This window comes from Sarcophilus harrisii, chromosome X, assembly GCF_902635505.1.
Source record: "Sarcophilus harrisii chromosome X, mSarHar1.11, whole genome shotgun sequence".
Taxonomy (NCBI): domain Eukaryota; kingdom Metazoa; phylum Chordata; class Mammalia; order Dasyuromorphia; family Dasyuridae; genus Sarcophilus; species Sarcophilus harrisii.
The window spans coordinates 23,273,854-23,345,942 of NC_045432.1; the positions used below are offsets into that span (position 1 = coordinate 23,273,854).

The 72,089-nt window shown below is 36.0% G+C and overlaps 1 pseudogene; it reads left to right on the forward strand.

The window, feature by feature from the left end:
- The first annotated feature begins 10,170 nt into the window (after positions 1-10,170).
- On the forward strand, positions 10,171-45,617 carry LOC100919110 (annotated as a pseudogene).
- Positions 45,618-72,089: the final 26,472 nt, after the last annotated feature.

Genomic DNA, 72,089 nt, shown 5'->3' on the forward strand with positions numbered 1-72,089 from the left:
TTAACAAAAGAAGAAATAGAATATTTAAACAGCCCCATTTTCTAAAAGTAAATTTTTCAAGACATTAATGAACTCCCTAAGAAAAAATCTCCAGGGACAGATGTATTCACAAGTCTCTTCTATCAAACTTTTAAAGAACAATTATTTACAATGCTATATAAACTATTTGGGGAAATAGAAGAAGGAGTTCCCTCAAATTACTTTAATGACACAAATGTGATGCTTATATCTAAATGAGGAAGAGCCAAAACAGAGAAAGGAAACTAGACCAAATTACTTAATGAATACTGATGCAAAACACTTAAGTAAAATACTTGTTGGTTGTTGTCCTTTGTTCTCAAAGAGGACTACATTAAAGTTACAGTATGTCCAACTGTAGCTGATCAGACAATATGAGCTCAGAATGCTCTGACACAGGTTGGGAATAAATATTCCATATGAACATTTGAGGTAGCTTCTCTAATTCTGTGCATCTTGTGCTTCTTCTAGGCTAATTTGATTCTGCTTTGCTCATATAACATAGCACCTTCTCTGATAAAGGCACACTATGTTGGGTGGTCCTGTGCCAGTGTCCCCCATGTCATACAAATAAAATACTAGCAAGGAGATTACAGCAAAATATGACCAGGATCGCACACTATGACCAAGGGGTTTTTAGACCAGGAATGCAGGACTGGTTCAATATTTGGAGAACTATAAGTGACCATATAAAAAGAAAATCAGCACGCAATTATCTCAGATGCAGAAAAACTTTTGACAAAATATAGTACTGTTTCCTTTTAAAAAATAAAATTAGAGCACATAGGAATAGATGGAAAATTCCTTAAAATGATTAATATCTATCTAAAACTACCAGAAAGCAATATCTGTAATGGGGATAAGCTAAAAGCATTCTCAAGAAGATCAGGTGTAGAGGGCTGAAACTATAGAGTCAACGCACTGAGATCAGGACTGCTGAGCACTTGAGGCTAACTACTGATTGGACAATACTCTATGGGCATATGCTTGGAAAATGGTCCTTTCCACTATCCGTACTGGCTCAGTGATTGGTGTATACAAAGAATTGTAGGAGGGTCTAGGGGGTGAAGTAAGACTAGCCAGGGACACACTCTTGGCGGTAGATGAGGAAGAAGGTGGTTGTGGAGAATCTGCTTCCATCCTGTTCAATCCTGCGTCTGAAGACCAAGAATAAAGACTGAGGACTTTTGCTTATCCTGACTCTGGCTGATTCTGGGGTGTCCTGGGTGCTAGCACAGTCGTTACAATCAGGGATGAAACAAAGATGGCAGTTAACCCCACTATTATTCAGTATTGTACTAGAAATTTTAACTTTAGCAATTAAAGCAGAAAAATAAATTGAAGGAATTAAAATAGGCAAGGCCGATACAAAACTACCACTTTTTGCAGATGACATGATGGTATATTTAGATAATCCTAGAGAACTCACTAAAAAGCTACTTGAACTAATTAATAAAATTATATAATTTCAAGATATAAAATAAATTCACATAAATCATTCACATTACCAACAAAGCAACAGATAGAAAGAGAAATTCCACTTAAAATAACTATAGGCAATATAAAATACTTGGGAATCTGCCTGTCTGGAAAAACACAGAAACTATATGGACACAATTACAAAACACTTTCCATACAAATATAGTCATAACTGAACAACATGAAAAATATTAATTCCTCAAGGTTAGGCTAAACTAATAAAAATAACAATTTTACCTAAATCAATTTATATATTTAGTGTCTTCCCAATCAAATTACCAAAAATGATTTTATAGAGCTAGAAAAATAATAATAAAATTAATTTGAATGAACAAAAGGTCAAGAATATTGAGAAAATTAATAAAGAAATGCAAAGGACAGTGGCCTAGCTATTTATTCCATGTCTAAAACTATATTATAAGGTAATGATCATAAAACTATCCGATAAATTAAGACAACTCTGAGGTACCACTTCACTCTTCTCAGACTGGCTAAGATGACAGGAAAAGATAAATGATAAATGTTGGATGGGATGTGAAAAAACTGGGACACTAATACATAGTTGGTGGAGTTGTGAAATGATCTAACCCTTCTGGAGAACAATTTGGAACTATGTCCAAAGGGCTATAAAACTGTGCATACCCTTTGATCCAGCAGTGACTCTACTAGGTCTGTATCCCAAAGAGATCATAAAAGAGGGGAAAGGACCCACATGTGCAAAAATGTTTGTAGCAGCCCTTTTATCATTTATCTTTTCCTGTCATCAAACTGGAAACTGAGTGGATGCCCATCAGTTGGAGAATGGCTGAATAAGTTAAAGTATATGAAATAGTGGAATATTATTCTATAAGAAATGATAAACAGGCTGATTTCAAAAAGTCTAGAGAGACTTACATAAATTGATGCCGAGTGAAGTGAGCAGAACTAAGAGAACATTGTACACAGTAACAAGATAACGTGATGTTCAACTGTGATGGACTTGGCTCTTTTCAACAATGAGGTGATTCAAGGCAATTCCAATAGGTTTGTGATGGAAAGTGCCATCTGTGTCCAAAGAGAGAATTATGGAGACTGGATCAAAGCATAGTATTTTCACCTTTTTTGCTGTTGTTTGTTTGCTTATTTTTTTTCTTTCTCATGTTTTCCCCTTTTGGTCTGATTTCTCTTGCACAACATGACAAATATGGAAGTATGTTTTTTTAAAATGGTTGCACATATTTAACCTATACAGATTGCCTGCTGTATTGAGGAAGGGGGTGGTGAGGAAGGGAGAGAGAAAAATTTGGAACACAAAGTCTTACAAAAATGACTGTAGATAACTATCTTTACATGTATTTGGAAAAATAAAATACTGCTGAGGGGGGAAAAACTATCTGCTATTTGTTAAGAAATGAGTGGTGGTTCAGTGGAATAGATTAGGTAAACAAGACACTGTAGCAAATCAACATAGTATCTACTGTTTAATACCAAATGTCCAACCTTCTAAGAAGAGAACACACTACTTGATTACTGGGAAATATGGAAAACAGTATGGCAGAAATTAGGTATGGAACAACATCTTATATAGTGTACTAACACAAGGTCAAAATGGGTACATAATTTAGACATAAAGAGTGATACTATAAGCAAATTAACAGAGCAAAGAATTGTACCTGTCAGATCTATGGGGAAGGGAAGAATTTAAGACCAAACAAGAAATAGAGAACCTTATGAAATGCCAATTCTATAATTTTTATTACATCATATTAAAAAGTTTTGGCACAAGCAAAAGCAATGCAATCAAGAGTAGAAGGAAAGCAGGAATCGGGAAACTATTTTAACAGCCAGTGTCTTTCATAAAAACCTCATTTTTGAAATGTATAGAGAACTGAGTCAAATTTATAAGAATACAAATGATTGTCAAAGGATAGGAACTTGCTGTTTTCAGATGAAGAAATAAAAGCTATCCCTAGTCATATAAAAATGTTCTAGATCACTATTGTTTAAACACAATTCTGAGGTGCCTCCTCCCGTATCACATTGCTTAATATGACAGAAAAGGGAGATGACAAGTGTTGGAAGGGATGTGAGAAAATTGGGGCACTGTTGGTGGGGTATTGAATTGATCCAACGGTTCTAGACAGCAATTTGGAACTATGCCCAAAGACCAGCTGAACTGTGCATACCCTTTGATCCAGCAATATCACTACTAGATCAGTTTCACAAAGAAATCATGGAAAAAGGGGAAAAGGACCTACATGTACAAAAATATTTATAGCAGCTCTTTTTGTGATGGCAAAGAATTGGACATTGAATTGGGAAATAGCTGAACTAATTGTAGTATATACTAGAATACTATTGTGCTATAACAAAAGTGGGTCAAATGGATAACAGAAAAAGCTGTAAAAACACACATGAATTGATGTGAAGTAAAGCAGAACCAGAATATTTTACACAGTAACAGTAACATTGTGCGATAATGAGCTATGATTGACTTGTCTCCTCAACAATACAATTCCAAGACAATTCCAAAAGACACATGATGGAAAATTCTTTCCACCACCAGAGAGAGAAGTGATGGAGTCTGAATTCAGATCGAAACATAGTATGTTCACTTAGTGTGTGTGTATGTGTTTTATTTTGATCTGTTTATTCTTTCCTGACATGCTTAATATGGAAATGTTTTACATGATTGCACACATATAACCTATATCAAATTGCTTACTGTCTTATGAAGAGAGAAGGGAAGGGAGAGGGAATTTGGAACTTATAATTTTATAAAAATGACTGAAAAATTGTCTTGACATGTAATTAGAAAAAATAAAATAATATAAAAAATTATTCATCTAAAATCAAGATTGATGCATTATTTTGATATAATTATGTATTTTTTCCTATTTTATTATTAATATGGGTTATTATATTTATAATTTTTCTTAACCAGGCCAGCATTCTTAGTATATGTGCAATCTGGGCACAGACAAATCCTAGTGATGTGTTCTTGGCCAATATTTTATTATTATTATTATTATAGCTTTTTATTGACAAAACATATGCATGGGTCATTGACTCTTGCAAACACTTCTGTTCCAAATTTTCCCTTCCTTCCCTCCACCCCCTTCCCTAGATGGTAGGCAGACCCATATATGTTAAACATGTTAAAGTAGATGTTAATATGTATACACATTTATACAGTTATCTTGTTGCATAAGAAAAATCGGATTTCGAAAGAAGGTAAAAATAACCTGGGAAGAAAAACAAAAATGCAAGCAGAAAGAGTGCAAATGCTTGTGCAAATGTAGTCCACACTCATTTCCCAGTGTACTTACGCTGGGTGTAACTGGTTCTGTTCATCACTGATCAATTAGAACTGATTTGGATCCTCTCATTGTCGAAAAGAGCCACTTCCATCAGAATTGATCCTCATATAGTATTGTTGCTGAAGTGTATAATGATCTCCTGGTTCTGCTCATTTCACTCAGCATCAGTTCACATAAATCTCTCCAGGCCTCTCTGAAATCATCTGAAATCAGCCATTCTCCAACTAATGGGCATCCATTCATTTTCCAGTTTCTAGCCACTACAAAAAGGGCTGCCACAAACATTTTTGCACATGCAAGTCCCTCCTTTAAGATCTCTTTGGGATATAAGCCCAGTAGTAACACTGCTGGATCAAAGGATATGCACAGTTTGATAACTTTTTGAGCAGTTCCAAATCGCTCTCCAGAATGGTTGGATAAGTTCACAACTCCACCAACAATGCATCAGTGTCCCAGTTTTCCCACATCCCCTCCAACATTCGTCATTATCTTTTCCTATCATCTTAGCCAATCTGACAGATTTGTCTTAATTTGCATTTCTCTGATCAATAATGATTTGGAACACCTTCTCATATGAGTAAAAATAGTTTCAATTTCATCATCTGAAAATTGTCTGTTCATATCCTTTGACCATTTATCAATTGGAGAATGGCTTGATTTCTTATAAATCAGAGTCAATTCTCTATATATTTTGGAAATGAGGCTTGGCCAATATGTTATTCAATATTTTTGTATTGATGTTTATCAAAGAGAATGATCTATCACATTCTTTCTTTGACTTTTTTTTTGCCATTTTTTGATATTGAAAATGATATTTTTCTCATTGGAGTTCCATTATTTTAAGATACAATTTAGTAACATTGAAGTTAGTTTTTTTTAAAGGTCCTTTGTCTCAGGTGTGGGATGCAGATTTTATGAAGACCTTGACTGGTAAGAGCATCACACCTGAAATGGAGCCCGGTGACACCATTAAGAACATCAGGGCAAAGATTCAGGACAAAGAAGGCATTGCCCTGGATCAGCAGAGGTTGATCTTTGCCGGAAAGCAGTTGGAAGATGGACAAGCTCTGTCTGTCTACAACATCTGGAAAAAAATCTACCCTGCAGTTGGTTCTCTGCTTGAGGAGAGGTGTCTAAATTCTCTCAAGTTTCAAGCTTTTGAATAATTTCATTGCACTTTTCTTTCAATAAAGTTGCTGCATTCCCTCCCCGCCTCCTCCCTCCCCCCCCCCAATAAAGAGATTTGCTGGAATTCACTTGTAAATCCATTTTCTTTTCTTTTCTTCCTCCCCAGCCTTTGGAAGTTCATTTATGATTTATTCAATTTCTTTTTGTGCTGTTAATCTAGGTACTTTGTCTTTTGTAAATATTCATCCATTTATCAATTTTGTTGGCATAAATTGGACAAAAGAGCTTCTATAAATATTTTCCTTTATTTGCCATTTTGATATAATGATCTCTTTCCATTGCTCCACTTTTTCTAAGCCATACAAGTGATTATCTTAAGCTAGGTCTTCTTCTCTCAAGGTCCCTCTGTCTCAGGTGTGATGACTCAGGAAGCATCCCTATTGGCTGTAAGAGCATCAACATGAAATGGAGCCCTTGGTGATACATTAAGAACATCGTAAGATTCAGCCCTCTTGCTTCCAGTCTTCTTGACCTTACTGATCAGCAGAGTGTTGGTCCTGATTGACTCAGAGTTGGAAGATTGACAAGCTTGCATGTCTGGCCTCTGAAAACTCACCTGCAGTTGGTCTCTGCTTGAGGAAAGGTGTACAAATCTCAAAGTCAAGCTTGAATACCTTCATTGCACTTCTTTCAGTGATGTTGTGCTCTCCGCCTCTCTCCCCAATCAAGAGACTCTTCTGAATCACTGGTACCATTTGGGCATGTTCTGTTCGTGGTCCTCCCAGCCTTGGAAGTTCTTTATGATTTCTTCAATCTCTCTCTTGTGCTGTTAATCCTAGGTACTTCCTTCAGTCTTGCTAAATATTCACCATTTATCATTTGTTCATCATGACAAAGAGCCTATCCCCAACTTCTATCTCAGATTTGGCTTAGATCTCTTCCCACTCCACTCTTTTTTCTGCCATCAAAGTGATTATCTTAAAGCCCAGGTGCTACTATGCTCTCGCAGTTTGCTTATCTCCTCCCCATTAGATTGTAGGCTTCCTATTGGCTCAGGATCAACATAAATCCCTTTCTCTCTCCATACAAGCTCCTTCCAAATTACCCCTCTCTTTCTCTCTCCAGTCTTCTTACACCTTACTGATCACAGTTTGGGTCCTGATTGACTCAGGTGAATCTCACTCTCATGTCTGCGCCTCTCACTTCATCCCTCATGTCTCCTCTGAGAACATAAGACACAGCAATAACAAACTCTTTGCCAATACTCTCTCATATGTTTTCTCTGGCTGTTCCTTATCCTAAGACTTCTCTCTGTGTCTTTGGGCATGTTCTCTGTCCCTGCTCTGATCCTTCTCTATCTCCCTCTTGGCTTCTGGTCTCTCCCTTCAGTCTCATTAAAATCACCTTCTGTTTACTGAAAGCTCTGTGTCACTCATCTGAATTTATGTCAGTTCTCTATCTCCCTTATCTCACTCTGTCTCATCTTTCTAGGTAGCTCTTGCTATCTTTGTTTGCTCATTATCTCCCATTAGATCTTCAACCACTTGTAGGGTCTGTCTTCCCTCCCTCCTGTCTCTCACTGTCTTTCTCTGTCTCTCTCTCTCTTGTTCTCCCTCTCCCTCTCTTTCTCTCTCCGTCTCTCTTTGTCTTCCTCTCTCTTCACTATCTCTGTCTCTGTCTCTGTCTCTCTATGCCATCTCTGCCTATTTTGCTTTATCTCTCTTTGTCATTCTCTGTTTCTCTATCTCTCTATGTCTCCCCCATCTTTCAGTCTCTACCCCTTTCTGTGGATCTCTCCCCTTCTCTCTTTGTCACCCTCTGTTTTCTCTGTGTGTCTCTTTTTTCGGGCTCTATCTCCCTTATCTCACTCTCTGTTTCTGTCTCTGTCTTTCTATCTCTGCCTATCTTTCTTTCTCTGTCTCCCTCTCTCCCCACCATGGGTCTGTCTTCCCCCCCCCCGTCTCTCACTGTCTTTCTCTGTCTCTCTCTCTCTTGTTCTCCCTCTCCCTCTCTTTCTCTCTGTCTCTCTGTCTCTCTCTTCACTATTCCTGTCTCTGTCTTTGTCTCTCTATCTCTGCCTATTTTGCTTTGTCTCTCTTTGTCATTCTCTGTCTCTCTCTCAGTCTCTCTATGTCTCACCCCATCTCTTGGTCTCTACCCCTTTCTGTGGGTCTCTCCCTCCTTTGTCCTCTTTTTTCGTGTTCTTTTCCTGTCTCCTACTCACTCTGTTTGCCGTCTTCTATTCTGCTATTTTCGTGCTCTATCCTCTCCCCCCATGGCTCCACTCTCTCATGTCTTCTCTCTACTGCTCTCCCCCTCCTCTCTCCCTCTCCCCTATCCTTCTCTGCTTTGTCCCTCCCTTTTGCTGCTCCTCTTTTCATATCTCTGTCTCCTGCCTATTTTCCCCTCTTGTCTCACTTCGCCCCTCCCTTTCTCTGTTTCTCGTTCCCAGCTCTTGTCTCCCTCTCCTCTGTTGTGTCTCTGCTCCTTTCTTCTCTCTCCTCTTCTCCCCCCTTCTCTTCTTACTTCTCTGTCTCTGCTATTTTTCTTCTCTCTCTCTGTGTCTGTGTCTGTTGTCTCTCTCTCTCTCTCTCTCTCTCTCTCTCTCTCTCTCTCTCTCTTTCTCTCCCTGTCTCTGTTTGTCTCTGTGTCTCTCTCTCTCTGTCTGTCTCTGTGTTTCTATCTCTCTCTGTCTCTGTCTGCCTCTCTCTGTTCTTCTCTCTCATCTTCTCTCTCTCCCTGTCTCTGTTTGTTCATGTCTCTTCTGTCTGTTGTCTAATAGCCTCTAATCTTTGCCTCTGTCTTGCCTCTCTTTCTGTTTCCTGTCTTCGTCCTGTCTTCTCTAGGTTGTGCTTTGTCTGATCCTGATCCTGTTTCTGTTTGTCTTTCTGTGCTCTTCTCTTTCTCTCTCTCTCTGTGTTTTTTGTCTCTCTGTCTCTGTCTGTCTGTCTGTCTGTTTCTCTATCTCTTTCTCTGTGTGTATCTTTGCTCTCTGCCTGTTCTCTTCTTCTGTCTCTCATCTCTTCTCTGTGTGTATCTGTTCTCCTGCTGACTTTCTCTGTCTCTCTGTTTGTTCTCTGTCTCTTTGTCTGCTGTCTCTGTTGTCTCTGTCTCTGCTTCTCCTCTTTCTCTGTCTGTCTCATATGTCGCCTGTTTCTCTCTCTCTCTCTCTCTCTCTCTCTCTCTCTCTCTCTCTCTCTCAGTGTCTCTGTCTCTGTCTCTCTCTCCCTCTCTCTGTCTGTCTCTCTGTGTGTCTCTGTCTCTGTGTCTGTTTCTGTCTCTCTGTCTTTGTCTCTGTCTCTGTGTCTGTTTCTGTCTCTCTGTCTTTGTCTCTGTCTCTCTCTGTCTTTCTGTCTCTGTTTCTCTCCATCTCTGTCTCTGTCTCTCTCTGTCTCTCTGTCTCTCTCTCCCTCTCTCTGTCTCTCTCTCTGTCTCTGTGTCTCTGTCTCTGTTTGTCTCTCTGTCTCTGTTTCTCTCCATCTCTGTCTCTGTCTCTGTCTCTCTCCCTCTCTGTGTGTCTCTGTCTCTGTCTCTGTCTCTCTCTGTGTCTCTCTGTGTGTCTCTGTCTCTGTCTCTCTGTCTCTGTTTCTCTCCATCTCTGTCTCTGTCTCTGTCACCTCTCTCTGTCTCTCTCTCTGTGTGTCTCTCTGTCTCTCGCTCTCTCTCTTTTCTCCCTCTCCCTCTTTCCTCATTATTTACTACAGTACCTGGCACATAGTAGACATTACTAAATGTTAATTGACTGACTGACTTCATCCCTTTTATTACATTTTTTAAAATCCCAGCAATTTCGTTGTCCTTTATAAAGCAATCAATTGGCTGCTTGTTCTGCCCAAATTTGATTCATTTCTTTTATTTTCAGATTTTTTTCTTTATGTATAGTTTTTTTTTCTATTTGTTTCTTTTCCAGGGTTATTTTTTTTTCTTTTGGGCTTTCCTTTTCTCTTTTATGCCTGAATTTGGAAGGATAAATTGTCCATAAGCCTTGCTTTCCCTGAATCCGGAAAGTACGGGTATGTTGACTTATTTTACCAGTTTATTCTGGAGCCGATTTTTTCTTTTTCTAATCTGTCCCGCGTCTTTGGAAGCGTCCAGCTCTTGCCCGGTGCCTGACACATAGTAGGAGCCCCCCAAATATCCATCCTCAGACGGATTTGATCTGCTGGGGCACCCCCCCTCCCCGCACCGCGTCACGATGCGTGTTCCATTGGCAGACACAAGCCCCGTCTCCCCGCGTGACGTCACAGGTCTCCTCCTTTCTGCGGTTTTTCAGCTGGGCTGGGGCGTCCAGCGTTCAGTGAAAAGGGGCTGCCAGCAGCTCAGACTCCAGCCGCCTCCCGCCCCCCGGACCTCCCCCCGACCCACCAGGCCCGGTTGAGCCGTCGTGAGAGTCCCCTGTGTGCAGGAGGTAAGGACTGGCGGGGCGTCCCTTTCCCACCTTCCCTTCCCTCCCCAGAACCCCTAGGGGTGCCGGCAGCCCCCCAGACCTCCGGCCAGGGCCTCTTGAATTTCCCCCATGGATGGCTACGCAGCTGGAGGGATGAAGTTCCTCCGAGAACTGATGGGGGGGATTTCACCCCCACAGCTTCCGCGGCCCCCTCCCCATCGCAGCTCCTCGGCGCTCTCGGGCCCACTCCCCTCCCCTTCCTTGGAGCAGGGCCCCGAAGGTTGGGCCGATGGGTGGTGGTGGGCAAAGAAGAGCCATGCCTACGAAACGCCTTTTATTTGGGTACCTTTTCATTTTCATTCATTCATTCAGGCATTTAATATTATTCTGGTCCCAACAGACGCCAAATGAAATAGATGTTTTCATGGACATCGTACAACAGAAAAAGGAGCTTGTCCATGCCCCCGTGGCTCTCTGTCATCTGTGGCTTAGTTTTTGTTTTAATATTTCAGAAATTCAATCTGGATCGTTGAAAGCTGCTAGTTTTGCTTTCTGGCCTTCCTTCTCTTCTCGTCCAGTTTTTGTTTGTTGGTTTGTGTTTAAGATGCCTTATTGAGCATCTTTTGTTGTTGTTTTCTTTTTTCCCCATCTCTGTCTTCTCTCTACCTCCCACAACCCACCTCATTAAAAAAAAAAAAGAACAAACGAAAGAAAAAGCTAGCCTTTGTAACAAGTATGCATAACGACGCAAAACAAATCTCCACTTTGGCTGTATCTGAAAACGTGTCTTAGTCTACATCTGTGTTCCCTCACCTGTCAAGATGCGGGCCCCTCGCCTCATCACCAGTTTTCTAGGATCTTAATTGCCTATGGCACCGAGCAGAGTTCTGAAGCCTTTCACAAGGCCAAAACCCACCTCTTTCAGCCTCACCGAACTAGATGAAGAGCTAATAGAGCTTTTTGAGGCCAGCCAGCTACGGGCAACTCCCTTCTTAAATACTTAAGGGGCGAAAGGATCGTTCCTATATATTTAATTGGACTGGGAAGAGTGATTCTCTCACTTTAAAGTGTTTTTAAATTTATTTTTACAGGCATCTATTGTGATTTCCTCCCAGTGACATCCACCACACCCACCACAAGAGAGACGATAACAAAACCCTCACAGTAAAGATGTATATTCTAGCAAAGACAGTTCCCATCTCGACCGTGTCCATATAGGCAGGTATAGTTCTGCAATTTCAGTCCATCACCTCTCTGGCAGGAGGTGGGTAGGGTGACACGATTGGTCTAGTCATCCACACTACATTAATTAGGGTTCTAAAAGCTTTGAAACTTTTTTTTTTTTTTTGCTCGCCATACTGTTGTTGTCATCGTGTAAATTGTTGTAGTTCTGCTCGCTTTAATCTCTATTAGATCTTAAGAGTTCTTCCCGATTTCCTCGAAACTGTCCATTTTTTATGGCACGATAAAGTATTGTTCTGCCATTACATTCGTAGACCACAGTTTAGTTATTTCTTCACATGTGGCCACTCCCTTAGTTTCCAGTTGGGGGCTACTTCAAAAAGTGCTCCTATAAATATTTTTGTACATGTGGCTCCTTTTCCATTTTCTTCCTCCCTATGTGGTATAAGCCCAGTGGTGGTATAGTTGAGCCACAATTTAATAACTTTGAGGGAACGATTATAACTTGCTTCTCAGTATGTCTGGACCAATTAGCATCTCTCCCAGTAACGGGCCTATTTTCCTGTAGCCTCTGCAGCATTTGTCACTTTGTTCATTAATAGTGAAAAAACATTTATTAAGCTCATGCTAAGTACCATCCATTGTGCTAAGCCCTGGGGATGCAAATGCCATAAAGAAAGACAGTCCTTGTCTCCAGGAATTTACAGTCTAATGCACACAAAAGAAAGCTGGGAGTGCACGTCTGATGAATGGGAAGTAGAAACTCAAGTTGCTTTAATTTGTCTTCTCTAATTATTAATAATTTGGAGCATTTTTATCCCAAGACTGTTAATTGCTGGGATTTCTTCCTTTGAAGTCTACCTCCTCTTTAATAGCTTTTGACTATTTATCTATTGGTGAATGATTTTTGCGCTGATGAATTTTAATCAATTCCATATATATGTATGTCTGTATCCATGTTATATGTATCCACAATATTCTACTATTAATAGAGAAATTTGCTGCAAATTTCCCCCCATTAACTTCGTTTTCTTCTAATTTTAATTGCATTAGATTTGTGCAAAAGCTTTTTTCAATTTTAGGCGATCGAAATTGTTTATTTTATTTTCCGTGTTCATTTGTCTAGCTTATTTGCTCACAACCTCTTCTGTTATATGTAAATGTAAAAGATATTTTTCCTTTCCTCTTCTCGTCTCTCCATAGCCTAGAATGTGTGCTGCTGGCCATAATGGATGACACTTCAGACTCTCTTTTTAAAATGCTACACGATGTAAATGATGTTGCCACATAGAAAGGGTTGCATTTTAATGGGATGAGATGCATATAATTATTGAAAGCCAACAAAAAATAAGGTACTTCCCATTCAGTTTCAGGATTAAAAATCTGAAGACTTTTGTAGTGACAGAGGAGGGCACACCTCAACCTCAGCATCCCTAGGGGGTTCCACACTGGAAATTCATCCCATGATGCTTTATTCATTATAGCATCAGATTTGTACCTAGTGGACAGTATGACTCTAATACTCTGGTAGAAATTAGATGACAGGAATACCTCTTTTATACTTGTGTCTCTTTTTGTTTGGAGAATGATTTTGAGAATGAGATTGCTTGCTATCTTGGAGAAGGGGGAGGTAATGGAGGAAAGGCAAAAAATTTGGAACACAAAGTCTTACAAAAATAAATGTTGAAAACTCTCTTTGCATGTATTTGGCAAAATAAAATACTATTGAGAAAAAAGAATGATGTAGTCCCCAAGGATATCCCTTAGCCTCTTGGATAGAACAGCTGAAAAGAATGATAAAATAGTTATACCTCCTTCAAATAGCCAGCCTACCTGATGGTAATATATAGAAATGCTTGATATCTGTTTGTGCTTATTTTATATTATACTCCGCTCCTGAAGTTTTCATTGTTTAGATTTGTTTTTTAAGTTGTTTTCTTAAATAACATATCCTCCACACAAAGTGATCGTTCTTTTTTGTCTTATTTCTATGCCTTGAATTTGCAGTAAAAAATCAAATAGCAGTGGTGATTATGGATGTACTTATTTCATCTCTGATCTTATTAGAAAGTTTTATATCTAATCCCCTTTAAGAATATTGCTTGCTCTTAGGTTTGGATAGATACTTCTTATCATTTAAAATGAATCTCCAATTATTCCTATGCTTTTCAGTTTTTTTAAAATAGGAATTGGTCTTGTATTTTAACAATACCTTTTTCTGCATCTATTGAAATAACCATATGATTTGGGGAGTTTTGTTATGTTTATAGCTTTCCTTATATTGAACTAGACCTACATTCCTTTCATAAATGCAGCCAGATCATAATATGGATTACTGAACCTTCTTGCTAATATTTTATTGAAAGTTTTCTTTTACATAATTCTTATCAAATTTCATCTGGTTTTTTTCCTTTTTGACTTCCTGTATTTTGATTCTAAGGCCATATTTGCATCATAGAAGGGATTCCATCTTTACCTCTTTGTTTGAAAACAGTTTATGTAATATTGAAATTAATTTTTGTGAACATGTTTTAGAGAGAAATTAACTTTGATTTTGAGTTCCAAATACTCTCCTTCCCCCCTCCCTTTGAGAGAGAAGGGAAGTTATATGATATCTATTATATTCGATATTATAATATTCCCTATTAGTTCAAAATAAAATGCAAGTAAAAGAAAAAAAATATGCTTCAATCTGTAATCAGAATTGATCAGTTTTCTTGTTGAAAGTGACCCAAAATATTTTTTTCAAATGCCTGATTTCATATGCCATTGATTTCTTTTTCTAAATACTACTTGTATTTATCCAGTGGAAAATGGTTGATATTTTTATCAATTTGACTCAGTTTCCTTATCCATAGATTCAAAAGGTAAATTTTCCACAGTCCCCTATTTTGTCTCAATCTTTTGCCCATTTTGATGTTATCTTGATATATGTATACTGTTGGCTTCTGCCTAGTCTCTGCCAAACTGATTTTCAGTTTTCTCAGCAATTTTTGTGGGATACCAAATTTTTATCCCCAAAGTTTAAATCTTTGGGTTTCTCAAACACTAGGTTATTCTGGTCATTTGCTACTATGATTGTGTACTTAATGTATTACACTGATCTACCACTTTTTTTCTTAGCTATTACAGATTATTTTGATGATTACTACTTTGTTTTTGTTGTTGTTTTGGTGAGGCAATTGGAGTTAAGTGACTTGCCCAGGGTCACGCAGCTAGGAAGTGTTAAGTGTCTGAGACCAGATCTGAACTCAGGTCTTTCTGACTTTGGGGCTGGTGCTCTATCCACTGAGCCACCTAGCAGCCCCTACTACTTTATATAATTTGAAATCTGGTACCACTCTGCAACCTTCCTTTATATTTTTCCATTGTTTTCTTTGATTTTCTTAGCTTCTTGTTCTTCCAGATGAATTTTGTAAATTTTTTTTGACTCCTATAAAATAATTCTTTGGCACTTTGATTGGTATGACACCGAATAACTTAGGTAGGATTGCCATTTTTATTATATTTGACTCAGTCTGTCCACAAGCAATTAATATTTATCCAATTGTTTAAACCCGTCTTTATGCGAAAATTGTAACTGTTTATATGGACGTTCCTTGATTTGAGAGAAACAGATGATCTCCAGGTTTGGGCTCTAATACTGCCCTATATTAGGTTGTGAACTGGGCCTGTGGACAAAAGTCTTATCTACACTGGGCAAATATGGCTCTGTTAACCCAATTGTAGAAAGCAAGGCTCAATGAGGGGATTCTGTATCTTCTCAGGAGGTTTTATTTTGTACCAAAAGCACGGACATAACCTGTGAGTTTTTCCTAAGACATTAAGTGACCCTCAGTTCTGGTGCTAAAAAACATATTCAGTTTTTTTGAAATCTTGCACAATCAGAAAGGGATTCCTGCTGGTGACTCCTAAATTCTGATCAGATTCATAAAGTGAATATCAGACCTGTGGCAAGGCTGTTCAGCTAAGATGCATGGTCCCTCAGGTGAGAAACCTATTGCCTGTTGATAGCTTTGAATTCTTTTTCTGAATACTACATGTTCAGATCAGTTGGAGAATAGTTTGTATTTTTTACCAATTTGACTCAGTGTTTCCTTATCCATACTTCCCTAATTTTTCAAAATGCCAGAGCATTCTTGTGGACTATCTCTACAATATCCCCCCAATAGGTCCCAAATAGGACCAGTAAAAATATTTTTAGTTTCTCCAACCACAAGTGGTACTTTATCTGATAAGGAAAAATAAAATTCTGAGGCTGCTACTGAAGCCTTAAGCTAACAAGTAGTGGGAAGACCTTTCATTCATTATATGTGTGTGTGTGTCACAGATTTTCCTTGGTCATGTTCAAGAATTCTATATGCATATGTATAAATCCTTATCTATTTATCTATATATCTGCATCTGTTTATATCTGTATCTCTCTGTGTAGACACACAAATATCTATCTATCTATCTACCCAGAGCACACCAAAATAAGCAAAAATAATATGCCAAAAGAAATTCATTTGGGGGAAGCTCCTTGAAGCATAGGATGTAAGAGAAATGAGGCAGGAATGACAAAAAAAGAAAGAAATAGGTTTTGTAATATCAGTAGAAATTTTGTAATAACAGGGAAAAATTTAGCCTCAGTTCCAAATTTTGGATTACCATAAACTGAAAGGTTTAAAAATAATCTAACAAGATAAAAAAACTATCTATTGAGATTTATGGAATAAATTAACTGATCCTTTAAATGAATTTAAATTATCTGATTACCTTTTAATGCTTCTCTTGAGCCTTATGTTGGAAAATCAAATTTTCTATTCATTTCTGGTCTTTAAATAAGAAATGTTTAGAAATCCTTCATTATATGCTAATTTTTTCTCTAAAGGAGGATAATTAGTTTTGCCAGGTAGGTGATTCTTGGTTTTCTTATTAGCTCCTTGGCTCTCCAGAATATCACATCCCAACTCCTCCTATTCTGTAATGTAGAAGCTACTAAATCTTGTGTTATCCTGTTATATATTGTGGCTCCATAGTATTTGAATTGTTTCTTTCTGGCTGTTTGCAGTATTGTCTCCTTGATCTGGGAGCTCCGGAATTTGGCTATAATATTCCCGGGAGTTTTCATTTTGGGATCTCTTTCAGGAGGTGAGCAGTGAATTCTTTTGATTTCTATTTTGATTCTAGTATATCCTGCAACTTTGTGTATAACAATTATATGTCTTACTTTAGTAGTTGATTCTCTGTAAGTGAACAGTCATTAACCCTTTAAAAATCAATGTTGTTATGCTTAATTCCTTCAATTCTCTTATCTTATTGCTATAGTTCATTTCTAGTACAATTCTGAGCAATAATGGTAATAAAGGACATCTTTGCTTCCGCCTTGACCATTCTGAAAAGGCTTATAGTTTATTACAGATAATGCTTGCTTGTGCTTTTAACGTAGACATGAATGAGATGCTACTTATAAATTAAGCTCCATGTTTTCCTATGCTTTTAATTCTATTTAATAGGAGCAAAGGTTGTCCAAAGCTTTCTCTGCATCTATTGAAATAATCATGAAATTGTCAATATGATCAATTCTGATGATGGCTTTCTAAATATTGAATCTACTCTATCATGACTTCTACCTGATATGAATCCCTCAAATATAAACTGATGGATTAAACAGTATTGTTGGAAACAAAATTCTGAATCCCAAATAAGGGCACAGAAAACAAACTCGGGATGAGTGAAGCCGTTTAAAATTTTAATACATGCCTGCAAGAAGCAGGTGTGAAACTCAAAATGAGCTCACACACCTTACAGAAGCAAGAGCGTTATCCTTTTTTAAAATCCCTTCTTCTGGCCACCAAGTCCCTTCCCCATCTCCCTAATGGCTGGGGTAATGAGGTTAACATTCTTTCCTGATCTTCCTACAACATACACCTCTTAATATAGTCTATATCCCCTCTCCCACTACATACATTGTATGATCATTAAAATGAGCCTTAGCTCTTCCTGGAGAGGAGAAGTTAATATTTATGAAGCAATTAAGTTTGTATACTCCAGCTAAGGTATAATCTTTGTCCTACTTTCAGCTTCTTTTTTTTTTTACTACACAACTGTCCAGTTTTACCTAGTTTCAACTGTTTTCAGGAACTCCCCTCCTCACGACTACTTCCATTTCCAGATTTCTGGTTTTCCGCTGCTATAGGAACATAACTTTTTTTGAATTTCTCACTGACCAATCACTGACCAACACTTTCTCTTCTTGGGCTATGTAAGTTTTTGTAGATATTCTCATCACCAGAAATGTCATCATCAGGGAGATTTGGTCTTCAGCAATTCCTAAGTGCCCTGGGTTGCCTCTTTTTTTTTTTCTTGGGTGTTAATCATAACAAGGATATTGCAGGGTCAAGAAAAACAGCTCCTTCCAAAGTGTCCCTCTAGGGGAGACTCAGAATTCCCACCTGTTTATCTCCTATAACCTCTACTACTTAATTTTCTTTCCAGGAATCTCCATCATTTTTCCTCTGGGTTACATTAGCCATCAGCAATCTCACCATCTTGGATTTTGATTCAGTTTTTATACTCAATATCCCCCCCCCCCCCGCTCCAGTTTTCTGATTCTGTTATCTCTCTCTTTTGATTGGAGGCCTGCATAAATAGGCCAAAACCAAAACTCCTTGTTTCCCTTTTAATAGAGGGCTCAATCTTTTCAGCTTTTTGTTTCCCATCGACATCATGGAAGCATTTGAGAATAACATACTAAAATTCTGTCCTTGAAAGACCAATAGAGTTATATGTTCTAATCTTTGTGTGGGAAATATATATTAATAATTTCATTACCATTAACAGAGATCATTTTTTCAAATTCTATATTTCAGAATAACTTAGCATCTACTCCAAAAGGTAGAGTTGGGAAAAAAAATGACTGCCAAATCATTTTCTGGCAGTAGGGGTGGGGTCTATAATTTAAAGTTCTGCCAACGAATGACCCTTGTGAAATTTGAGAATTCTATAAGATTCCATTTATAACAATAAATCCAGGTTTGTTTTTCTTGTACTAGTTTTATTTAAAGTGAAATGTGTTTATTTTTTCATTGGGTAATTGTGATATTTGATCCTGTATGAGTAAAATAGATCTTGATGCAAAACAACACTTAAAATTTGGTATTATGGAGCAATGATTCTAGACTGCAAAAATGAAAACTGTAAATGAAAGCTCTCTATCAAAATTAAGACATATTGAGATCTCTGGGGATGGCTGACATATTGAATACCTTAAAGTTAAAAAAAAGATTTTAAAAAATTTCTACCATGAATAAGAAAAAGTGTATTATGCACACTATGATTTATCTGGGCTGTGAAAGTTAATGCTTTTGTCCTTCTTTATAGCTCTAAAGGAGGGAAACTAGGTGGTGGAGTGAATAAAGTGCGGGGCCTGAGCTCAGGAAGACCTGAGTTCAAATCTGTTTTGAGACACTTATTAGCAGGGTGACCCCGGGTAAGTCATTTAACTCTATTTTCCTCAGTTTCCTCATGTGTACAATGAACTGGAGAAGGAAATGGAAAATGTGAGAAGTAATTCATTCAGACCCCTACTCTATTCCAATCAGTATTAATCAATTTGAGAGAATCATATCAATTGTATGTAAGTCCCAGAACTGTGTGAGCTGAAGAGTCTAAGTTCACTTGTTTCACTATAGGAAATTATCCTCCACTCTTGTTTTTCCTTGTCATGGTGAACAAGCTCAGCTTAACAGAGATGACAATTTTCTCCAAATATTTTTGATCCTCCAGATCAATCATTTGTCCAGTAGGAGCAGATGACTATTTTATGATCACTTAGGTCACTGATTATGATAGCTGGTATCATTTCCTCCTGCCCAAATTAAGGAGAAGCCTGTCCAAATATTCCTTGCTTCACCCAACTTGTGATCCTGCTGACAAAATTCAGTGGAATTATTCTGTATTTGGTATGGCTGTTCTGGATTGACTAGATATCTAGTCCTATAAAAATAAGGTCCTGGAAGGAGGTGGGATCTTAGATCATGAAGAAGATCTGAAATCCACTTCATTATAGGGGACCGTGGAGCCTTTAATAAAGTGCCATTGGCTCAGACCTCTGTCTCAGTCTCTCCTATTGTTGGTAGAATAATTATAATCCTCACAAAAACCATTCCATTATCTTTTCCAAGAAAACCCCAAATGGGATCATGAAGAATTGGAAACAATCGAAAAACAACTGAACAACTGAATAACTCTTTAAGTGTTTTTGGATCAAATTCACAGCTAGAGTAGAATGAATTGATAGATGAATAAAATTATTTTATTTGTAAAGTAATTTAGAACAATATTCTCTTGGATTACTGTCATTTGACTGTCAATAAATTTTATTCGGGGATTACATTTGAAATCTAGATATTGTTTTTTTTATTAAAGCTTTTTATTTTCAAAACATATGCATATATAATTTTTCAACATTAGCTCTTGCAAAACCTTGTGTTCCAATTTTCCCCTCTTTTCCCCCACTCCCTCTCCTAGATGGCAGGTAATCCAATATATGTTACACATGGTAAAAATAAATGTTAAATCCGATATAGGCATACATATTTATACAGTTATCTTTCTGCACAAGAAAAATTAAATCAAAAAGGAAAAAAAATGAGAAAGAAAATAAAATGCAAGTAAACATCAACAAAAAGAGTGAAAATGCTATGTTGTGATCCACACTTACTTCCCACAGTCCTCTCTCTGGGTATAGATGGCTCTCTTCATCACAAGATCATTAGAATTGGCCTGAATCTAAATATTGTTTTCTTTTAATATTATGCTTATAATTTCTTGTATTGTGATCTTGTATTGTGATCTTGGGAAAGCATTGTAAAGATGTATGTCTGATATATGATAACTTAGACTGTCATGCATTTGTTGGAAGTTATCTCATCTTTTTATTTGAATGCTCTCAGTTTATAACTTTGAACTGTTCATTATTAGGAACTTTGGTTTGAAGATTGTTTTTAATATTTAATTGATATGGTCTGTTTTGTCAACTTTACAAATAAAATAACAGGGACAGGGTTGGACTCCCTGTGAGGGGGATGACTAAAGCAAGACCTGTTAAGCTGTGTAAAGTTTGATTTGAAAATGCAAAGGACTTAGAGGATTATTTTGGCCAAAGCATGGAACATAAGCATAAGCTTACTTAGAAAGTTATGGAATTTTATTAAACAATCTCTCCAAATCAACTTAGAACAAATGAACTATTGACATGGCTAAATTCTTCACCATTCTCAATTTTTCTTTCTGTAATTATACTTTGGGGGGGGAAAGTCTAGAGAAATGGAAGAACTAGAATCAGGGGCTAATTACAATGGATGAATCCAGTTGGCAAATTAAATTAAGGAAATTTTGTATTGTTCCAGAAAAAAGACAAATCACCTTTTTTTCTCTGTTTTCAACACTGGCCATATTGGAGAATGATGAGAGGAAAGACAGGTACAGAAATTAATTGAAAACTAAGCTACTAAAATAATAATTGGAAACCAAATTTGTGAAAGAGGAATAATCAAATTTCTTTCACTTCTAAATTATAATTTAAATGATTTTATTAAGTATATTGATGAGCTTATGGGTTATTACCCAACTCTGTAGAGTTTACTGAAAAAAGCAATAATAACAACAACAATGAAATCACAGATCAGTTATTCCTTAAAGAGACCTCTAAAAATGAGTAGGGATCGATTTAAAGCTGAAGTTTACATTTTAAAAACTTATTAGTCTTATTATATATTTTATTAGTCATTAGAGATTCAGTGAAATAGGAATTCAGGGAAGTGTCAAAATAAGAAAACCTTAAGAAATATTATAGGAAAAATTAAATTTAAAATCTTGTGAGATTAAATAATTCCACAACTCAGAATTTAAAAAGGAAACACATTTGCTAAGCCTAGAGAAGTTTCACCTAGCCAATTTCTAAGTATGAAGTTTTTAATTCTAAATATGAAGATTTTGATTTTAGTGTAGAATCAAGGTATACTTAAAAACTGTACTTAAAGTTAGGATAAGTTTAAAGAACAAAATAAATGGACTTAATTTTGAGGAAATGGAAGGAAATAGGGAATATAGAGAAAATAGAGGGAAAAAGTTACACCCTGAGCCCTTCAAAAAAGTACAATCACTATTAAATAGTTTTGCAGGAGTGCAATTCCTGTTACACTACTATGCCATAGTTGGGTTTTGGCTGAATCCATTGGGTACTGCCAAAATAGCTGGATGAATGCTTTTTTCAATGTAAAAGAGGTTAACTTCGAGGAGATAGATGATTTCTTCTCTAAAATCATCCTGCTTGCTAAAATCTTTGACACCTTATAATGAGGAACATGTGCTGAGTGATTACCTGTTACTTAAAAAAAAAAAACAAAAAAAACTATGTGATTGTAACTAATTCTGTTTGCCTTAAAGGTCTTAAAGAAATGAGTATGAACTGTGTATTAAAAAGTAAAGAACCAAAACAGGGTTTATTTTAGAAATTAAGTAGGTAAAAGAAAGAAACAGTAAGGTTGCATAAGGAAATAAAAAAAAATTAAGGATGCAGGGATAGGTAGAGAAAGTTGGAGTTGGCACTTATACTGTAAATTCAGGGTTTGAAAGAAAACATTTTTGGAGTTTTGAAAAGGAAATTTCAGAGAGGTTCTTAATCCCACTGAAATATCAAAGCTTTAATATTCTTAATTGATAGTTCCCCTTTGATAGTTAATTCATATGTTGCTTCCCCAATCAATATAAAACTACAAAATACATTTCATAAAATGCATGTTGAATAATTGATTGACAGAGAAAGGTTTATCTTTGTGCTCTCATTTTAAAAATCTTATTTATTTATTTAATATTCTCCCCAATTACATTTAAAACCATTTTACATGTTTTTTTTTTTAATTTTGAGTTCCAGATTCTCTCCCTTATCTCTACTCCCAGCCCCTATTAAGAAACCACATGTAAATCATGCCTATAAAAGTCATGTTGTGAAAGAAAACATGGATCTTCCACCCTAATTAAAAAAAAAAAACATCAAGAAAAATAAAGTTTAAAAAAAGAGAGAGGGTATGATTCATTTTATATTTACACACAATCAATTTCTTCTCTGGATAGGGGTAGAATTTTTCATCATTAAATCTTTCAGAATAGTGGATCTTTGTACTGCTGAGAAGAGCAAAGTCATTTACAACTGGACATCCCAGAACATCACTATTACTTTGTGTATAGTACATTTCATTTTGCTTGAGCTCATGGAGGACTTTCCAGTTTTTTTTTCCAAGAGCATTCTGCTCATCACTTCCCATATTACGACAATATTCCAGGACAACCATACACCACAGGTTACTCAGCTATTCCCCAATTGATGAACATCCCCTTAATTTCCAATTCTTTGCTTTGTGTGCTTTAGTTTTAATAGTGATACTAAAGGACTAGTAATTTAGAAAACTTATAGGAATTGATTTGGCTCTGGATAACTCTTAAAAAACAAACAAGCAAAAAAGCTTTAATGGGAAGTTGGGAATGTCACCATGAGTTTTTCTTTTCTTTTCTTTTTTTTTTTTTTTAACATAAGCCAACTAAAAATAATGGAAACTTGTGCAAAATTAAGTTTAGTTATTGCCAGTAGTAATTAAGAATCAAAATTGATTGTGTTGCAAATATTGTAATGGTGGTAAATTAGAGAATCCAATCAGTTCTTTTATGTACAAAGAAAAACACAGTTGTGAAGTGCTTAACACAGTGCCTGGCTTACATAAAGGATAATTGTTGGAATACAATTGAGTAAAATACTATACCATTTATAGATGTACAAAATACATTTCATAAAAAGGATCATCTTTGTGCTCTAGTTTTTAAAAATCTTATTTATTTAATATTTTCCCCAGTTACTTTTTCTAGTGATTGATCAATAAAGGTTCATCTTTGTGCTCTAGTTTTTTAAAAACCTTATTTATTTAATATTTTCCCCAGTTACTTTTTCCAGTTGGCATAAAATAGTAACAAAAAATTATAAACTAAACATTTTAAAACTAACTTTAAAGTATTACTAAAAACAGCCATAAGCATCTTTCAAAGCACAGAAAAATCCTGGCATATGATAGCTATGACCTAAACTAATGTGATTACCATGAAAATGTCAGAGGTAATAATATAAATGATATTCTATAAATTGATAAATTTGAAAGGTATTTAACTAAATTCTTTTCATATGCATAGTGATGTTTTAAATACAAGAAGGTGAAGAAAAGCTGATAAATCAAGTTTTATTTCCTCTTTTCAATCTGAATATCTATTATATGATTATTGGAATATATTAAAAATTAGAAAATGCTAATAATAATAAATGATTTATAATTAAGACTGGGTTATTTTAGACACTACCCCAGTGTCAACTTGGATGGCATCCGCTTGTCTAACTTGTGGACCTTTTAAGAAGCCCCTTAATAACTTAAGTAAGAACATAACTTGTTTTAGAAAAATAAAATTAAATACCTTGTACTTTTTGTATCAAGGGTCCTTAAAAACAGAATCTACCTAAAGCTGTGAAGTTATGATTACTGGAACTTGCTGTTAGATCTCATGGGATTGTAATTGATATTATTCTGAGTCTGATTTCAGGAATGATCATCAAGGAATCCTATTAGGCAAATTTATATGATCACAGAAGATTAGCAACATAAATATAATATTAAATATTTCAAAAGTTAATACTGGGGCATATCTGAGCTATTAAATAAGATACAGACTTAAAGCTTGAGCTATTTACATTAAAATTTTATTCCTTCCTAAAATTAATATGAGGATATTTGGGTATTGATGGTCTTATTCTTTTGCTTCTACACATATGTTAATTTTTTTAAACATTTCTTTATGAATCATGTTGGGAGAGAAAAAGCAGAATAAAAGGTCAAAAACCATGAGAGAGGAAAAAAAACAAGAAAAAGGGGGAAAAGTGAACATAGCATGTGTTGATTTACTTTCATTCTCCATGGTTCTCTGTCTGGATACAGATGACATTTTCTATCCAAAGTTTATTGGGATTGCGTTGGATCACTGAACTGCTGAAAAGAATTAAGTCTTTCCTAGCTGTTCATTGTACAATCTTGCTATTACTGTGTACACTGTATTCCCGGTTCTACTTGTTTTGCTCAGCATCAGTTTGTGTAAATCTTTCTAAAATCAGTTTGTTCATACTTTATTATAGAACAATAATATTCCATAATTTTCAGATACCATAACTTATTCAGCCATATCCCAATTAATGGGCATCTACTCACTTTCCAATTCATTGTCACTACAAACATTTTTGCACACATGGGTCGCTTTCTCTCCTTTAAGATGTATTTGGGATATAAACCCAGTAGAAAGACTGCTGGCTCAAAGGGTATTCACAGTTTGATAGCCCTTTGGACATGGTTACAGATTGCTCTCCAGAATGGCTAGATCATTTCACAACTCCACCAGCCATGCATTAGTGTCCCAGTTTTTTTCCACACATATCTTCCAATATTTTTCATTATCTTTTCCTGTTATCTTAACCAATATGAGATGTGAGTGATACTTCAGAGTTGTTTTAATTTGCCTTTTTCTAATCAGTAGTGATTTACAGCATCTTTTCATATGACTATAGATGGTTTTAATTTCATCATCTAAAAATTGCTGTTTAACTATTTCTGAATTGGGGGATGACTTGTATTCTTTTTTTAATTAAAGCTTTTTATTTCAAAATATTTGCATGGATAATTTTCAACAGTCAGTCTTGCAAAACCTTGTGTTCCAAAATTCCCCCCTTCCTCCTATCCCCTTCCCTAGATGGCAAGTAATTCAATATATGTTAAACATATGCAATTCTTCTATATATATTTCCACAGTTATCATGCTGCACAAGAAAAATCAGATCAAAAAGGGAAAAAATGAGAAAGAAAACAAAATCCAAGCAAACAACAACAACAAGGGTGAAAATATTATGTTGTGATCCATACACAGTTCCTATAGTCCTTACTCTGGGTGCAGATGCCTCTCTTCATCACAAGACCATTGGAATTAGACTGAATCATCTCATTGTTAAAGAGAGCCACATCCATGAGAATTGATCAGATGAATTGTATTGCTATAAATTTGACACAGTACTTTATATGTTTTAAAAATTAAGCATTTATCAGAAACACTGGCTGTAAAAAAATTTTTCCCCAGTTTTATAATTCCCTTTTAATCTTGAAAGGGTTTTTTTTTGGGCAGAAACTTTTTAATTTAATGTAATCAAAGTTTTCCATTTTGCATTTCATAATGTTCTCTAGTTCTTTGGTTATCAATTCTTCCCTTTTCCAAAGATCCAATAGGTAAACTATCTCTTACTCTCCTAATTTGCTTATGGTATCACTCTTTATGTCCAAATTATGTACCATTTTGAACTTATTTTGGTATGGGGTGTGAGATAGAGGTCTATGCTGAGCTTCTGACATTATTTTCTAGTTTTCCAAGCAATTTCTATGAAATAGTGAAATTTTATTTCAGAAGCTGGGGTTTTGGAATTTATCAAATACTAGATTATTATAGTCATTGATTATTGTGTCATGTGTAGCTAATCTATTCCACTGATTCACCACTCTATTTCTTAGCCAGTACCAAATGATTTTGATGACTGCTGCTATATAATAGTTTTAGGTCTAAGTACTTTTCGTACAAATACCATCATTTGTATTTTTTTTCATTAATTCCCTTGATATTCTTAACTTTTTGTTCTTCCAGATCAATTATGTTATTCTTTTCTCTAGCTCTATAAAGTAATTTTTAGCAGTTTGATTGGTATGGCACTGAACAAGTACACCAATTCAGGTAGCATTGTCATTTTTATTGTATTAGCTCTGCCCCCCTATGAGCAATTGATATTTTTCCAATTGTTTAGATCTGACTTTTTTTGTTTGAGTGTTTTGCAATTGTGTTCATATAGTTCCTGAGTTTGTTTTGGCAGGTAGATACCCAAATATTTAATTTTGTCCACAGTTATTTTAAATGGAATTTCTCTATCTTGTTGCTAGGGCTTGTCAGTAATATATAGAAATGCTGATGATTTGTGTGATTTTATTTTATATTCTACAACTTTGCTAAAGCTGTTAACTGTTTCAGGTAAATTTTTGGATGATTCTCTAATTATGTCATCGTACCATTTGCAAAGAGTGATAGTTTTATCTCCTCATGGCCTATTCTAATTACTTTACTTTCTTTCTCTTTTCTTATTGCTAAAGCCAACATCTCTAATACAATGTTGAATAATAGTGGTGATAATGGGCATCCTTGTTTCACCCCTGATCTTATGGGGAATGCATCCAGCTTCTGTCCATTACAAATAATGCTTGCTGATGGTTTTAGGTAGATGCTGCTTATCATTTTAAGGAAAACTCCCTTTATTCCTATGCTCCTTGGTGTCTTTAATAGGAATGAGTGCTGCATTTTGTCAAAAGTTCTTTTTACATTTATTGAGATTATCATATGAGTTGTATTGTTATTAATATGGTCATTTATTGGCAAATAATATTCCTGATAGTGAACCAGCCTTGCATTGCTTGTGTAAATTCCACTTGGTCATAGTGTATTATCCTGCTGATAAGTTGTAATCTTTTTGGTAATATTTTATTTGAAAATTTTGCATCTATATTCAATAGGGAAGTTAGTCTCTAGTTTTTTTTTCTCTGTTTTGGCTCTTCTTGGTTTAGGTACCAGTACCGTATTTATGTCATAGAAGGAATTTTGCAGGATTCCTTCTTTACATATTTTTCTAAATAGTTTACAAAGTATTGGAATTAATTGTTCTCTAAATGTTTTGGAAAAATTTGTTGTAAATCCAGCTGGCCTTGATAGCTTATTCAATTTTCTTTTCTAAAATAGGGCTACTTAAATAATTTATTTCCTCTTTTGTTAATACGGGCAATTTCTATTTTGGTAAATATTCATTCATTTCAATTAGACTGCCAAATTTGCTGGTATACAGTTTGGCAAAATAGCTCCTACTTATTGCTTTAATTTCATTTTCATTGGTGGTATGTTCACCCTTTTCATTTGTGATGCTGGTAATTTGCTTTTTTCTTTCTTTTTTTCTAATCAAATTAACCAAGGGTTTTGTTCATTAATTCAATAGTTTTGTTAGTTTCAATTTTATTAATCTTTCTTCTGAGTTTCAGAATTTCTAATTTGGTATTTAATTGGGAGTCTTTAGCTTGTTCATTTTCTAGCTGTTTTTAGTTGCGTGCCCAATTCATTGATCTCTTCTTTCTCTATTTTATTCATGTAACTATTTAGAAAGATAAAGTTTCCTCTAAGAACTGCTTTGGCTATATCCCATAGGTTTTGGTATGTTATCTCATTATATTCTCTTGGATGAAATTATTGATTATATTTATGATTTGTTGTTTGACCCACTTGTTCTTTAAAATTAGATTATTTAATTTCCATTTAGTTTTTAGTCTGTCTTTTCCTGGTTCTTTATTGAATATAATTTTTATTGCATCATTGTCTGAAAAGGTAGCATTTACTATTTCTGCTTTTTGGCATTTGATTGTGAGATTTATGTGCCCTAATACATGGTCAGTTATTACTGCTGAGAATAAGGTATAGTCTTTTCTGTCCCTATTCAATTTATTGATCACATCTAAGGTTTTTATGATTCTATTAACCTCCCTAATTTCTTTCTTTTTTATATTGTGGTTAAATTTGTCTGATCCTGAGAGGGGAAAATTGAGGTTCTCCACTAATATAGTTTTGCTCTCTATTTCTTCCTGTAACTGATTTAACTTTTCTAAGAAAGTGGATGCTGCACCACTTAGTACATAACTTAGTACTGATACTACTTCATTGTCTATGGTACCCTTTAACAAGATATAGTTGCCTTCTTTATCTCTTTTAATTACATCTATTTTTTTTAGTTTATGTTTATCTGAGATCAGAGTTGCTGCTCCTGTATTTTTTTTTTTTGCTAAATTCTGCTCCAGCCTTTTAGCCCTGGTCTGTATGTATCTATCTCTCTGTTTCAAATGTGTTTCTTGTAAACAACATATTGTAGGATTCTGTTTTTTAATCCACTCTGCTTTTTGCTTCCATTTTAAGGGAAATTCATCCCATTCATATTCACAGTTATGATTATAAGCCCTGTATTTCCCTAAATCCTATTTTTTCCCCTGAATATACTTTTGTTCTTTCTTTCCATCCTGTCCCTCCTTAGTAGAGTTTTGTTAATAACCAACCCCACCCTCTACCTGCTCTACCTTCTGTCACTCTCCTCCCTTCTCTTACTCCTTTATCCTCTGATCCTTTATTGTGTTCACTGCCAGATCCTAGGTAATCCTGATTGTTGTTCTTTGATACTTGAATTTGCTTTTGTCTGACAGATTGCAGTATTTTTTCCTTGAGATTATAGTTCTGGAGTTTTGCAGCAATGTTCTGTGGGGTTTTCCTTATGGGATCTCTTTCCAGAAATGATCAATGGATTCTTTCAATGAATATTTCCCCTTCTGGTTCTAGTACATCTGGGCAGTTTTCCTTGATGACCTCTTGAAGAATGCTAATCAGGCTTTTTTTTGGTTGTGGCCTTCAGGTAGACCAATAATTTTAAAATCATCTCTTGCGGGCCTATTTTTCAAGTCAGCTGTTTCTCCATTGAGTTTTTTTGACTAATTCTTGATGCCTTGTAGAGTCATTAGCTTCAATTTGCCCCATTCTAGTTTTTAGTGTGTGATTTTCTTCAGTTAGCTTTTGCATCTCTTTTTCTATGTGATTATTTCTACTTTTCAAGGTATTGTTTTCTTCAGTGGCTTTTTTCCCATTTGGTCTATTGTGTTTTTTAAGATACTGGTTTTTTTCAGTGATTTTTTTTTTTTTGCATTTTGCCAATTGTATTTTTAAAGGATTTTTTCCCCTCAATCTGTTGACTTTCTTTTGCATACCTCTAATTTCTTTTCCCAGTTTTTCATCTAACTCTCTTATTTGATTTTTAAACTCTTTAATGAGCTCTTTCAAGAAGGCTCGTTGGACTTCAGAGCAATTCATATCTCTGAGCCTTCTCATGTGGGTATTTTCTCCTTTTCTGAGTTGGTGTTTTGATCTTCCTACCACCTTAGTAGTTTTCTATGGTTAATGTTGTTTTCTGTTTCTTGCTCATTTTCTTTCCTTCTCTTTTTAAATTTTTTCTTTTGTGCCTTTTATAGTCGAGCTCTGCTTTTGGGGTAAAGGGGGTGTTATCCCAAGCTTCTCATGAAGCTCTGAGCTTTGGATTTGAGCACAGGGGCCCCTTGTGGTGCCCTTGCTAACAGCCATACCTGCTCTTTCCAGAAAACAGCCTGGTTTCCAAGAATTTGCCTTCTGAGCTAGAACTGGAGGTTGCCCTACTGATCTACTCTACCAGGATCAAGAATCTCAGTTGCTGATCTGCTGTGATTAAAATCCTCTCACTGGCTTTCCCTGATACTGTCTGAACTAGGCTCAACACCCCTTTAACCCCAGTGAGACTGACATTTCTTGGAGTCCTTCCAATCTATCTTGAGGTGAAAAGTGGTTTCATACTGTCAGACTGTTCAGAGGCTTGGTTTCATGGTTTTCAAGGGAACCTGGGAGAGCTTGAGCAGCTTCTTGACTTGAATCTGCCATCTTGGCTCGACTATCATCTTGGCTCTGCCCCCAGAACTCAAGATCAATTGGGTATTGATGGAATAGTTTATGGAACAAATTGTTGTTCCATTAATTATTTAGCAGAAATATCTTTCCTTGGGGGCTAAAAAAAGAATGATAGAATATCACGTGTTACCTAAATGAGAAAAGACAATTTTATTTGGGTTTATTATTACCATCTGAATATTGAATATGTCTTGAAAGGCAAACATGTTTATGTAGAGTCTTAAAATCGACTATTCAGTGTATTTATACATACTATTCCAGAACTTTTTTTGATGATTTGCAGCTTTGGGGGCAACTTTCAAATGAATTCAGTTGTGTATTACAGTCGTCATTATTTTGAAAAAAAATGTTCTATTAATAACTGTCTAGCAAAATCTTATTCTCCTAAGGAAGGAATGAGCAGTTAAGAGAAAATAGCTATAGTGATAATTTTAGTTGGTTTTAATAAATAGGTTAACAAAATTAAATAGTTATATATGCCAAATATAAAATTCTTGTTCAGAATTTTTTTTTAATTTTTTGGTTGTTATTTGAATTTGTCAATCTAAAATGTTAATTCTTTCGTCTAGTGATGCTCACATTAGTGCTATTAAAATTTGTGTTGGCTCTCACTACCTGGCCTAGTTATTGTAATGGCAAACTAAAATTGTATTTAGTTCTATTTTGTCAGATATTTTTAACAGAGTAGGGAACCTCTGAAAGTGATCTGAACTGGAGAAGCAAATCTACTAGAAGCTGCTCTGAAGCCTCATTCATTTCAGTATTTCTAAAAGAAGAAATCTCCAGAAAACTACATGACTGCATCAGAAGGTCCACAGCACGATAAGGGAGTAGCTCTTTGTCAAAATTGCTTGAATCCTTTTCACAAACTCAGATTTCCAGAACTTATATGAAGGACCGATAATCCTTGCATTGTCCTCTGATCCCCTGATTTTTGTATTTTGTAGGGCATGTTTTACCAGGAGGTATCTTTCCCTTGTGATTCTTGATTAGATAGTCATTGTTTATTTAGGGTATTATGTTTAATTAAATGGAACATAATCAGCATGTTTAATGTCACTTTTGTGCCTCAGTAAGGGCACTACCCCCTTTTGATTTTGTATCTCCTATAGAGAACTGCCCTCCATGCATTTAGAGTGTAACAATCCATAGAAAGGCTGGTGTTTATCTGTAGATTGAAGGGGGAAGTGAGAAGTAATTCATTTGGACCACTACTCTATTCCAATCAGTATCAATCAATTTGATAGAATCTTACCAATTGTATATAAGGACCCAGAGCTGTGATTTGTAGATTCTAAGTTCACTTGCTTAACTAGGACGTTAACTTAAGACCCTCCATCCTTCTTTTTCCTTCTCATGGTGACCAAGCCTAGCATGGCAGAAATGACAGCTATTTTTGTACCTCCAGATCAGTCACTTGTCCAGTAGAAGCAGATGATCATTCAGGTCACTGAGTGTAATGGCTTGTACCATTTCCTCCTGCCCAAATTAAGGAGAAGCCTATCTATCTTATGTGGAGATAATAATTACTTCACCCAACTTGTGGCTCTGCTGACATATTGCTTATTTTAGTTTATGCATTACATGTCACTCAATGAAATTATTCTGTTCCAAAATTACTGGACATCTAGCCTTATAAAAATAAGATCCTGGAAGGAGGAGTCATCTCAGATCATGAGGAAGATCTGAAGTCTACTTCATTAGAGGGGATCACAAACCCTTTAATAAAGTACCATTGGCTCAGACTTCTGCTTCAGTCACTCCTATTGTTGGTGGAATAATTTTAATTCTCAAAAAAAACACTCCATTATCTTTTCCAAGAAAACCCCAAATGGGTCATGAAGAATTGGAAACAACCAAAAAACAACTGAACAATTAAATAGCTCTTTAAGTGTTTTTGGATCAAATTCACAACTAGAGTAGAATGTCTGAATTGATAGATGAATAAAATTATTTTATTAGTAAAGTAATTTAGAACACTATTCTCTTTGTTTTGAAAACCACTTATCCTTTATTAACCATGAAAACTAATCAAGTTTTATTTCATGAAAATTTATAGCTTTTTATACTTATTGCTTCTTTTATATTCAGATCATTGGAACTAAGATAATAAGCTCACTAGGGCTCTAAATCCATCTAAAAATAAGTCCTGTTTTGTCCCAGAAGAAGATCTGATTTTTTAGTGTTTATTAAAGAAAACGAAAACTCTTCAGTTAGATATCTTTGGAGAAAACAAACATCCTGATTGAGTTTCAGAAATAAAGCCCTCTCTAAATGACAATAATTACAGAATAATGACTTCTGAGAGCTTCACCAGAGCTGAGCAAAGCAGTTGAGCCTAGGTCTACCAAGTGAAGATATGGCAGAACAAGATCTGGGCAGGTTGATCTCCCTATTCATTGAGGGATTTTTAGCCGTAGAACAATGTTCTCTTGGATTACTGTCATTTGACTGTCAATAAATTTTATTCTGGGGCTATGTTTTAAATCTAGATATTGTTTTCTTTTAATATTATGCTTATAATTTCTTATATTGTATCTTTGGAAACTATTGGATTAGATATGCTTTCAGTTTTGATATATGATACTTAGACTGTCATGCATTTGTTGGAGGTTATCTGATCTTTTTATCTGGATGCATTCAGTTTATAATTTTGAACTGTTCCTTATTAGAAACTTTGGTTTGAAGATTGTTTTTAATATTTAATTGGTATGTTCTGTTATGTCAAAGTTACATGGCTTTCTTGAAAAATTTCATTGTTTGGATTTTTCACTCTTATATGACCATAAATCATTTTCAGTGCTATGAAAGAAGGAGCCACAAGAATTAGTATGAAACTGGGTGCTTTGTAAAATTTCCCTTGAGACTAGAAGTAATTTGGAACATTATCTCCCAGAGAGACAAAGCCCCTTTTGCCATAGGAACACTCACGGCCTACTTGGACTCTGATTGGTAGGTACAGCCTACCAACAGACTCTGATTTCAAATGGTTTTTCTTTTTAATCTTTACTATATTGTTACTATGCAATACTGTAAGACATCCATGTTTAAGATTTTCTTTATTTTATTTTTTTTTTTTTGGTCTTCAAAAAAAGTTTTATTTCTTTACAGGGTTAATATTTTTAAAACTTTCTCCATTGAGAGTGAGCCATTATGTATTCAATGTAATTTTTTTCCCCTTAATTGATTTTTACATTAGAATATGTTTAAACTAGAAAAATAAAATGACAAAGAAATTCATGGGACAAACCTTATATGAATTTAATAAATCTTGAAGATAAATGTTTTTATTTATGGTAAACCATATGGTATTGCAACAGGAAAAGCAACAGCTGCATCCTGCTCTATATTATAAGTACTAAATGTAGAAGATGGGGTATTTTAGAAAAAACAACTTTAGGAAGATTATGGAAGGAGCCTCTTGACTTAGTTTTTCCATTATTATTTCCTTTTTGAACAGGAATATTTTCCATGTAGTTAATTCTGGACTTGGTTATGATACCCTTTGAATAATGTAGCATTCTGTTGCTTGATTGGCTATTCCAAAAGGTATTTATAACTTTTACCTGAAATCAAACAGCTGAGGGAGTTTTCTCCTGGCACATCTATGATAGTTGAATGTGTATCTTGACTTTCCCTGGTAGAGGTATTAAGACTATATTTATCTCATAAGAGGATTTGGTATAGTACCTTTTCCCCCTCAATTTTTGAGGATTATTTGTGAAATATCAATTGTCTTTGAAAATTTCATAGAATTCTCTTATGAATCCATCAGGATCAGGAATTCTAGATTTTTAAAAAATATATAAATGTTGTGAGGGGTCCCATGAAATTCTCTTTTTGAGTTGCCCTATTTTCCAAAAACACCGGACCTGGAGTATGCAAGAGGCCCTGAATATGTCAAGGATGAGGCCTCCACTTACCTGACATGATTTGTTGTTTGCATCCCGATTTGGAATCCCTGTTTGTCCTTGGGAATCAAATCAGGCATTGGTCAGTCTGCACCAGACTGAGAAACTCTTTCTGTAGCTGAGACCCTTGTAGATGATCAGACCATCTTATCTTCATGGCTTTGCAGTTCCTAAATACAGTTTTTGTCATTTTACTTAATGATAATTTCTCCTCCCCTTTGGGAGGGAATTGGTGTTTTTTTCAATCCCATATGACTTCCCATTTTCCCTGTAACTTAAATACTGAGGGTTTCCATGCACTGCTAGGCTACCTGGTATAGGGAGTTCCCACAGGCATGTGCCTTTTCTCTTGTGATAAATCCACTTGTAGCACGTCTCATGGAACTGTGATATTGTTTTTGGTTAACAGTAAATGGTGCCTAGGAAAAGATGAGAACTTTCAGCAATATTAAGAAAGACCTTGGAATGGCAATTGTCCTCTGTGTCATGGAATAAACAACAGAGACAAAAATTTTCTTTCTGTCCCTCCCCTTCCATCCTTTTCTAACTTTGTGTATCAAGGGGACAAGAGACAGACAGAAAAAGAAAAACTCAGTAAAGCAAAGATGACTTGAGATATGATTGATAAAGGAAGTGTCAGATCAGAATATGCAAGAAGACAGATGCAATTTTAAAGGGGTAATAATTTTTAATCTGTATGGATTTGTGTGTGATAAACAAACAGCATGGTCCCCCTGGAAATACATAACAAGGCAGGCAAGAAATAACATCTTGTGTTAGTCAGTTTGTGTTTCCTGTATCTATGTTTATGTATCTCTCAGAGTTTGTAATTATCTTCATTGAGTTTTCAAGGAAAAAACTACGACCAAAGTTACTTCTCTGTGTCTTATTAGCTTTTATAGATTTTTAGAAAGATTCTGTATTCTTCCTTTGCATTTTTGAACAATAGCTGAGTTCTTTATATAGTTATACAGCTGGGAAAATAAGGTTTTAATAACTCATTGGGTTTAACAACAATAAATGCTAAAATCATAAAAGGAAAATATTCGGTGGAATGAATATAGTTTGGAATATGGTTGGAATATAGGATTTGGGTAAAGGAGAGTTGAGTAGTCTGAGTAAATAGTTTGGAAGATTTTGAAAGAACAATAAAGGCTAGAAGGAAAATATGGAAAGTAGCTAAGAAAATTTGGGGACATCCTGTCTCTGCACAGTTTCTCTGGGTGCCCTTGAACCAGCTTCAGAAGATTTGTTGAAAAGATTTGAATATCTTGACAGAAAAGAATTAAAAAGATTTTCACTTAAGTGGGAAGGTTGTATAAAACTTCATGTATTTATCTTATGGGAAACCATAGCAGTAAAAAGTTGCTAGTTGATTTGCAATGATATAGAAAAATAGTTATGGAAAACTAGGAGTAAATTGATAAGTAGTGGAATTTTTTTTGAAATTGTAGAATCCAGACTTAAAATAAATTAAATGGTGCTCTTAACTGTGATAATTTGGGTAGACTAAAACCTAAAATCAGACTGCCACTTTTACAGTCTTTGGCAGTGGATTGACTAGAAATAGTGGATCCCATAGTATGAAATGCTTAGAATAAATAGCCCTTGTGTAAAATACAATATTAAATATGTAAAATTATGACTCTAGATTTATTTCCATTTGGAAAATAGATCCAGGTATAATTGAATTTATGCTAGTCTTATTTTAAGTAAAATCTGATTCTCCTAATATGTATAAGCTATTTCAGAACTTATTATACTATTTGGTATTAAGGCAAATTAAAGGAAAATGCATGGATCTGAAATTTTGTTAACTGAGTGACCTTAAACAAGTTACCTCACTTCTGCCTACCTCCTTTTACTAATCTAAATAATAATAATAGCACCCACCCCCCAGGATTGTTATAAGGATCACCTGATTGTTAAGTATTTAACACAATACCTGGCATAGAACAAGCACTATATGAATGTTAACTATTGCTATTATTTCTTTAATTAGAAATAATTGCTTCATACTTGATGATTTTATATAGTTTTTAAGTGTGATCAGCATACAATGTCACTAATGACAAAGTGATTTTTTTCCATGTAAGGTTAATTTGGAAAGGCATTCAACTTAATTGAGGTCACCTGATTGTTAACAAATTTGTTTCAAGTCTCAAATACATATCGTTTATGACATTGTTACGATTTAGTTTCTCTTATGTTGTAAAATTTATAACAAATTGTATAAATTATGTCTCGAGAAGAACTTTTCATGATGTGGTTGTTTTCAGAGAATGAATTGAATAACGAAAAGAAAGTAGAAAAATGGTTTGAGAATTCTTGTATTATTTTTTCAACTCTGTTAACCGTGTTTTATGATGTTTTATAACTGTAAAAACTTCCATCTTTGCCTATGGTTAAAGGGAAGTTACAGGTAAAACTATATGGCTATCATTTATGAAAACTAAGATTGTGAACTAAATTTTTGAGATTATTCTCAAAATGTTACAACATATCGAGTATTTACATGGGTATTTTAAAGGGGAAAGTTTGTTACTAATTACTGTATAAGAAACAGTATAAACAAAAGCTTTTGTAGACTTCCCTTATTTTGGAAACTTGCCAGGTTTCTGGAAACTACCTGAATAGGCAGGGTCATCAGCCATTGAAAAATAACTTGTTATGGGTTATCGAGATCCTAAACAATAAAATTACCTTACAATTAGAATTAGAATTTCCAAGTTTGTTTATACTATAGAAGTGATTTCTAATGATTGATTCATACACCAGGATGAATCTAAGCCCAAGGAGAAGAAAAAAGAAAAACTAGTGAAGACTATTAAGTGAAATCCCTCATGTATGTGTAAATCTTTGTAAATTTTTATTGCTTATACACTCCATGAGAGTAAAAATAACTGTATCTAGCCCTAAATTGTGATTAATGAAACTTGCCATTTGAAGTAAAAGTTCCTGGGACTGTAATTTATATTGTTTGGAGGTTTGAATTGAGGTATAATTATCTAATAGACCATTGACTCAGTAATCCACCATCCTAAGAAATGCCTCAAGCTACTCAGAAGGAATGTGATCCTAAACTGGGATCTGGAAGAAAGCCTGTATGGGGGATGAGCCTGGTATAGCCTAAGCCTTCTGGCTCAGTTTCCCCACTATGTTACTACTTTTTGAACAGTAATGTTTCCCATCTGGCTATTCCTGGATCTGACTATGAAATGAAATGTTACTGTATGATTGCTTGTCATCTCTGACTCTTACCTAAATTTAAATGGAACTACAGATGCTTTCTCCCGCTGTATATGTGTTGAGTCAAGGAGGACCACTTTTGATGCTGTTAGAATCATGTCCCTGTTTTTTCCTTTTATAGCAAATTTCTATAATCAGAGCAAGTGGTTAGTTGAATAGAGGGGAGTAATGCAAATATTTACGATCTTACTGTTTTATTTCTAAAGATGTAATCATTCCATCTTCCAAACAACTAAGTAATTTAGTTCTTGGATTTTTCATCTACCTACTAACACTTACAATGTCATGTTTAAGATCAAGTCTCTGGCATTCTTTATGAATGCTATGGAAATCATTAGGCAAAGGTACAAGAAGGTTGTGAAACAAATGTAAAAACACAATGTTAAGTCGTTATCCCAGAGACTAAGGCTGGAACACATCTGAGTTACTATAATAAAATGCATGTGTGGAAGATCTGAGCTATTTAGTCTAAAATCATAGTCCTTTCTATATGCTAAACAACTCAGTAAATGAGTAATTGGCCTAGCCATCTGTCTGTTACTTAAAATATATTTGTATATAAAACAAGATTCTTAAATGTTTCAAAATGATGTAAGAATCATTTTTATAGGACCAAGCTGTTATTCTATTAATAGTTAAAATGGAATTGGAAATATTTATTTGGTTTTAAGAAATAGATTTGATTGTAATCATATGTCTTAGAGGAGAGTAACATAAAATAATTTGTGTTACGCCAATTGAAAAGGCAATTTTATTTAAGATTCGTGTTTAATGTGGAAATAACACATGCTATTTCCTGTGGCACAAACATTTTAATTACAAACAAATTTATTTAATATGTACTGTTTTGACAATGATTACTTCACTGTATTGTCACATCCCAATCCAAGTCTTTTGTTTGCTATAGTTGACCTTAACTTGGTAACTTGTATGTAAATTCATTTGTGTATCATAGGTCATTTTCTTAAAACAAGTTTTCTGTAATATATGGTTTTATGTGAAGATTAGGATTACAGGATCTGTCTCTGCTCCTCTTAAGAGCAGAATTCAATTGAATTTAACTAGAATTCAATTAAATTAATTGGCATTTCAATTGGGAGTTCTAAAATAATTAATAGGCAAATTAAAACTTCTGAAGTAAAAAAATCAAGTAAAAGCATTGAAAAACAATAAAGTCAAATGACAATAATTTGGAAGGTTTTAGAGCACTGCCTTCTATGGTAATTAAAATGTCTTCTTCGTATTTGAATGTATTTCATATATCAAGGATAATAACCCTTAAGCTTATTGTTAGCAACATTTTGTCAGTTACAGATTTTAGATAAAGATAGAAACAACATGGCGTATTTATAACCTGAATTATTTGAAGATTCATGTGAGCTGTGGGCTCCTGAATTATACATCTTTTATTGATTGGATTAGAATCACAAGGGTCCAAGCTGGTTACCACATGTATTAGTTCTTAAAGAAGTAAACTTTGTGACTGGTATGGAAATTTTGTTTTCAGATCTGTTTTGTAGAAGATTTTAGCAGAAACATTTAAGGAGTATTTATAGTTAAATCAGAACCAGAAAGGAAGTTCACTGAAGTAGTGCTCCTGAGCCCATAATAATTTCCAGACTGCCTCAAGAATAGATGTGCCACATGCACAAAAATGTTTGTGGCAGGCCTTTTTATAGTGGCAAGAAACTGGGCATCCATAAGTTGGGGAATGGGTGAATAAGTTATGGTATATGAATGTTATGGAATATTATCGTTCTGTAAAAATGATCAGTAGGATGATTTGAGAAAGGCCTGGAGAGACTTACATGAACTGATGCTGAGTGAAGTAAGTAGAACCAAGAGAACATTGTACACAGCCACACAAGATTATGTGATGAGCAACTGTGATGAACTTGTCTCTTTTTAACAATGAGTTGATTCAGGCCAATTCTAATAGATTCGTGATAGGGAGAGTCATCTGCATCCAGAGAGAGACTGTAGGGACTGAATGTGGCTCACAACATAGCATTTTCACCTTTTTATTGTTGTTTGCTTGCTTTTTTTTCTTTCTCATTTTTTCCCTTCTGATCTGATTTTTCTTGTGCAGCATGATAATTATGGAAATATATATAGAAGGATTACACATGTTTAACCTATATTGAATCACTTGCTGTCTAGGAGAAAAGGTGAGGGAAGGGAGGGAGAAAAATTTAGTCCACAAAGTTTTGCAAAGGTGAATGTTGAAAACTATCTTTGCTTTTATTAAAAAAAAATAAAAAAGCTTTTATTTAAAAAGAAGAAGGGATGTTCCAGGAACTGGACATCTGCATGGGATATCTGAGTTCCAAGAGGAAATGTATTGATTGAATGGACTTGGGAAGGGTTACTAAATTGCAGGAAGACTTAATGTTTGTTAATACCGTGTCCATTATTGTATCCTTTTGGCTTTTATTTTCTGTATCTGTAGACTGAGCTCTGTTGGCTTTCTTGATTTGATATGATTTTCCTCTCTGGCTTAATCCTTGATTTTGAGCAGTCTTACTATGCCTTGTCTGTGATTTGTTTGTGTTTCTGGTTCTGCTCTTGCTTCGTAATTGCAATTATCCTATATTAATCTTGAGACATAAAAGTGCCCAAAGTCTCCTCTTAGCTTTCTGCTTATTGACCATTATCCTCGTGAAGTGTTTTTTTCTCCTTCCTTCAGAGATCCTTCCCAGGTAGTATTCATGGGTTATTGGTATACCCAGGGCTTGACTTTTACCAATGGAGCAGGGGAGCAAGGTGAATGTTAAGGAATCCAGTGAACTATTCTTTTTGAGTTGCCATGTTTTCCAGAAACACTGGACCAGTAGAATGCAAGAGGCCCTGAGTGTGTCAAAGATGGAACCCTCTTCCCTCCCCTTAGCTGACATGATTTGTTTTATGTACCTCAAGTTTTACTCCTTGCATGTCCTTGGAAGTCAAGAGAAGTGTCAGTCAGTCTGTACCAGACTGAGAAATTATTTCTGCTACTGGGACTATTGTAGATAAGCAATCATTTCTTCATAGTCTACCAATTTCCAAGGGAAAAGAATGCTGCTTTGGTCATTTTACTTAGACTTGCTATCTTTTCCCCGTTGGGAAGGAATTTGTTCTGCCCCTTCCCCCCATGATTTCCCCTTTTTCCTGTAACTTAAATACTAAAGCATGTCCTGTGCTGCTAAACTCTTTTGGTATGAGGAGTTCCAAAATCTTGTAATAAATTGCAACACATGTCTCATGGACTTGTGATATTGTTTTTAGTTAACACCATATATATATATATAATATGCTGATTTTTTTTTCTTCTAGTTATATTGATGTTTCACTTTACTAATATGCTATTTTATTAATTTTACTTTCTCTTTTCTTCTTAATCAAATTAGCTCAAAGATTACAAAGTTCATTCCTCTTTTCAAAGAATCAGCTTTCAGTTTTAGGCATCATTTCTTTTTTTATTATAGCTTTTTATTTACAAGATATATGCAATGGGTAATTTTTCAGCTTTGACAATTGCAAAATTAGGTATCATTTCTTGGGAGTATTTTTGTTTTCAACATCTCTATTTTTAAAATATCGTTTTGGTTATTTTAAGCTCATTTATTTGTTGGTTTTCTAATTTTTTAAATGAATATTCAGTTTGTTATACTTCTTATCTTCTATATTGTTAATGAATGTTTTTTAAAGATATTTGTTGTTTCAATCTTTAAACTGCTTTATCTGCATCCTGGAAATTGTTGTATATTGTTTCATCCTTATTCTCATTGCCATCCTCCTCATCATTATGCTTTCAAATAATTACTTAGGTACGTTTTTAGTATTCTTTGAAATTTGCATTATTTAGGATTTCATTAAGTTGTAATTGAGTTCTCTGTTTTACATTTGGATTGTCAGAACCAATCACTATTTTTATTAAGTTATGGTCTGGGCAGAGAAGTGGGAATATTGAGCTGACAGCACCTTTTTGTCTCCCTTCTCTGCTTCTCCTCCAGAGCCCAGCAAACCAACGCCACAGCCTCCATCTACTCACAAATCCTACCCCACCCTGATGGCCACTGGCAGCCTTGCCCACAGCCCGTTGTACCGGGTCCTGGTACGGGTGTCTGAGAGCTGCTCTGGAATAGAGAAGAAGCTGCAGAAGTATTTCCAGAACCCATGGCGGTCTGGGGGAGGCAAGTGCAAGATCAAAGCTGGTCCCCGAGAAGGCACTTTCTGGGTAGAGTTTTATAAAAGACAAGCCAAGGAAGGTGTGATAGCAAAGAGAGATCATTCTTTGACAATCAGTGCTACATCACATGTGAGTGTCTTCATAGAAACAAATGAAGACCCAGGAGAGAACAACACTTTGGACATAAGTCAGCTTTCCTCTCAGACTCAGTCATTCCCAAAGGAATTTCCAAATAAGAAGCACCTGGATCAAGGAGGTGCTGCAAGCGCCTCTAATTCCTTTCCTCAGAAGATATTTCATCATGTAAGAGCCTACCTGAACTTTAAGCTTTCCAAAGAGCAAAGGGAGAAAATTATTAGCTTCTGCCCAAATATCAAAATAGAGGGAGACCATGATGGACCTGAGAAAGTGATTGGTGACTTTGAAGATATTGAAAAAATTTATAAATTCTTAAGTGAGAGGATGCTGGGAAATGACCAGAAAGAGGATTTTCCCCATTCAGCCTCAGCAAGAGAAATTGAACACATTTCACCAAATGACTATGACATTCCTCTTCTTCACTCATACTCAAAACACAGAACAGCCGAAGAGTTAGAACCAATCTCGGTTCCTTCACATTTGTATGAATATTTTAAATATTTTTTTGCTGAAACTCTGGACAGAATACAAAGGGAGCACCAAGTACATATCAAAAGTACTGTGGCATATCCTACAGGCAATGTGTGTTTAGAATTCGAGACATACAAGTCAGGGGACAGAATAGCAGCTCAAGAAGCTTTTACCAAAGCATTTCGGAGGGAAATACAGAATCTGATCCATAAAGATATTCACTTCATAGACAATAAACTGGCACTTGAGGTCCAAAAGACTCTGGCTGACATGTTTAAAAACCTCCACATCAAAGCAGAAGGAAAAGTCTTAATGCTTTGGGGGAACCCACAGGATATTTTGGGAACTCAGCATTTCATTGAAGCCAACTTCTCCCGCAAACAGCCTCTGGAAATGATGCTTTCCCAAAACTTGATGAAGAATGAAATTGAGGTTGATACCATTCACTTGCGCCTTCTGCACCAAGAAATCAAAGAAATAGAGAAAACCTATGACACTGAGATGGAATTGGTGAGCAATCCCCAAACCCAAAAAACCCACGTTCTATTTAAACCAAAACACCAAGACTTCGACCTCTCTGCTCATGCTTATGAAGATTTCATTGATATCTTTCAGATGCTCCTACCTGAGGTTATCAGAGAGGTAGTGATCCTGAAACCATTAAACGAAGAGAGAAAATGTTGGCCTGAAAAGACATTCTTTGAAGACTTTGAAAGAAAGCACCCCCATGTAAACTTGGAGTGGTATGAACAAGAACTGACATTGACTGGTTTGCCCAAGTACCTTGGGAAAGCAATGAAATATATTAAGAGACATTTTAATATTGAAGGTCCTGCTCAGCAGAGACAAGGGCCATCTCTCTCCCTTGGGGAAATTTGGTATAGAGAAATCAGATCACCCTTGGACAAATATACTGAAAATTTCAAGATGGCTTTACCTCCCTTCAAGGGATTGCCTAACTGTGGGTACCTAGGAAAAGAGAAGAAGGAGGAAGAGGAGGAGGAGTGTGCCATCTGTTTGGACATCATTCACCACAAAGAAATCCTCCCAAAGTGCAAGCATGGCTTCTGTGGCCCTTGTATCAGAGAGGCCATGAAACATAGGCCAGTGTGCCCTGTCTGTCAGACTTCCTATAATGTCATGAAAGGGAATCAGCCAGATGGAACCATGACAACCTCCTACAGGTCTTCTTCGCTTCCAGGTTACAATTCATGTGGCACTATCGTGATTCATTATGACATGCATGGAGGCATCCAGACAGAAGAGCATCCCAACCCAGGAAAACGCTATGAAGGAACAAGAAGGGTGGCGTACTTGCCCAATAATGAAGAAGGACGGCAGGTATTGAATCTCCTCAGAAGAGCTTTTGACCAAAGGCTGATTTTCACAGTAGGACAGTCTCGCACATCAGGCGTCAAGGATGTGATCACCTGGAATGATATTCACCACAAAACTCTACAGTTCGGTGGGCCGGAAAACTTTGGTTACCCCGATCCCAGCTATCTGCAACGAGTCAAGCAGGAACTGAAGGCAAAAGGAATCGAGTAAGAGAGCTGACTTCGAGGATACCTGGAGAGCTGCGCTTGCAAAAGCTGTAGCTGTGGAAAGAAATCAAAACAATCGTTAAAATGTGTGTGTGTGCGTGTGTGCGTGAGTGTGTGTGTGTGTGTGTGTAGTCAATATTTAGAGGAAAATAAAAGAATTTGAGAAAAAATTAGTTTGTTTAAGGGTGAGTGGGATAAATTGCTTTCTGCTAACCTGTCTAATTTTATGGAGTTTTAAACTTTTTATTAGACAAACTGACACTTTGGTAGGAACGTAATTGTAGTGAGAACCCAAAGTAGATCTCTCAGTACTTTCCTGCCTATTTCCATTTTGCTGTCACCAGGGAAGTTGGAGTGAAGGAATCTTCCATTGTACCACTTGTACAAGGTGAGGAATGACCCTCAGGTCTATTCACATTTATTTGTGCTAAGCTGTTGGTGGCCTCAGAACTCACCAGACCTAGCTCCCTTCTAACTGGGGTGGTAGCCAGGAACATTAAAAAGACTAGAACTTACCTTGAAGAAGATTATAATCTCCAAATACTCCCATTCTTTGGGCTCTGGCAAATTAAATATTAAATTGAGGAGTGGAGAAAGAGATTTCTGTCTCCAGTAAAGTTCAGTGACTTTCAGGAATAAAAGGAAAATGCCTCTGTTTGGCATTCTAAACCCTTCATAACTTTTCTCCTCCCTTTACTCCACTTCTATGTATTTTGTGATCCAGTGATATGGACCTCTTGATGTCCCCTGCACAAGAAACTCTATCTCCCTAAATTGTGCATCTTCACTGGATATCTCCCATACCCAGAATTCTTTCCTTATTCCTTCCCAGTGTGTTCCCTGAGTTTTTTCTAGTCCTACCTAAAACCCCATCTTCTACATGAAGCCTTTCCCCAAACCCTTTGCAAACCCCCTTTAAATTAGTGCTTTTTCTGTGTGGATTATCTCCAATTTGTCCTGTAAGTAGCTTGTTTGTACATAGTTGTTTGCATATTGTCTTTCCCATTAGACTACAAGCTACTTAAGTACAGAGACTGTCTTTTGCCTTCTTTTGTATTCCAAGTACTAAGCATTGTATCTAGCTTATGGTACGTACTGAAATACTTGTTGACTAACTGAATGACTATGGACAGGCTCACTGATATAGGAATCAGAATTTCCAGATTAATAGGCAACTGGCATTGGCTTGTTTGTTGACCTGCTTCTCTACATTTGGGGAGCACCTTGTGGCACCTGTTCTGTTTATCCTGTCTTAGTGAGACCACATTTACACCCAAATATTTTCTGACTTAAAACCTCTGACTTAAAACCTCTACAAAATTGTCTGCTCCATTTGCTAGGGGCCTCCTCAAAAAGGCAATGGATGCAATGCCCATTTATCTCTGAAGGAGTCCACCTTTTATTTTTGCTACAAAGACTAAATAGAAACATTCATTAGGAGCTTACATACTGGATCTTGTGGCAATGCTTGGAGAGCATTAAAAAAACCCCATGATACAGAGAGGGTACTTTCCCAGTTCCCAGTTAAAAACAGCTCATTGGTTAACACCAATACCACATGCTATTGCCCTAATGCAGAAGGTTACGTATTGTAGCTCAAATGATATATAGTTGGCTCTTCTCTAAATAATTAAATCATCTGGATCTGGATCTATGACTGTGTTATGGTAGATATGATTTAATGGCTATGTTAGATGCTTTGAATACAGTCAAAATTACGTCTTCTTCAGAAAAAAGTTATGGTTTGTAAAGAATTAACTGATCGGTGTTTTTACATTTGTTTGCACTATGTTTGTGCCCTAAATTGATATGGTAAATTTTTGCAAAAGTTTCATGTGCTATTGTGAAATGTATATATTCTATTGCAGTCTCATTTAGAAGATGTCAGATGTCTTTCTGATCTACTTTCTCCTGTTCAGTTCCTAATTTTCCTTTTTCTTTATATTTCTATTAAAAATCATTCCAAACTGAGAGAGAAGTATTGGTTATTTATTATGTAAACGAATTCATCTATACTCTTATCTTTTTATGAGGTACAAATCAACAGTTCCTTCATATGAGCCAGGTGGATGCTAGAGTCTCAAGTGTAGAGAATGCAGGAGCCAAAATTATTGGGAATCCAAGCACTGGCTAAAGCTTGGAGAGGTTCAGTGGACTGAGGTGGACTCTTTGGTGGAATAAACAACTTTAGATTTCCTACACTGTCTAGAAATTATAGTAGATGAATCATAGGAATGCTTAAATTTGGAGAAATTTAATATATAGGTAAACTTTAGGTAATTTTCCTTCCCTTCTTACCACTAAAATTGGGTACTACATGGCCACAGCCTTTTTTGGTTACTGTTAATTATTTTGAACTTTATACAAAGTGCTGTTGCTTACTGCATGCCCATTACTTTTCCTTGGAATAACATAATAATGAGCTTGATACCTTTTATCCATCCAGAATTATTTCTAGCCTAGGCCCACAATTCAGACCGAATTTCCTTCATTTCAGAGTGCCTTCCCAGCATGGGATGAAACTGCCACTTTCATTTATTGGCTTCCTAAACCTGAAGCCATGTACCCAGTTCACCCTTTTCTCACTGGAGTTCCAAAAACATCAACTCGGGGGTATAGAATGTATCATCTCCTTTCATCAAATCAACAGGTGAATTCAATGGTATAAAAAGCATGATTTTCAATTAACATCTTATTTGAACAGAGGGTTGGGAGAGAGTGAGAGAGCCTTTAACTGTCTTACATTTTCTTTCATCTTTCTTCTGAGTAATCAAATAATTTTTAAGTTTCTTGGAGGCATAATACCCACCCCAAAGATACCAGTAAACCCTTTGCTTTGAATAAAATGGTATGTTAACATAGCTCTTCCAAATGAAACTCCCTCTAGTCACAGACTTTTCATAAATAGAAATATTCTCCACGACAGAAAGATATTAACCTCTTGAGATAGAGACCTGCCAGCAACAAAAGAAGCTTTCCATATTCTTCACCATTTTAAGCAGTGGATAATCCAACAGGATCTTTTCAGAACATTTGCTATACATTTATTAATTTACAATACTTAGTCTCCAGTTTCTTCAAAGCTCTTCACTTCCCAAGACATTGGTTGGTGGAGTCCTGGGATGTAGATTTATTAAAAAGTCAGAGTCATTAACCTGCTGGAAAGTGGCCATGAATACCCACAGGGACTTCACTCACTACTCTTTCAGTACTTGAGAATCCTGCCCAGTCAGCCAACTTTGCAGGTTGAAATGAACTTATGCAGAGACAATTCTTGAAGTTTAAAGAAAAAGTTTGAAAAAAGGGAAAATAGTATCATCCAAAGTATATACACCTAGGCAGAATCTGTTATCAGTCAATCAACATTATGCACCTACTATGCGCCAAGCACTATGTTTGTACACTGGGGATACAATAAGAGGCAACAATCTTGCCCTTGAGGAACTTACAATCTAATGGGAGAGACAACAGATGAAACACATATTATCAAACTATATACAAAAGAAATAATAAATAATCAATACTAGAGAGTATTGAGTATTCTTAATTTTAAATTAAATTTTATTCTTATTTTAAAGAAAGTATTCCTTTAAAATATGGAATTTCTATTGAGACAAAAAGAAGTCAGTATATGGAGTTAAGGAAGCCCTAAAATGCCTATAGTGTGAACATTTAGAAGCCCAGTGTTACTGGATCAAAGAGTACATGGTGAGGAGTAAGGTGTAAGAAGTACGGAAAAGTAGAAGGTGACTAGGATACCAAGGGCTTTCAATGCCAAACAGGAAGCCAGTGGGAGTTATTGGAGGAATTGTGGCTCAGGGACTAACTTGAAAAGAGCTGCTCTTTGGGAAAATCACTTTAGTGTGTGAATGGAGATGCATTGGAGTGGAGGAAGATAGGCCAACCCACCAGGCATGGATTGATGAGAGCCTCTACCAGAGTGGTGGCTGGGTCAGAGGAAAAAAAGGGGGAATATTCAAGAGGTAAGGCTGAGTTGAAGTTGACAGACCTTTGCAACAGATTGGATAGGAGAGGTGAAAAATAAGATGTCAAGGAAGTTTCCTAGATTGGGAATCTGAGGGACCGGAAGGATGACATTGCCTCCTACAGTAATCAAGAAGGTAGAACGCAAGGTGTGGGGTTCTTTTTCCAAAACACAGCCAGGTGATAAAAGTTCAGATCTTTTATTGTGTCCTTCAATATAGCCCGGTTAGCTCAGAGGCCTATCTCTCCACTTGGTTCTAAGAGCTCCGCCCAAATGTCTCCAAATCCAAAGTTTGTCCTTCTGACTCCAGCCAGCACCAAGGTGGAAGATACAAGGAATCTCTCTTGCCTCAGAGATAGGGCTTGTGGGCTTCCTCCCAGAGTGCTCCTCTCTGACCCCAGTCAATGTCGCCAAGAAAAACTCTCCAGCTCTAAGAGCTCCCTGTATATATATGATCTCCCAAAGGTTAACTCCTCCTTCTGGAGAGAGAGGGATTCTGGGTTATCTCTCAGAGTGCTCTCTGGCCCTAAGGGAGGTGTGAATTCGGATATCTCATACTAACCCTGAACTCTCCCAAACGTGTGAACTCCATTGAGTACTTAGATACTTATGAGCTCTCTAAAGGTGTGAACACAAACATTGTTTCCCTCAGTTGTACTTAGTACCTTGTTTCAAGTTCTGGCCCCAAATATCTCCTTCTAAGATCAAATCAATCATATTGAACCATGCCAAATTAGATAATTATTGTCTCTATCAACTCTAATGGCTTAACAATTTGTAAAGATTCCAACAACAAGAGGAGTTTTTCAGGGGAAAGATGAGTTCTGTTTTGGCACATTAAATTCCAGAAATCTACAGGACATCCAGTTCAATATGTCTGAAGGGCAGTTGGAGATCAGAGTTTTGAGCAGTAACTGTAGATTTTAGTATCATCAGCATAGAGATAGTAATCAAATCCATGAGAGCTGATGAGATCCTGGTATAGAGGGAGAAAAGAAGAGAGTCCAAGATAGATTCTTGAGGAACTGCTATGATTAGAGTTTGTGATTAGAAGGAGAATTCAGGTAAGGACAACTAGAAAAGGATAGTCAGAGAATGAGTAGAGAATGGTGACTGAAAAACCTAAAGAAACAAGAGTGTCAAGGAAAAGAGGGACATCACTCTCAAAGGCTGCAGAGAGGTCAGGGAGAATAAGGATTGAGAAAGCCCATTGATCACTGGTAATTTTGGAGATAGCAGTTTCAGTGGAATGATAAGTTTGGAAGTCAGAATGAAAAAGGTTACAAAGACAGTTAAGAGGAAAGAAAGCAGAGGCACTTTTAGTAAAGGGACTTTTTGAGGAGTTAAGGTATAAAATCCAGAAGAGATATAGACAATATTGGAGAATAAAGGATCATGTGAAAGTTTTTTGCAGATGAGGGAGATGTGGTCCTATCAGTAGGTAGTAAACAGAGAGAGACTGAAAATAAGTGATAGTGTAGGGATGACAGGGCAGTCTGTCATGGGAAGGACATGGGAAGGAATGATATTGTTGGAACAGGTAAAGGTAGTTACCTTGAAAAGGGATATTTATTGCCTAGGGAAGAGGGATTCCACAAGGTAGAGTAAAAGGGTGGGGTAGTATGAGATGATTAAGAGGTAGGTGAAAAGTGTTAAGGGTAAGAAGGTTGAGGGGAATGAAAATAAGTAATTTGTGAGTTAGGGGTGTGGAACGGGGTTTGGATGTTGATCTTCAGGCAATCAGAATCACTGAGATAAGACCAGGTGTGGTCATTTAGTGGAGAGCCCCAAGCCTCGTCCAGTGGAGGCCAGAGATAGGACTAGAGGAAATGCAGTATGAGATAGAAGGCGTACATTCAAATGGGCAGATGGGAAATCCTGATTCTCTAGTCCTCTTCCCTTTGAAGAGAGATTTGGAAGGAAAAGTGTACAGCAGAAGGTGAAAGTCAAACTGCAATAAGAAATAGACTCAGAAATCCCATTCATCACCAGCTTTCCTCTTGCCTCAGGAGACAGAAGATGGAAGGCCTGAGCTGAAAAAGGTAGGTTGCTTCTCTTTTCACCAGAAATTCTCCACACATCAGTTGGGATAATAAACTGGTTGTAAGAGGCAGAAGTTGCCTTGTGCTTATACAGATGGAAATTGTTGGTTTGGGGGCAATTAGAAGACTCCTGACCTGCTTCCTTGTTACCTTCCCTCAAATGGACCACTGTATTTAATGTTCCTGAAAATTGTTTTTCTTTTATTTTGGGCCTTTTCATTTTTTTTTTTCATTCTTGCATGTGTTGAATGTAAGGAGGAAGAATAACCATTGCAAGTGGCAAAAGATACCTTAGGTCTGGGTTGGAGTCAAGGGTCAATCAGGGAATCAGTTTCTTTTTTTTTTTCTTATGAATCCCTTAAGGTTAATAATAATTAACCTTCTTCATCCTCAGGATATCCTATTACAACCAGGACCTTTACCTTTGAAAAGTGAGCTTCTTTTTTAGATTCTCCATTTTTTTGCCTGTGAATCCCTTAAAATTAACATGATATCTCCATTTATGGGTCCTAGGATTTTTCAGCAAAGAGCTGAGCAATCTCCCTTTCCTGGACAAATTTGATTTTTTTTCACTTCTTCCCAATAGCTTGGCTATTTTCTTTTTCTTTTTCTTTTTTTTATTATTATAGCTTTTTATTTACAAGATATATGCATGGGTAATTTTTCAGCATTGACAATTTCAAAACCTTTTTGTTCCATTTTTTTTTCACCTCCTTCTGCCCGATCCCTCCCCCCAGATGGCAGGTTGACCAATACATGTTAAATATGTTAAAGTATAAGTTAAGTACAATATATGTATACATGTCCATACAGTTATTTTGCTGTACAAAAAGAATCAGACTTTGAAATAGTGTACAATTAGCCTGTGAAGGAAATCAAAAATGCAGGTGGACAAAAATAGAGGGATTGGGAATTCTATGTAGTGGTTCAAGGTCATCTCCCAGAGTTCTTTCACTGGGTGTAGCTGGCTCAATTCATTACTGCTCTGTTGGAACTGATTTGGTTCATCTCATTGTCGAAGAGGGCCACGTCCATCAGAATTGATCATCATATAGTATTGTTGTTGAAGTATATAATGATCTCCTGGTCCTGCTCATTTCACTCAGCATCAGTTTATGTAAGTCTCTCCAGGCCTTTCTGAAATCATCCTGCTGGTCATTTCTTACCAAACAATAATATTCCATAATATTCATATACCACAATTTAGTCAGCCATTCTCCAGTTTATGGGCATCCACTCAGTTTCTGGCCACTATAAAAAGGGCTGCCACAAATATTCTGGACAAATTTCATTTTGAAAAGCTCATTGTTATTTCAAAGGTGAGTTCCAGAATTGAATTTCCTTAAGAAATATAGAGAGGAGGATGGAGCAGCACCAGCCCTAAAGTCAGGAGGACCTGAATTCAAATCTGGTCTCAAACACTTAACACTCCATAACTGTGTGACCATGGGCAAGTCACTTAACCCCAACTGCCTCAGCAATATATATATATATATATATATATATATATATATATATATATATATATATATATATATATATAAAGGTTTGGCCAATGAAAAGGTTCCACTGCACTCCTAAGCTTCTTTCTTTGCAAGTTCTCCTATGTGTCTTGACCAGTTAAAAGAATAACTCACTTGCATAAAGAAAACTCTATATTTGGGTCACTTTTGAGTCTCTGAACAAACTCTGAGATTAATAATTTTGTTATCCTGATGTTTCAGGAGAGAGACCAGAGGATGATACAGGGTAAATGACTTGGTAACCTTGACATGTCTGGTAAGAGGATGAGTTGGGAGGTAAAATCCAAGTTTCCTGATTCAGATTATGACCACCAAGTAATTTGGAATTCTGGCTGTCAATCATCATTTTTCCTCCCATGCCACTTAGGTATTCATTCTTGCCATCCCTGACTTCCCTAAAAATCCTTAGTCCATATAGCTAGAACCATGGGCCTTTTCATCAGTCTTCTACTTAGAAGTCCCTTCTCAGACAACTGAAAAAAAGTGAAAAAATGTGAGAGTTTTCCAAAGCCTAATCAAAAGAATGTGTCTTATATAAGGATTAGGTTCCCTGCTTGGCTGACTCCAGGTGCTGACCGATGGATACTGTCTTGAGGGTGCCTCTATCTCAGTCACGTTTGTAAGGCAATTGAAGTTAAGTGACTTACCCAGGATCACTCAGCTAGTGCCATAATGTATTAGATTCTATTCTTGTGCTCTTGACATGTCAGGACTTTTCCTTTCTGTTTAGAATTAATCAAAAGAACAATAGCACAAAAACTATCTTCAGCTGAAAATACAGAAAAAACTATACCAAATATCATCTGATTTTAAATCTCTTTGTAATCCACTTGACAGGAGAATCAAGTGATTCTAAGACATGAAATGGGCTTTGCCAGGATGACATCTCATAAGTGGCTTAGGTAGAATTCTTGGTTGGGTTTTCCTGTTTCCATGTCCATTTTGCTATCCACCATCACTTTTCTCTTGTGGTTCATTTCATTCTCTGTTTGTTTGTTTTTTATTTGCTATTTATTTTTGACATTTTTTTAAAAAAATTGACTTCTGAAGTCACTTCCCCTTTTTCACTATTCATTGTGACCAAAATAAATATGATACCAGTTATGCATGTGAAGTCATGCAAAATATCTGTATTAGTCATGCTGAAAAAATAAAGCAATAAAAATAAAGTCAAAATATTGCTATTTAATTTGCATTGGGACTCCATCAGTTTTTTCTGTGAAGGTGGACAGCATTTTTCATCATAATTCTTTCAAAATTTTCTTGGATCATTGTATTGATTACAAAAGCTAAGTCATTCACAACTGATCATCATATAATATTACTGTTCTTGTATATAATATTCTCCTAGTTCTACTCACTTCACTTTTCTTCAGTTCGTAGAAGTATTTCTAAGTTTTTCTGAAAGCATTCTATTTTAGATTTCTTATGACACAGTAGCATACTATTACAATCATACATCACAACTTGCTCAGCATTCCCCTGTTGATGGACATACCCTCAGTTTTCATTTTTTTTTTTTACCACAAAAAGAGCTGCCATAAATATTTTTGGACAAATAGTTCCTCTTCCCTTTTTACAAATTTCTTTGGGATACAGACCTAATAGTCGTATTCCTATGTTAAAGAGTATGTAGTTTTATAACCCACTGGAAATAATACCCATTGCTCTCCACAATGGTTGGATCATTTTGTAACTCCTCCAACAGTGTTTTAGTGTCCCTGTTTTCCCAACTCCTGTCTAACATTTGCCGTTTTCCTTCTCTGGAACATTAGTCAATCTAATAGATGTGAGGTGGTACCTCAGAGTTGTTTTAATTTGTATTTCCTTAATTATTAATGATGTAAAAGATTTTTGCATAGGATTATAATCTTTCTTGTCAATCACTGTTGGGAAGATTCTTTTATTGGAAGCTCTGTTAATGAAAACATCACCCAGTCTTTAGCTTTTGTATTTTCGGCTGTCACTCAAGTACTAAATCACCTACCACTTGTTACCTAGCACCTATTAGCAGTTGGGAAGGTGCTGAAATGCAAATCACTTCCCTTTTTGTTTGTATGAAGAATTTTGAATTTTATTTATCTCATTATGAAAATTAACAAAAAACTGGCTCCATTTCTAGGAATCAGCCTGTCAGTATGTTGTTACCTTGATGTAATTTTATTAGACTCCTTTTAATAGTTGGGGAAAAGCTCAAAAAAAGAATTTTCCTTTTAACAAATGGAGCAACACCAGGAATTTTTGAAGGTTTTCACCCCTCGTTATCACTGTGGGTGAAACTGCTCCCTCCTTGGAACCAGCAATCAGGTCCTAGCTGATATCTAGGCCCCCCCCAGAAATTAGTTAACTGTGAAATGGCAGAGAATTTAGCACCCCAAACTCAGGACAAAAAATGGAGAAATAATTTCTCAAATCCAAATTTTGATATTTTGTATCATTTTTGCATCAAGAATGAAAGGCAAAAAGAAAACCAAAAAGCACAATAAGAAGAGATAGGCAAGTAAATGGCCTTTCATGCATTTGCATGGAAATACTAACATTCATAAAGGGAGCAGGAAGAATGAATCATTAGGAGATTACCCGACCAGTTGTAATTGATTGGGGAACATCCTGTCTAATAGGTGAGCAGCCTGACAACTGAGCAGTGAAGATAGATGGAGGAATTATGGGGAAAGAACATAATTTTAAAAATATTTTGGCCAGATAAAGGATGGGACTTTAAGTATTGAACTCAAGTCAGATTCATATTGCAGCTATCTAAGCTAGGCAAACAGCAATTTTCATTGCTGTTGAGAAAAGTTCTGAAATAGGAATTAGAGGAGTTGATTAGGTACTAATGATGTGATCTATGATGTGGGGTTTGACAGTCATCAAAAGTTGGGGTTGGCCATGTGAAGAATTCATAATGGCCATTCTCTTTGGCAAAAAGTAGATTTATTTAGGGGAAGAGGTTATAGACAAAATAAATGGATACAATAGATGCAAGGAATAGTAAATAAGAAATAGAGTAGGAGAGTATATGAAAGACCAGTTCCTAAGTGGAACTCACAATTACCCAGTAGAAAGGGAGCACCCCTGAAGTTGGGGCATGTCCTTAGCTGGCAGGCTAAATCCTGAAAGAAACCCTAAAATAGTTAGCTGTAAGGAGGAGAAGTGGAGTTGAGAAGCATAGAAGAATTAGGAGACACCACATGGCATGGGTGAGGAGAGTAAGGAGAAAGACACTATGAGGTAGTGCCATGGTAGACTGATTCAGAGGATAACAATCAAAGGATAGCCCATAAATAGATTTTATAGGGAAAATTTAACCTCAGGGACATGATTGGAATTTCTGACAGGGCATGGCAAGGTGAGACTGCTGGAGACTCCTACAGAGGGTGCATCTCAGGGGTTTGACATAACTTGGATTTCAGACTGCATCACCGCCCCAGAGATCAATTGCTCTGCTAACAACACCTAATATTGTAGACCTTATCATAAAGACTAAAAATACTTTGCTAATGGCTTGCTAACACGAGAAATTCAATGCTGCAAATCTATTTCTATATTTTCCATATCACGAAGAAAAATCAAATAAAGTTTCTCATATCCTTCTTATCTGAATGAGATCAAATCCTTCCTCACTTCTTTTTCCAAAATTTACACACCCTTTACTTTCAATCTCTATTTTTATTTCTGATGAAAAAATCAGAGCTGAATAGAAAATTTGATCTTCAAATACAGAACTCAAGAGAAGCACAAAAAGGTAAAAAGGAAAGAAAAAATAACTTTCATTTAAGCTTATATAGGGATATAAGCTTCAATATAGGGATATGGAAAGATGATATGTTTAACTCTTGAGATCTGTATCTCTGTTATGGGTATACTTAGAGGGTGCAGGTATAATTTGATTTTATTGTGATGATATAAAAAACAAACTAGCAGAGGAAAGGTGATTCTACTGGAGGAAGTGGAAAATGCAGTTAGAATGGGGTAAATTCATCTCATGAGGAGGCAAAAAAGACCTACTGCAATGAGGGAAAGAGGGGAGGGGGATTAGCATTGTGCAAATCTTACTCTCATCATATTTGACTCAAAGAGAGAATATCAGACACATTTAGCTTCACAGAAAAGCTTGTCTCATCTAGAAGGAAGTAGTAGGAGAAGGGAGAAAGGAAGAGGGGAGGCTAATAGAAGGAAGAAAAGAAATAGAAAAGAAAAGGTATAAGAAATGGGGAGGAGCTTTAAAGGGGAGGGCTGTTTCAGGGAGGGGATGAACAGTGACAAAATATTGGGGAGGAGGGGAAGAGAAAAAAGAAGAGAAAAGTATAACTCAGGGTAAATAAGATGGCAGGAAATACAGAATTAGTCATTTTAACTGTGACTGTGAATGGGATGTACTCTCCCATAAAATCGAAGCAGATAGCAGACTGGATTAAAAGCCAGAATCCTACAATCTGTTGTTTACAAGAAACTCATTTAAAGCAGAGTGACACAAATACAGTAAAGGTAAAAGGCTGGAGCAGAATCCATCATGCTTCAGCTGAAGTTTAAAAAAGCAAGGGTAGAAATCCTGATCTCAGATCAAGGAAAAGCAAAAACAGATCTAATTAAAAGACATAAGGAAGAAAACTACATCCTACTTAAAGGTACCATAGATAATGAAGTAATATCAGTAGTAAACATATACACAAAGTGTTATAGTATCCAAATTCCTAGAGGAGAATTTAAGAAAGCTGCAAAAAGCATTAGACAGCAAAACTATATTAGTGGGAGATCTCAACCTTTCTCAGAACTAGATAAATAGAACCACAAAATAAACAAAAAAGAAGTTAAGGAGGTAAATAGAATCCTAGAAAAGTTAGGGATGATTTTCTCCCTTTGGAGAAAATTGAGTAGAGACAGAAAGGAATGTACTTTTTTCTTGGCAGTACATGGAACTTATACAAAAACTGACCATATATTGAGACATAAAAAACCCCTCTAAATCAAATGCAGAAAGGCAGAAATAGCAAATGTATTTTGCCCAGACCATGATGCAATAAAAATTACATGCAATAAAAAGCCAGGGGAAAACAGACCAAAATTTAATTAGAAACTAAATAATCTAATTCTAAGGAATGAGTGGGTAAAACAAAAAATCATAGACACAATCAATAATTTCATCCAAGAGAATGACAATAATGAGACAACATACCAAAATTTGTGGAATGCAGCCAAAGCAGTTATTAGGGGAAATTTTATATCTCTAGATGCTTACTTACATCAAATAGAGAGAGAAGATTAATGAATTAGGCTTTCAATTTAAAAAGCTAGAAAAAGAAAACAAATTAAAAACTCCCAATTAAATATCAAATTTGAAATTCTGAAAATAAAAGGGGAAATTGATAAAATTTAAAGTAAGAAAACTATTGAATTAATAAAACTAAGAGTTGGTTTTAGGAAAAAACCCAAAATAGATAACCCTTTAGTTAATTTGATTAGAAAAAGACAAAAATCAAATTGTTAGCCTCAAAAATGAAAAGGGAAAATTTTCCACCAATGAAGAAGAAATTAGTGCAATAATTAGGAGTTAATTAGGAGTTACTTTGCCCAACTATATGTCAATAAATTTGATAATCTAACTTATTACAAAATTGATTATAAAATATACATTACCCAGATTAACAAAAGAGGAAACAAATTACTTAATGCCATTTTAGAAAAAGAAAAAGAACAAGCTATTGATCAACTCCCTAAGGAAAAATCTCCAGGGCCAGATGGATTTACATGTGAATTCTACCAAACATTTAAACAAGCAATTCCAAAACTATGTAAACTAGTATGTAAACTACTTGAAAATATAGGTAAAGAAGGAGTTCTACCAAATTACTTTTATGACACAGATATGGTGCTGATACCTAAACCAAGTAAAGTGAAAACAGAGAAAGAAAATTATAGATCAATTTCCCTAATAAATATTGATGCAGAAATCTTAAATAAAATATTAGTAAAGACATGATAGGAAATCACCCCCAGGATAAAACACTATGATCAAGTAGCATTATACCAGAAATGCAGGGCTAGTTCAATATTAGGAAAACTGTTAGCCTAATTGACTATATCAATAACCAAACTAACAAAAATCACATGATTATCTCATTAGATGCAGAAAAAGCATTTGATAAAATCCCAACACCCATTCCTATTAAAAACACTAGAGAGTATAGGAATAAATGGACTTTTCCTTAAAATGATCAGTAGCATCTATTTAAAACCATCAGCAAGAATCATATGTAATGGGGACAAACTAGAACTATTCCCGATAAGATCACAAGTAAAACAAGGCTGCCCACTATCACCTTTACTACTCAGTATTGTATTAGGAATGTTAGCTTTGGCAATAAGAGAAGAAAAAGAGATGAAAGGAATTAGAGTAGGTCATGAGGAAAACAAATTATCCTTCTTTGCAGATGATATGATGGTATTCTTAGAGAACCCCAGAGAATCAGCCAAAAACTATTAGAAACAATTCACAACTTCAGCCAAGTTGCAGGATACAAAGTAAATCCACATAAATCATCAGCATTTTTATATATTATCAAGAAAGTCCAACAGCAAAAGATACAAAGAGAAATTCCATTTAAAATAATTGTTGATACTATAAAATATTTGGGAGTCTACCTGCCAAGACAAAGTCAGGAACAATATGAACACAACTATAAAACACTTTCCACCCAAATAAAATAAGATCTCATCAATTGGAAAAATATCAAGTGCTCATGGGTAGGCCAAGGAAATATAATAAAAATGACAATGCTACCTAAATTACTTTACTTATTCAGTGCCATACCAAGCAAATTCCCAAGAAATCATTTTACTAGATCTAGAAAAAATAGTAACAATGTTAATCTTAAAGAACAAAAGCTCAAGAATTTCAAGGTAATTAATGAAAAAATGCAAATAAAGATGGCCTAGCTGTGCCAGACCTGAAACTATATTATAAAGCAGCAGTCATCAAAACCATTTGGTTCTGACTAATAGAATAGTAGATCAGTGGAATAGGGTAGGTTCATAGGACAAAAGAGTCAATGACTATAATAATTCAGTGTTTGACAAACCCAAAGACCTCAGCTTTTGGGATAAAAATTCACTATTTGATAAAAACTGCTGGGAAAATTGGACACTAGTATGGCAGAAGCTAAGCATTGACCCATACCTAGCACCATATACCAAGATAAAGTTGAAGTGGGTTCATGATTTAGACATAAAGAGTGATATTATAAGCAAGTTAGAAGAGCAAAGAACAGTTTACCTTTCAGATCTGTGGAGAAGGAAGGAATTTGGGCTTTTTTATTACAGCTTTTTATTTTCAAAACATATGCATGGATAACTTTTCAAAATTAACCCTTGCAAAATCTTGTGTTTCAATTTCCCTCCTTTCCCCCACCCTGTCTCTTAGATGATAAGTGATCTATGTTAAACATGGTAGAAATATATGTTAAATGTAATATATGCATATATATTTATATAATTACCTTGCTTCACAAGAAAAGTCAAATCAAACAGGAAAAAATGAGAAAGAAAATAAAATGCAAGCAAACAATAACAAAAAGAGTGAAAATGCTATGTTGGGAACCACACTCAGTTCTACACTCCTCTCTCTGGATGTAGAAGGCTCTCGTCATCATAAGATCATTGGAATTGGCCTGGATCATCTCATTGTTGAAAAGAGCCACAACCATCAGAATTGATCATCGTATAGTCTTGATGTTGCCATGTATAATGATCTCCATGGTCTGCTCATTTCATTTAGCATCAGTTCATGTAAGTCTCTCCAGGCCTCTCTGAAATCATCCTGCTGATCATTTCTCAAAGAACATCCATATACCATAATTTATTCAGCCATTCTCCAACTGATGGGCATCCCCTGAGTTTCCAGTTTCTTGCCACTACAAAAAGGACTGCCACAAACATTTTGGCACATGTAGGTCCCTTTCTCTGAAGGAAAGAATTTGTGGCCAAAGAAAAACTGGAGTTCATTATTGAGCACAAAATAGATAATTTTGATTTTATTAAGTTAAAAAGTTTTTGTACAAACAAAACTAATGCAGACAAGATTAGAAGGGAATCAATAAACTGGGAAAAATTTTTACATTCAAAGGTTCTGATAAAGGCCTCATTTCTAAAATATATAGAAAATTGACTCAAATTTATAAGAATTCAAGCCATTCTCCAACTGATAAATGGTCAAAGGATGTGAGCAGACAATTTTCAAATGAAGAAGTTGAAACCATTTCTAGTCATATGAAAAAAATGCTCTAAATCACTATAGAACAGAGAAATGCAAATTAAGACAACTCTGAGGTATCACTATATACCTCTCAGATTGACTAAGATGACAGGAAAAAGATAATGATGAATCTTGGAGGAGATGTGGGAAAACTGGGACACTAATGCATTCTTTGTGGAACTGTGAACTTATCCAACCATTTTGGAGTGCAATTTGGAAGGATACTTACTTATTTATCATCTTGTTCTTTATGCCTAAATCATGAACCCATTTTGATCTTATCTTGGTATATGGTATTAAGTGTGGGTCAATGCCTAATTTCTGCCATACTAATTTCAAGTTTTCCCAGCAGTTTTTGTCAAATAATGAATTTTTATCCCAAAAGTTGGGATCTTTGGGTTTGTCAAACACTAGATTGCTATAGTTATTGACTATTTTGTCCTGTGAACCTAACGTATTCCACTGATCAACTAATCTATTTCTTAGCCAATACCAAATGGTTTTGGCGACCGCTGCTTTATAATATAGTTTTAGATCAGGTACACCTAGGCCACCTTCATTTGATTTTTTTCATTAATTCCCTTGAAATTCTCGACCTTTTGTTCTCCCAGATGAATTTTGTTGTTATTTTTTCTAGGTCATTAAAATAGTTTCTTGGGAGTCTGATTTGTATAGCACTAAATAAATAAATTAGTTTAGGGAGTATTGTCATCTTTATTATATTCGCTTGGCCTATCCAAGAGCACTTGATATTTTTCCAGTTATTTAAATCTGACTTTATTTGTGTGGAAAGTGTTTTGTAATTTTGCTCATATAATTCCTGACTTTCCTTTGGTAGATAGATTCCCAAATATTTTTTGCTATCAACAGTTATTTTGAATGGAATTTCTCTTTCTATCTCTTGCTGTTGGATTCTGTTGGTGACATATAAAAATGCTGAGGATTTATAGGGATTTATTTTGTATCTTGCAACTTTGCTGAAGTTGTGAATTATTTCTAATAGCTTTTTTGTAGAATCTCTGGGGTTCTCTAAGTATACCATCATATCAAGTGATAATTTGCTTTCCTCATTACTTACTCTAATTCCTTTAATCTCTTTCTCAACTCTTATTGCCGAGACTAGCATTTCTAATACAATACTGAATAATAATCATGATAGTGGGCAACCTTGTTTCACTCCTGATCTTACTGAGAAAGGTTCCAGTTTATCCTCATTACTTATGATGCTTACTGACAGTATTAAATATATGCTCCTGACTATGTTAAGGTAAAGTCCATTTATTCCTATCCTCTCAAGTGTTTTTATTAGGAATGGGTGTTGGATTTTATCAAATGCTTTTTCTGCATCTATTGGATGATCATATGCTTTTTGTTAATTTGTTTATTGATATAGTCAATTATGCTAATATTTTTCCTAATATTGAACCAGCCCTGCATTCCTGGTATAAATCCTACTTGGTCATAGTGTATTATCCTGGAGATGATTTTCTGTAATCTTTTTGATAATATTTTATTTAAGATTTTAGCATCAATATTCATTGGGGAGATTGAGCTATAATTTTCTTTCTCTGTTTTCAACCTATCTGGTTTAGGTATCAGTACCATGTCTGTGTCATAAAAGGAATTTGGTAGGACTCCTTTAATCCCTATTTTTTCAAATAGTTCATATAGCATTGGAATTAATTGTTCTTTAAATGTTTGGTAGAATTCATATGTAAATCCATCTGCTCCTGGGGATTTTTTCTTAGGGAGCTGATTAATAGCTTGTTCTATTTCTTTTGTGATTGTGCTTTTTAATGTTTGTTTTAAAAGTCTTGAAAGTTGTACTTTAACCTTTGCAAACCTTTGTGATGAGATCTTCAATGTTAACTGTGGTCAGTAGAGTAATTGAACTCTGGGGCAAACAGACAGAAGGCTTTGATAGAAATCAGTTTAGCTCCATGGTTCCACCCTTTGGAGAGATGGTCCAGTCTGAATTCCAAGTTATGTCAAACCCCTGAGACCTACTTTCTGCAGGGGTCTCCAGCAGTCTCACCTTGCCTTGTGCTGTCAAAAATTCCAGTCATGTGCCTGAAGTTAAATTTTCCCTATAAAATCTACTTGTGGAACATCCCATGGCTGCTGCCCTCCTTTAGGTCAGTCAGCCATACCACTGCCTTGTGGCCTCTTTCTCCTTACTCCCCCTGATCCATGCCACATATCTCCTTTAATCCCATTATTGCTTCTCAATGCCACTTTTCTTTATAGCTAATTACTTTAGGGTGCTAAGTCCCTATCAGGATTTAGCCTGCTAGTTAAGGGCTTGCCCCAACCTCATGGGGTGCTCCCTTTCTACTGGGTGATTGTGAGTTTGACTGAGGAACTTGTCTTTCATATGCTCTCTCACCCTATTTAATATTTACCATTCCTGGTGTCTATTATATCCCTTCATTTAATCTGTAACCTATTCCTCTAAATATCTACCTTTTGCCAAAGAAAATGACCACTGTGAATTCTTCACATGACCTGACCCAAACTTTTGGTAATAAGCCTCACATCATAGATCACATCACTTATGTGAGGAATATATTGATAATTTCATTACTGCATAATAGAGGTTATGTTTGCAACTTATATGTTTCAGAAAAGTTTTGTGGATCCTAAGAAAGGCTATAAGACTGTCACTTTAAACCTTTGGCAGTAGAAAAACTTGGATAAATTGAGACTTAGAAATAACCATTAGTGAATATAAGCTTAGATTTGTTTTGGTCCTGAAACAAAATCATATTATAGTCTCATTTATACTAAAATATGTTCTTCTATTGTAGTAATTGTGATAAATCAGAACTTAGTGGGAAAAGAACCCTAAAAATCAACCAAACAACCAACCATTGAGAATGTTTCCAGGCACTGTTAGCAACAGTTAGATAATGAAGTAGGACAAACACCAATACAACACAATATCAGACTAAAAAATGAAAAAATGCACTTATTATCTAGCATTAAGGCAAAAGGAAAAAATGCTTTAAGATGCATGGATCAGCAACCATTCTGAAGAACAGTTTGCAACGATGCCCAAAGGGTTATCAAATTGTGCATATCCTTTGATCCAGCAATGTCTCTACTGGATCTGTATCCAAAGAGATCATAAAAAATGGAAAAGGACCCAGATGTGCAAACATTTTGATAGTGGCCTTTTTTGAAGTGGCAAGGAACTAGAAATTGAGTGGATGCTCATCAATTGGAGAATAAATGATTAAGTTATGGTGTATGTAATGGATCTTATTATTCTATATGAAATGATGAGCAGGCTGATTTCAGAAAAGCCTAGAAAGATTTACATGAACCAAGAAAACCTTGTACATGGTAACAACAAGATTATATGATGATCAACTGTGATAGATGTGGTTCTTTTCAAAAATGAGGTGACTCAGCAATTCCAATAAACTTGTGATGGAAAGAACCATTCCCATCCAGAGAGAGAACTATGGAGAGTGAATATGGTTAAAAACATAGTACTTTCACCTTTTTTGTTGTTATCGTTTGTTTGCTTGTTTTTTTTTCTTTCTCACATTTTTTTCCTTTTGATCTTATTTTCCTCATGCAGCATGATAAATGTGGAAATATGTTTAGAGGATCTGCACATGTTTAATTTATATTGGATTACTTCCTATCTAAGGGAGGGGAAAAATTGGAACGCAAGGTTTTGCAAGGATGAATGTTGAAAATTGTCTTTGCATGTATTTTGAAAAAATAAAAAGCTATTAGTTTAAAAAAAGATGCCTGAATTAGAAAAACCTGAGTCAAAACAATTCAGTGTCATAAATTTATTGACTTTATGACTTTATCTCCATAGTTTTCCCCTATGTAAAGGGAAAAATGAAATAATAATACCTGCCTCCCAGGGTTGTTGTAAGGATCACATGATTATAGTGTTAAACACAATGTCTGGCATATGGCAAGCACTATATAAATGTTAACTGTTGATTATATTATCATTTGTTTAATTAGATGAAATGGTTCCATACTTAAGCCAGGTTTTATATATGATCAGTTTAAAATGCCCAAAACTAATAAATGAAGGTATTTCTATATACAAAGATTCAGAAATGCATTCAAATAAATTAGTTATTTGATATCCAGTTAAATGTATCTCCACACCATTTTGTTTTCAAAATATATCATATTATATCTCTTAATCTCCTTGTATTGTAGATGCTCTGAAACCATTGTTCTGGACACGCTGAACATTTCTTTTGTTCTAGTTACTGCGAAAATATTAATTAAATCATTACTGTTTATTGTCATAAGGTAAAAACCTGTCAAGTATTCAATTGGATATATTTTGAAAGGGAAAATTGATAATTTCTTAAGATGAGGGAAAAGGTACAAAAAAGATGTAAAATCTTCTTATTTGTAAACTTTCAAGGTTTCTTGAGATGTTAGGCAAGCTCACAAAATTTTATCATACTTGTAAGAGATCTTGCTAGTGTTGTGAAATACCTAAACAGTGGATGAATTTTCTGAGAAAATTAGCTCCACTATTCTACTACTTGAGAAGTAGGGAGAAATTTTCAACCCTGCTTAAAATAAAGAGTAAGTTTCATCTAGAGTTATTTCCCTACAACTGGTGAAGATTATGGAATTATACCTGGAATAGTACATTGTTAGACAATTTTGTCTCAACAAACTCTCGTCTTAAAGATTTCTTTACAAATGGAGAACAATGCCAGCACAGCCCTCTTCCAGTCCCAGCCCCAGCTTGAGTGCCAACAAAGCAGAATTCTGCTGCTTTAGCACACTACATCGTACAATTAGAATGGGGTGGGGACACTCCTAACAGTTTGAAGGCAGAAAAGAGAGCTTATGGTCAGGTCCCTTAGAAGGGTCTCTGAAAACAGCTGGACAACTTGGGACAGTACACCCTCCACCCTGGAAAAGCCAAGTAATAGGCTAGGAAAACAAGCAGATGAGAAAAAAATTACCATAGACATTTACTATGGTAAAAAGGAAGATCAAAACACACAATCAGAAGTAGATAACAAAGGCAAAGCCCCTACATCCACAGCCTCCAAAAAAAAAAAAAATAAGAATTAGGCTCAGGCCATGGAAGAGCTCAGAAAAACAAGTAAAAGAGATAGAGGAAAAATTAAGAAAAGAATTGAGAGTGGTGCAAAAGGAAATACAAAAAGCTAATGAGGAGAAGAATGCCTTAAAAAGCAAAATTGATCAAATGCAGGTACAAAAACTCACTGAGGAAAATAATTCCTTAAAATTTAGAATTGAGCAAATAGAAGCTAATGACTTTATGAGAAATAAAGATATAATAAAGCAAAAACAAAAAAGGTAAAAAAAAGAAAGCAATGTAAAATAGCTCATTGGAAAAACAATTGACCTGTACAATAGATCCAAGAGAGGTAATTTTAAAATTACTGGTCTACCTCAAAGTCATGATCCAAAAAATAGCCTGGAAATCATCTTTCAAGAAATTATCAAGGACAACTGTCCTTGTATTCTAGAAGCAGAAGGTAAAATAGAAAGTGAAATAATCCACCAATCACCTCCTGAAAGAAATCCCAAGATGGAAACTCTCAGAAATATTATAACCAAATTCCAGAACTCCCAGGTCAAGGAGAAAATATTGCAAGCATCCAGAAAGAAAAAAAATCAAGTATGGTGAAGCCATAGTCAGGATAACACATGATTTAGCAGCTTCTACATTAAAGGACTGGAGGGCTTGAAATATGATATTCTGGAGAACAATAGAACTATGATTACAACCAAGAATCACCTACTAAGCAAAACTGAGTACAATCTTTCAGGGAAAAAGATGGTCATTCAATGAAATAGAGGATCTTCAAGCATTTTTGATGAAAGACTAGAGTTGAATGGAAAATTTGAATTTCAAATATAGTACTTTGGGAAAGCATAAGGAGATAATTAGGAAAATGGACTTAAGGTTTATCTGCTTACATTCCTACATAAAACGATGATACTTGTAACTCATTTGTGAAGATCGTGTATTTTAAGATCAGCAAGAGACAGGAATTCAGGTTAGGGGAAAATTGTCAGTCTTTATTCTCAGTGAAGAAGGATCGGAGGTGGAAGAGAATCGGCGATAGCAATGTGTGCAGCTGAGTCAAGAAGCTAGCTCGACCAGCAGCCACACAACCAGCAGCTCAGAGTCTCGAACCCAGCCCAATCTCCCCCAGCTTCTCTTCCTCCTTCTCTCTCTGCCTCCACCCACCAAAATCGTCATTTCCTATACAACACATCAGGACTTGCATGGAGAGTGGGCAGGGACCATTCTTTATCCAATCATGTATATTAATAGAGTATAGCCCAATTACTATCTAGCCTCATGTACTTGGGACCTCAGTGCATCAGCTCAAACCTCAGCCCATTACATTTCCGCTTTCTTTTATTTTAGAACACCTGGTGGTCATGCCATCCCTGACTCTCAGGGAGATCAGAGCCCCACAGGGACGGTGATCACAGCCTCCCCTAACTTCTCAGGAAGGAGTGAAAGCACCGAAAAGGAGGTGATCACAGCCTCCTGACTTCTCAGAAAAGGCGTGAAAGCACTAAAAGGAGATGATCACGTCCTACCTGACATCTCAGGAAGGGAGATGAAAAGCACCAAAGGGAAATGGGGGGTCTAGCGGTTTCTGGGCTGAAGGGTCTTATTATGCACAAACCCATCAGCATGGGAGGTATTACAAGCACATAGCAATAACGCAGAGGCTATTAGGGATGACCTTCCCCTCAGTCAGTGCAGGCTCGATGTGGTGTAACAAACATGAATTGTACACGCAAGTAGCGGAATAGCAAACAATATAAATCAACATGGTGTTGGAAAAGATCACAGAAGTCCTTAGAAGGTGGGTATGAAACACAGTCACACATACACCTTCTTCAGCAGCCAAGAGATAGTCCAAAACCAATCTATTGTCCATTGCTTCACATGTCAGGGAATCCAATGATCCCCCTGAGTTTTTGAAGTCCTGAAAGTCTTTTTATGTGTTAGGGAATCCAATGATTCCAGCAGATTTTGAAGTGTTGTAACAGTCTTATCATTTCTCAGAGAATCCAATGATTCCTGAGGATTTTCAAGTCCTATGTCTCAGAGCCAATGATTCCTGAGGGTTTTCAAGTCCTATGACTCAGAGAATCCAATGATTCCTGAGGGTTTTGAAGTCCAACAATCTTTGATGTCCATGAGTCAAACGCCATAACTGCCACGCTCTTTCAATTGTGAGCACAATCAGCAACAGCACCACCGATATTTCTTAGGGTCTTCTCCTTTGTTTCAAAGGTCTGCTTCGTCTCTCTGTGATGGACAAGGCGAATATGGCTCGTTGGCACCCATCTGATTCCTTCTCCACCTGTAGAGATACAAGCAAACCCTCTCCCCAAAGCAGTTAGCCTATCTGGTCCTTTCCATTCACCACTTTCTGGGTCTCTCCATATCACCTGGCGATTATCTAAAGATAGTGGAGCTGCTCGCACTGGACACTGACCTTCCAGTGGGTTATAAAACCTGTCAGCCGGAGCCAGTGCATCTTTGTCAAAAATCAAGAAGTTAATAGTATAAAGAGCTAGATTTAGAAGTTCTCTAGGGTTACCTGTGGCCCCTTTCTTTTGTTTTGGAGTAGTGTCTTAATATCTCTGTTTCTCTTCTCCACTATTGCCTGTCCTTGAGGATTAAAAGGTATGCCCGTGGATGTGTAAAATTCTATACTGTGCACAAAAGTGTGCAAAATGTTTCGAAGTATAAGTAGACCATTGTCTGTTTTATTGCTTGTGGCACACCTCATAATGGCAAATGCTTGTATGAGGAATTAGTGACCACTGCGGCTGTTCTTTGTGCTGTGCATTGCAAAAGTGAATCCGAAAAGGTGTCTACCACAACGTGGATGAAGACAGACAACCAAAAGATTTATAATGGGTCACATCCATTTGCCAGATTTCATTGGGTCTCAAACCACGAGGGTTCTTCCCTGGAGGCAGTGTAGAGGTGTGGAAAGGAAAGGCAAGCCATTACAGGCTTTTACTATGCTCCTAGCTTCCTCTCTTGTTATTCCAAATTGTAAACGTAAAGCTCGAGCAGCCTGATGATATTTAGAATGAGATGCCTGGGCTTCTTGGAATAAGGGAGTATTGACCAACATAGTTAGAAGGCTATCTGCCTTTGAATTGCCATCAAATATGGGACCTGGAACTCTACTATGAGAATGGACATGTAATATATAGATCTTACCTGGATGCTTTCTCACTTGCTCTTGAAGTTTCTTAAAGAGCTGATATATATTAGAGGCTGCAAATTTTATTTGGGCTGTGGCAATTCTTTGTACCACACCTACTGAATAGGCCGAATCAGATATTATATTTATGTCTCCTGGATAATAAGTAAGAGCTAGAATGATCGCGTACAATTCATTCTGCTGAGTGGACTGAAAAGGAGTTCTGACTACTCTCTTTATAGTTAGATCATGAGAGTACACAGCACAAATATTATGTTTGGATGCATCCGTGAAGATTGTTGGTCCTTGAAGAGGAACTTTAGAAACTTTTTCTTCAAGAGTCCATCGCCAATTATGTAATAGTCTAGTTATTTTAATGGAGACCCATGTAAAAATTTGGAGCCATGGCTAATAAAATTTGCCACTCTGGGATGGTCTCACAACACACATTAATTTGTGTATTGGTATAAAAGGTGTATATCTTATCAGGTCTTGTCCCAGATAATTGTACTGCTCGCTTAGTGGCCTTTAATAAAATTCTAGCCACAAGCACTGGGTAGGGTGTAAGGCTTTGATCTGGTTGTGCCGGGAGGTTCACCCACTCTATCACACTGTGTCCTTTGATGAAGGACTGCTGTAGGGTGCCTCTTGTGTGCAAAAACTGCTATCTCCAAGGGTTTTTGAGTGACTCTTTCAACCACATTGATAAAGCCAGTTCAACTTCTCTCAAAGCCTCTTGAGCTTCTTTTGTAAGCTGGTGGTGAATTTAAAGCACTGTCTCCCCTTAAAATGTCATATAACGGTTGTAACTGATAGGTAATCAAACCTAACACTGGTCGCATCCATTGGATATCTCCTATCAATTTCTGAAAATCATTCAATGTGTTTAGCTTTTCTGTTCTTAAGGAGAGTTTTTGAATTGTAAGCACCTTAGGGTATACTTCATATCCTAAATATTGAAAAGGAGCATGTCTTTGAATTTTTTCTGGTGCTATGTATAATTTGTAATTCCTTAGTGTTTCTATGGTCTTTTGTAGACATGCCTCTAACATTTGTTCCTCAGGTGCAAATCCCAAAATGTCATCTATGTAATGTAATAGCATAACTTTTGGGAATGCTTTTCTTACTGGAGCAAGAGCAGCAGCAACATACATTTGACACATAGTAGGGCTGTTTTTCATTCCCTGTGGCAAACTGTCCATTCGTATCTTTTATAAGGCTCAGCTAAGTTAACGCTGGGCACTGAAAAGGCAAATCTTTTCATATCCTCCTTATCCAGAGGGATAGAATAGAAACAATCCTTAATATCTATGACCCAAAGAGGCCATTCTCTAGGCAACTGAGTAGGAGATGGAAGTCCAAGCTGAAGAGTTCCCATAGTTTCCATCTGTTCATTCACTTTTCTTAAATCCGTTAACATCCTCCATTTTCCAGATTTCTTTTTCACAACAAACACTGGGGAATTCCAAGGACTTAGAGAAGGTTTTAAGTGTCCTTGGTCAAGCTGTTCCTGTACTATATTTAATAAGGCCTGAATTTTATCTTTACTTAAGGGCCACTGCTCTATCCACACTGGTGTATCAGTTTTCCATTGGATAGGAACAGGTGAAAGTGTTGGCAGGCCTTCAACAGCAGCCCTGCTTAAAAAACCGAAGTACTCATTTTTAACCCTAATTGCTGTAAAACGTCTCTTCCCCACAGATTGATGGGGATTTTTTCAACTATAAAAGGAGTAAAAACTCCTGTTTTGCCTTCAAAAGTCCATCTCATAGGGGCAGCACTAACTTCAGCTGCTATTGATCCTCCTACGCCAGACATGTAAGTGTCTGCTTTAATCTTTGAAGTGACTGGGCTAGCTTGAACCTTCTAATGACCGTCCGATCTGCACCAGTGTCTACCGATCCTTCCAATGGAAGGCCATTTATATAGAGTGTGAGCATAGGTCGGTCAGTTGTTACAGCTGCTGTCCAGTAAATTGCTGGATTTTGTGATCTGGAATCAAAATCTGGGTGACTATCACCAGGCTGCTTATTAGGATTCGGTATGAGTAAACCTGATGCTACTATTTCTCCTGGGTGATAAGTCACACATTGTCTGCCTGTATTGGTGACTGGATGGGGTTGGGGGCGGGGATGGAGAGTCTTTAGCTAGCATTTGTCCCATTTTAGCCAAAAAAAAAAAGATTACTGGTTTAGTTTTTAAGAAAATAAGTTCCTTATTTGTCTATTAACAATACTCACCCAAGTTCCTGGTCACCGGAGACTTCTTCAGTCCTTGGTTCCCACCGTTGGGCGCCAAATGTGAAGATCGTGTATTTTAAGATCAGCAAGAGACAGGAATTCAGGTTAGGGGAAAATCGTCAGTCTTTATTCTCAGTGAAGAAGGATCGGAGGTGGAAGAGAATCAGCGATAGCAATGTGTGCAGCTGAGTCAAGAAGCTAGCTCGACCAGCAGCCACACAACCAGCAGCTCAGAGTCTCGAACCCAGCCCAATCTCCCCCAGCTTCTCTTCCTCCTTCTCTCTCTGCCTCCACCCACCAAAATCGTCATTTCCTATACAACACATCAGGACTTGCATGGAGAGTGGGCAGGGACCATTCTTTATCCAATCATGTATATTAATAGAGTATAGCCCAATTACTATCTAGCCTCATGTACTTGGGACCTCAGTGCATCAGCTCAAACCTCAGCCCATTACACTCATTAGAACTTTTTCATTATTATGGCAATTAGAAAGAATATGTATAGACAGAAGACACCATTATAAGTTGAATACAAAGGGGGTAATGTCTAGAAAAATAAAATTAGGGGGTGAGAGAGGAATGTACTGGGAAAAAAGGAACAGGTGGAATTGTATGAATTTTCTGCCATAGAAACTTTTACAGTGGAGGGGAAGAAGGATAGAGAAGTAGGGGGAGTGAGTGAATCTTATTCTCATCAGAATTGGCTCGAAGAGGAAATACACACACTCAGTATGGTTATAGAAATCTATCTTATCCTGTAATAAAGTAGGAGGAGGAAAATATGCAAAAAGGGGGAAGGTGATAGAAGAGAGGGCATGTTAATAGAGGTGATTGTCAGAAGCAAAACACTTTTGAGGAGAAATAGGACAAAAGATAGAGAATAGAATAAATGAGGAGGGGGAATTAGTAACAGTAATTGTATTGTTGGAGGGGATGTGGGAAAACTGGGACATTGATGCATTGTTGGTGGAGTTGTGAATGAATCCAACCATTTTGGAGAGTAGTTTGGAACTATGCTCAAAAAGTTATCAAACTGTGCATACCCTTTGATCCAGCAGTGTTACTACTGGGCTTATATCCCAAAGAGATTATAAAGAAGGGAAAGGGACCTGTATGTGCACGAATGTTTGTGGCAGCCCTTTTTGTAGTGGCTAGAAACTGGAAACTGAATGGATGTCCATCAATTGGAGAATGGCTGAATAAATTGTGGTATATGAATATTATGGAATATTACTATTCTGTAAGAAATGACCAACAGGATGATTTCAGAAAGGCCTGGAGAGACTTACACGAACTGATGCTGAGTGAAATGAGCAGGACCAGGAGATCATTATATAACTTCAACAACAATACTTACTATATGATGACCAGTTCTGATGGACCAGGCCATCCTCAGCAACGAGATCAACCAAATCATTTCCAGTGGAGCAGTAATGAACTGAACCAACTATGCCCAGAGAAAGAACTTTGGGAGATAACTAAAAACCATTACATTGAATTCCCAATCCCTATATTTATGCACACCTGCATTTTTGATTTCCTTCACAAGCTAATTGTACAATATTTCAGAGTCTGATTCTTTTTATACAGCAAAATAACGTTTTGGTCATGTATACTTATTGTGTATCTAATTTATATTTTAATGTATTTAACATCTACTGGTCATCCTGCCATCTAGGGGAGGGGTGAGGGGTAAGAGGTGAAAAATTGGAAAAAGAGGTTTGGCAATTGTTAACGCTGTAAAGTTATCCATGCATATAACCTATAAATAAAAGGCTATTAAATTAAAAAAAAGTAACAGTAATTGTGAAAAGAATTTTGAAGCAAGTTTCTCTGATGAAGGACTCTTTTCTCAAATGTAGGGGGGACTGAGTCAAATTTATTTTTTAAAATAATAATAGCTTTTCATACGATATGAAGAGACAATTTTCAGATGATGAAATTAAAGCCATCTAAAGTTTTATGAAAAAATACTCTAAATCACTATTGATTAGAGAAATGCAAATTAAAACAACTCTGAGGTACTACTTCAAACCTCTCAGATTGGCTAAGATGACAGGAAAAGATGATGACAAATGTTGGAGAGGATGTGGGAAAACTGGGACACTAATGCATTGTTGGTGGAGTTGTAAAATGATCCCATCATTCTGGAGATTCAGATTGCTCTCTATAATGAT